This window comes from Oncorhynchus mykiss, chromosome 9 (assembly GCF_057628025.1).
Source record: "Oncorhynchus mykiss isolate SJ-2025 chromosome 9, ASM5762802v1, whole genome shotgun sequence".
Classification (NCBI taxonomy): domain Eukaryota; kingdom Metazoa; phylum Chordata; class Actinopteri; order Salmoniformes; family Salmonidae; genus Oncorhynchus; species Oncorhynchus mykiss.
The window spans coordinates 68,529,482-68,601,570 of NC_143030.1; the positions used below are offsets into that span (position 1 = coordinate 68,529,482).

A 72,089-nucleotide genomic window follows, 5' to 3' on the forward strand; every position below is an offset into this window, starting at 1 on the left:
CAGGCAGAGTTGTCAGGCGGGCGGGCTCAGGGTCAGGACAGGCAAGGGTCAAAACCAGGTAGACGAGAAAAGAGAGACTGCTATATACACCGTTATAAATACACAGGGGATAATGGGGAAGATGGACGACACCTGGAGGGGGGTGGAGACAATCACAAAGACAGGTGAAACAGATCAGGGTGTGACAGTATCCCAAACAGGGCGATGAGGGCTAGGTCCAGGATGTCACTAGATGGGACCCAACACATCTCCTCCGGGCCAAAACCCTTCCAGTCAACCAGGTACTGGAAACCCCTGCCCCGTGGTCGAACACTCAGGAGGCGTATCCCTGTGTACGCCAAAGGAGGAGGGGTGGATTTAACACAGGACACATGAAAGGTGGGGTGTATATGAGGATTACAGGGCAACAGAAGATGAATAGCAGAGGGACTAATCATTTTAGAGATGGGAAACAGGCCAATAAACTGGGGGGAGAGTTTGTGGGATTCCGCTTGTCGTCGATATCTGGAGGTGGTCTTGAGGAGGGGCGACTGGGCTTTCCCCTAGGTACGATGACAGCGGCAGACAAACATCTGGGCAGAAGGTATGCCAACCTCTTCCTCCTTCTCAGCAGAGCTGGGGCTGATACCCCAGGGAACATTCAATGGGCTAAGGGTGTTGCATGTGTATTCCACCCACACAAGATGCTGGCTCCAGGTGGTGGGGTTGGCGGAGACCAGGCAGCGCAGAGTTGTCTCAAAGTCCTGGTTGGCTCGCTCTGACTGGCCATTGGACTGGGGGTGAAACCCAGAGGACAGGCTGGCCGAAGACCCAATGAGGGTGCAGAACACCCTCCAGAACTGGGACGAGAACTGAGGACCCTGGTCGGAGACCATGTCCATGGGCAGTCCATGGATCCGGAAGACATGCTGCACCATGAGCTGGGCCGTCTCCTTGGCCAAGGGTAGTTTGGGGCGAGGAATGAAGTGGGCGGCCTTGGAAAACCCATCGACCACAGTCAGGATGACAGTGTTGCCCTCAGACAGGGGGAGACCCGTGACAAAATCCAGGGATATGTGGGACCAAGGATGGTGAGGGACAGGCAGAGGTTGCAGAAGGCCAACCAGAGCTTGCCGATGGAGTCTTATTGTGAGCTAACACTGTGCAAGCGGCGATGAATGCGGAGACGTCAGGGACCATGGTGGGTCACCAAAAGCATTGTTGCACAAATGCCAGGATCTGGCAGGACCCCGGGTGGCAGGCCAGCCTGGAGGAGTGGGCCCGTGTCAGGCATGAACATCCGGTTATCGGGACCCCCCTCCCCCCCGGGGTTCGGCTGGGAGAACCATGGCATTGAGGCGATGGGAGAAGAAGGCACAGGGATGTAGCTTCAGGTCCAGGGCAGGACGCTGGGACAGGACCGCCTTCACTCCTACATCCAATGCATCGGCCTCCACCATGAACTGACGGGAAGGGTCAGGATGAACCAGGATGGGAGCAGTGATGAAGCAGTGTTTGAGGTCCCGGAACGCCGGTCAGCAGCAGGGGACCACAGGAATGGAACCTTGGGAGAAATGGGTGCTGACAGGGAGGGAAGCCAAGGTGCTGTAATGCCAGATGAAGTGGCGACAGAAGTTGGCGAAGCCCAGGAAACGTTGCAGCTGCACCCTGGACGAAGGCTGGGGCCAATCCACCAACACTCTCACCTTCCCGGGATCCATCTGGACACTCCCAGCAGAGATGATGTTCCCCAGAAAGGGGATGGTGGAGCGATGGAACTTGCACTTCTCTGCCTTGACAAACAGCTGGTTCTCCAGGAGGCGTTGAAGAACCTGTCAGACGTGGAGCACATGGTCTTGGGGGGAGCGGGAGAAGACGAGGATGTCATCAATGTAGACGAAGACGAACCGGTTCAACATGTCGCGGAGAACATCATTTACTAGTGCCTGGAACACAGCAGGGGCGTTGGTGAGGCCAAATGGCATGACCAAATACTCGTAGTGGCCACTGGCCGTGTTGAAGGCGGTCTTCCACTCATCCCCTTCCCGTATCCGCACCAGTTGGTAGGCATTCCGTAGATCCAGCTTGAAAAACACGGTGGTCCCCTGGAGCGGCTCGAAGGCCGAGGAGATGAGTGGTAGTGGGTAGCGGTTCTTCACCGATATGTCATTGAGTCCCCAGTAGTCGATGCACTGGCGCAGGGACTTGTCCTTCTTCTCCACAAAGAAGAACCCTGCACCCGCGGGAGAGGACAAAGGATGCATAAATCCTGCAGCTAGGGAGTCCCCAATGTAGGTGTTCATAGCCTTGGTCTCCGGTCGTGGGAGGAGATGGCGTTGCGCAGCTGGTCCGGGTCTACTGGGTCAGTCAAGGCCAGTTCGTACTATCAGCAGACAAAGTAACAATGTTTATTACAACAACAGGGGCAAAGGTACAGAATGGTAGGCAGGCTCAGGGTCAGATCAGGCAGAGGTCGGTAATACAGAGATGGGGCCAAGGTACAGGACGGCAGGCAGGGTCAGGGGCAGGCAGAGTGGTCAGGCGGGCGGGCTCAGGGTCAGGACAGGCAAGGGTCACAACCAGGAGACAAACAGAGAACACCGGCATAAATACACAGGGCATGATGGGGAATACCTGGAGGGTGGTGGAGACAATGACAGTAAATCAAAACACAATCATAAAAAACAGACACATTCTTCAGTAAAAAGGTCCCATAACAGCCGTCTGAAATGTCCCAGAAGCACCAATTCCTCCAAATGTAAAGTCCATTGGAGATAATTTCACATGTAAGGTGCAAAAAAAAAAAGGCCTAAATAATCTTCTGTTTTTTATTAGATACTTCCCTGCGAAATATGTATGTCTAATGGTAATATATGCCACATGTATTTGCAATGCAAATGTTTGCTGGGGTCAATTTAGCAGTCCATGATTTCAAACTTTTTTTCGTCTTATATTAGAATAGAATATATCCAATAGAAAGTTGAATGGGTGAAACTGAGAATTCCTCAAAAAGATTCCATGTTTGACATGACAAGCAAGCCAACCAATAGCCTAATTTTATTTCCAGCAACATATCCCACAGGTTCAAAACCAGACTGTAATTAAGTGAAAAGCCTATATGACTACTTCTGATTTTTACAACTCAATTAAAAGGTACAAGTTACAGTAAAGTGACCATCAAACATTACAATTGTGTAGCCTAAAACATTTATGTACTGTATATAGTATACATACTGTTTTCATTGTTTTTGCCTCTGTCCTACAGTAATTTATTCACATCCCTACAATGAAGTTATTGTGTGCCACTGTCTGCGAGAAGCCGCAGAAATGCCTTGGCGCATGAGCCGGAGACGTCATGGATTCCTGAGCGTGGGCTTTGCAGGAAAGCCCTGAGTCTCCGAGAGATGGAGCCGCTCCAGGTTTCCATGGCGAAGTGCATAAACAGGAGGAAACACTGAGGGAATCCCGTTATTTTACAGCATTGGACCATTATAAACACCCAGAGCAGGGAAGGAACCCGCTCTTGATACTCAAGTAATCCTCAGAGCAAGGAAAAGAAGTTCAACTATAGCTTGCTGGAGTCTATTTTAGTTCCATGTTTCTGAATTTATAAACGACTATTGGACGTCTAATACTTCATTTTTATTTTGCCTTTTACGCGAGTGGATTTCTATTGCTATGATAGGATAATATTTTTTTATAATAATTTTTACTGTATTCCAAATGTTTAGAGAATCTTGGAGATTGGCACAGTACCACAACATGAGGTCGATGGATCAAGGTATGGATGCCGCGTGCTGAATTGTGATAATCTGGTAATTTATCAACCCTATTGATTTTCGAGTAGCCTAATAGCCTAGTCCTGGACGTATGTACATGTAATTTTACATTGTAGATTCGACAAAATAGGGTTTATGGACTCGTTAGTTGTCTAACGTATGTGGTATATCTGTACAGTTAGTGGTTTGGGAAATAACTGACGCCCGTGAGTTGATCAACCTATAGCCTACCAGGCGATTCGCTATTACATGCCCCCAGGACAGCCATTGGGGAACACTATAGCGCCGTGTAAGGTAGGCTAATGTAGGGGTTATACGTCATTGTAGTCACATGAATATGACGCTTCAGGTTATAATTCTAATAGTTTACATCTATTACCAGTAGGCTAACCTCATTCTTAAAATAACATTAATGACTCTATAATGGGCAGTAATGTATCAAAATTCATAATAATACTATAATGGTAAAGATGTATAATAGACATTGTTAGCTGTTACCTAAAGCGTATGGGATGGGACATTATTTCATTTGCATTATTCATTGTGAGTTCAGTATGTTGACTGGGTAGGCTGGGAGTTCAGTATGATGACTGTCCTTGGGAGTTCAGTATGTTGACTGTCCTTGGGAGTTCAGTATGTTGACCGTCCTTGGGAGTTCAGTATGTTGACTGTCCTTGGGAGTTCAGTATGTTGACCGTCCTTGTGAGTTCAGTATGTTGACCGTCCTTGGGAGTTCAGTATGTTGACCGTCCTTGGGAGTTCAGTATGTTGACCGTCCTTAGGAGTTCAGTATGTTGACCGTCCTTGGGAGTTCAGTATGTTGACCGTCCTTGGGAGTTCAGTATGTTGACCGTCTTTGGGAGTTCAGTATGATGACAATGCCAAGGCAAGAGACTTTCAGGTAAGGTATGCATGGCTATTTATCAGTTTGGTTGGGGATTAATAAATGTAACAAATTATAAAAATGTGTATTTCATTAATAAGCCCTTTCACACGTTTTTTGCTATCAAGGCATTATTAGGCTGCACCCAATTTTAGCATGGGACTCTTTTTCAGTTATTGTTGCTAAGAGCAATTAGGAGTAGGACCCACACATATTTCAGACTTCTGCTGTAAACCTTTACAATATAGCTATTGCGGTATGGTGTTATTACAAGACGTTATTACAAGTCTATAACAATGGTTGTACTGTAATAGCTGATACTTTAGGGTTTGCAGGTGTAATAACTACAAATGGTGTTGTTCCACTGTCAAGTTTATCACAAATATTAAGTATCCTATTAAAAAACATGTTTAGACACCAAGGAGCGCAGGCTGGGGTTTAAATTACAATAATCTGAAAACTTTCTCTAGCCTGATCCTAGATATGTATGTGCTGTTTAATCAACTCCTATGGTCATTGTCATGCCACAGCACAAACAGATCTGGGACCAGAAGTCAGGCTCTCTCAATTCAATGTAAATCAGGGCTCGTATTCATATAGCGTCTCAGAGAAGGAGTGCTGATCTAGGATCAGTTCCCATTGTCCTTTTAATCATATTTATTATAATCGAACATGCTAAACTGAGATCAGCACTCCTAGATCAGCACTCCTAATCTGAGATACTTTATGAATGCGGGCCCTGGTTTTGGACCACATAATGTTGTTTTTTAGTACGATCCGACTGAGCACATTGCACCCTGGGAGGTGCAGTTTGAACAGAGGTACATTCTGTGCTGTTTCATGAGTACAACCCACTAAGTGTCATCTTGGTTACGTATAGCGAGTGGCGGCCTATCTACAAGAGGATTCTAATATTCCATAACTCTGCATACATTAGGAAGAATTCTAAACAATGGGACCAGCGATGCTGGTTAGCAACGACATTGGTCCCATGAATCTGTTTATTTTTTAAAAGCTTCCTCATGGAATTATTAGGTTGTCCTGACCTGGGTATCTTCAACCTAGTCTACAGTACTTCCTTCACTCAAAAAAATGGAGGTTCAACGAGGGTTCTTCTAAGATGCTCATAGTTCTTAGAAGAACCTTAGCGTTCTTGGCACGGAAAATGACCCCCAAAAGGTTCTTCCAAGAACCCCATAAGAGGTGGGGTTTATCGAGGAACCTCCTTAGTTGGTGGGGGTTCTTGCAGGAACCTAACTGCCCAACTAAAACATTTGATTTTAAATTTGAAAGGACAGCAGAGGCAGGCACTTATCCGAACAATGTAAAGATCTCCTCAATTTAAGGTAAGGTTTGTCCCCTATATGATCTAAATTGATAGTGTTTTATGATGATACCATCTATCTTTTTATATTTGTGCAAATCTTTCTAAAACAGAAAATGGACACAATTCAATGGATATCAATTATCAAAGAGGTAAGAATATGTAGGCTATAAGAACATGTTGAAGGCTAGCTGTATTGGGTGCGGATGACTGAACTGCTCACTTTTGTGTCTGAAGGCATACAGACAAGGAGGCACACAAAGGTATGTCAATTAGTATTGGTATGTTATGCAGATCACATGTACCATCCTCACCTACATTATGGACAAGGTATGTGTATGAAACCATTATAAAAATAAAACAATCATTCACATTTACCACAAAAACCAAAGTATGAATACTGTCATATGCAGGTTTTGTTAAACATCTTTATAATTACTATTTTTTTGGATTCACAGATTTCACCCACTGCCTACACCTTTGATGAATATAACAGGAAACCTGTTCGATCACCATGCACTGCAAAATCATTCTGGCTATGGATACGGAGAACATCAACACATTAACATCAACACTCCAGAGGATATACCCATTGGACTTAGGGCTCTGCTGGGAGTTAATTTTTTTATTCTGCTATGCCACTAAAATCCTAATAAACACTGACAACTAAAAGATTGTGTTATTGTTTTGCGTATTATTAATAATAATAATAGGGGGGGGGGGGGGGTAGTTAAAAAATGAACCCCAAAAGCGTGTTTAAAAGGTTCTCTTGAGGAACCATTAAAAAGGGTTCTTTAAAGAACTTATAGAGCTTCCCCCACAGTTTCAATTTGAAGAACCCCGAAAATATACTCCAGGAATATTTTGTTTTTAGAGTGTCACAAACCTTTCCACCTAAACAGTCGAATCCTGAAGCTTTTTCCATTGGATTTACATGTAATGAACCAATGGCAGCTTTAGAAATGCCTTTGTCAAATGTAGTTTATAAAGGGTCTGGTATAAACATTTATTAGTACGTAATACATTCATTAGAACATAGACCATACCAGTGAACTTATTTTTTGTTGTTGTAATTATTCATAATTTAAATATTTATTGACTCATTGATACAGCATCTGGGATGATGGGTGAAAATGGATGAAAATGCTCTAATGCTCATCCAGTAAGCCAGTCTAACATCCGTTCATACTGTAGGCTATATAAGGCGACTCTAGTTGGGCATATCTTTAGTTTGTATTAAAAGTTACAGTAAGATATCCCTATATACCATGCGTAATTGCTTGGCGCCAGACACCCGGGGGCAGCAGCACATCAACTGTACCACTGATGCAACTCATCACTATGAAGTTGTGCACCTGCAGCTGTTCTGTCAATGATCATAGGGAGGCGTGATCACTCCGCCTTTGACACCTTGCACCGTATTTATTTAGGGCTTCTATATGAAAATAGACACGCCTTATCTCTCTATATGAGGTTTAGTTTGAAAGAGGAAGTTTAGCTGCTATTACGTTGCACTCGCTGCTCGTTCTTTTCGCAGTTTTTTTTTTACTGAGGCATCAGTGGCGTATTACCGCTTCAATTGAGCAAGTGAAGATTCTATCATAGCCTATCCACCTCCGTCAAGGCCTCTGACATCGCAAGGCCTTCGTGGATGAAGAGAACTGCCAGAGTAACATCATTGATTATACAAAATATCTGCTTCCTTTAATTTTTATTATAAGTAGATTGATTCAATAAGACAGATGAGCTCGTTTTACGACAGAAAAGACCCTAGTGAGTTAGGGCTGGAAGAAGAACTGAGTCAAGTAAACTGCCAAGATGAGTTGGAGTTTGATTACCTGTTTGAATATGAACCACCTTGCAACAACTTTCCCGGGGAAGATCAAGGTTTGTCCAATGGCTTGTCAAGTCTTCTGCGCGCTTTTCACATTTTAGATGCTTATATTACTTTTCAACGTAAAACGTTAAATGCAGTGGCGTCATTGAAAACAAATAAACAGCGATGTGATTTTGACAGAATGCTATTTTCCTTCCACTTATAGTTCTAGTAAACATTACTAAAAGGAAATTGATTTTTTTTCTCACAAAAATTATACAATTGATCCTGCATTTGCTCTGCATGTCTGTATACATTGTATAATCATGGCTAGCTTGTTTCAACACACTTTCTAACTGGAAAACATAATCTGTCATTTGTTTTATGTGCATGCTTTAATGTTTACAAATATTCTAACAGTCACAAGGGGCCCCATTTGATGATGTGAATAGTTTCCACACCTAAACCTTTTGTTTTCAATGATTGTTAATCAAACTGATCAAAAGGATTGAATAAAAATGATTGACAACATTATTATTTGAAATGGTTGTTTGTTGAATTCAAAGAACATATCATTTCTGTTTAATGTGGCTCTCATGTGTATTGCAAACATGGATCCAAAGTTTTGTAAGATGTGTGATTTCGGAGAAAACGTAATATCTTCAGTAATTTTACAGACAATGGACAGTCCGTTTATAAATAATATATTTTCTTCTGATCATTTCTCTTCCTTGTTCCCTATCTACCTTTCAGCAGATGAGCCAAATCTCTCCTCACTGAGAGTCCTCAGTGCTGCATCTCATCTGGCATACCCCCTGGAGGAGACTTCCCCCTATGACATCAAGTGCAGCGAGCACAACCCAGAGAGCCTTTCTGGTTATGAACACCTGGAGGCTAAAAACTACCTGGACCACACCAGGCCTGGGGGTATCGCCCTGAGCCCCAGGATCGAGATCACTCCATCACGTGAGCTCTACAGCCATGGACGAGACTCCCTACAGAACCACCCTCTGAACATCAGTCCCCGGCCCACTCTGACCGTCCCTGGCCACGACAGCCTGGTATACCGAGAGCCCCAGTGCCTGAGCCCAGCCAGCAGCAACTCCTCCACCAGCTGGCACTCGGAGAGCTATTCCCCCTGGGCCTCCCCTTGCGTGTCCCCAAGTAGTGGCCAGACCGGGGCCGGAGACCTCTGCCCCCGCTTCCAGAACATCCACACCGGCTCCCCCCGCACATCCCCAGGCACTTCCCCCCGTACTGAGGAGGGCTGCCTCGGCCCCCGTTCGCCCTCCCCATCCATTAGGCCAGGATCCCGCTCCACCTCGCCACAGGGCAAGCGCACCTACGACATGTACAGGAATCCCAGCCTGGTCACTGGGATCCGTTCCCGCAGTCCCTCCCCACACGGGGGCCACGGGGAGCACTCCCAACAGAACGCAAGTGCCCATTACGGGACCCCCAACAGTATGGCTGAGGCCATGAACGGCTACGGCACTGTCCAGCCTGGTCTGGTCCCCACCAAGGTAGTGAAGACGGCCAACCAGGCGTACGCCCTCTACCCAGAGAACCACAGGGAGGTCAACTACCTGGTGTCCTGTGAGCAAGACGTTAAGAGTAAAACTGGGGCGGAGTCCTTCTTTGTGATCCCTCCCATCTGGACCAAGCAGCTGGTCCCCAACCTTTGCAGGTGAATGGTGTAGGAAGCCTGTACTGTATAGATAAAGGGTGCAGTGGAATACTTTCTGCCTAACCAGGGACACACCCATATTATGAATAAGATTTAGTGTCTATTACATTGTATCAGTTATATGACTACATTAGGAGCCACGCTTTAGGAAGCCTAATCACAGACAATTAACCCTTTTTTCCATATCTTATTTCCTGTAGCATCCCATTTTCTTCTCTGCCCCCTCTGGAATGGCCTGTCCCCAGCCATACAGACAAGTACGAGCTCCATGTTGACGTGCAGCCCAAGCCTCATCACCGAGCCCACTATGAGACAGAGGGGAGCAGGGGAGCGGTCAAAGCCCCCACTGGAGGTCATCCTGTCGTCCAGGTACGCCGCTGGCTCTGTATCACTCTTAGAAAAGGAGGTGCTTTTGGGAACCTTTTTTGGTTCCATGTAGAACGTTTTCAACAAATGAAGAACCATCAAGAACCCTTTAGGAACCATTTGGTGAAAGGAATCTACAGTACGTTGCAGCAAAAAGTTAAAACACAAACCAAAGAGGGACAGGCGAAGAACCCTTTATGGTTCTAGGTAGCCCATTTTAATGTAGGACAATCTGAATAGGAAGGCCTGTTGCGTGTAATGGTATTTCCTAGTCATCATTACAGCATGTGGTACTACTGCCCTAGGGCCTGGCTTATGAAAATGACTACTGTGTGTTACCGTGTACGCTCTGTCATCCTTTACCTCATCTTTTCTCTATCTCTCACCCATCTCTTTTCTTCCTAGCAGCCTGCCACACTCACTGAAATGAGTTATATCTTGCACTGATGTCTTATACATGGCAGCTAATGTATCATCACACTAACTCCCATACTTACTACCGTAAAACCTTCCTAGACTATAATTTATTGAATTTTCTATGAACAATATACATTGAGTATACCAAACATTAGGAATGACCCTTTTGCCCTCAGAAGAGCCTCAATTCGTCTTAGCATGGGCTCTATAAGGTGTCAAGCGGTCCACAGAGATGCTGACCCATGTTGACTCCACTGCTTCCCACCGTTGTGTCAAGTTGGCTGGATGTCCTTTGGGTGGTGGACTATTCTTGATACACACAGGAAACTGCTGAGAGTGAAAAACCCAGCAGCATTACAGTTCTTTAAACACTCAAACTGGTGTGCCTAGCACCTACTACCAAACCCCATTCAAAGGCACTTAAATCTTTTGTCTTGCCCATTCACCCTCTGAATGGCACCCATACACAATCCATGTCTCAATTGTCTCAAGGCTTACAAATCCTTCATTACCCTGGCCCCTCACTTTCATCTACACACCTTACCCCTTTACACACTGGTCTCATGACAGTTGTCTCAGGAGGCAGGAGTGGTGAACTTTTAGTCAGGCATACTCATATGAAAAACAGAAATGTAAGCTGAACTTAAAGCGCAACTGAAGGCAATAACTTATCTGAGAGAAAATGGCCTTTGTGGCATCGATATTGTTCAGAAGCATTTAATCTAGTATCAAATTTACTACAAAGTGTAAATATGAACATTTTGGTAATAAAGTGACATGAATACGTGGTGTTGAACAAAGGTAGCTGAGTCTGACACAGTGAGTAAAATAGTCTACTGCTGCAAATACTAAACAGGCCATTTGAGAAGCCGGTTGCCATGGTTGCAGTGAGTGAGTCAGAATGAGGGGGACTGGGAAAAGTAAAGTGAAGAGTTCAGTCTGGGACTGGGAGGGAGTTTGGACGTGCCTAGCCAGCCACATGATTGGATGACACCAGGCACAACTCACTGACCATGAGAGACAGAAAATAGAAAGTGAGAAATGCTTCATTTCCACTCGGCCAGGTTCTGACAGTCAACAACCACAAGGAAGCTTTCATTACGTTGCCGTGGAAACGTTAAAATATGAACTGAAAATTATAGGCCCTGCTTAAAATATACAGACGACTGTCAACATGTGGAAATGTCTTCTATTAAAGAGCATCTGAACGCACTGATTCCACATCTATTTCTCTGTTGCTCACTAAGAAAGCAAGATTTTTGTCTTGGGGTGTAGTTAGGTGGCAGTTACTGATGTTTGTCCCCCATGAGACACCATAGGAACAAAGCCAGTATCACTTCCTCAAAATAGTCCGAATGAATCTAAGAGAACTCTATAAATCTGTCATAATTGAGACGTTTTTGTAGAGTATGGTTTAGTCGCACAATTTTACATCTAGCACAGGTGTCTGATGCAGTATTTATCAAGTTAAATGTGAGATATGTTGACTTAGGTACAGTGCATTTGGAAAATTATTCAGACCCCTCGACTTTTTCCACATTTTGTTACGTTACCCCCTTATTCCAAAATCACTCTGCACACAATACCCCATAATGACAAAGCAAAAACTGTTTTTTGAAATGTTTGCAAATGTATTAAAATAAATATATTGACATAAGTATTCAGACCCTTTACTCACTACTTTGTTGAAGCACCTTTGGCAGCATTACAGCCTTGAGTCTTCTTGGGTATGGTGCTACATGCTTGGCACACCTGTATTTGGGGAGCTCCTATTCTTCTCTACAGATCCTCTCAAGATATGTCGGGTTGGATGGAGAGCGTTGCTGCACAGCTATTTTTAGGTCTCTCCAGGCATGTTCGATCGGGTTCAAGTCCGTGCTCTGGCTGGGTCACTCAAGGACATTCAGAGACTTGTCCTGAAGCCAATACTGCGCTGTCTTGGCTGTGCTTAGGGTCGTTGTCCTGTTGGAAGGTGAACCGTCGCCCCAGTCTGAAGTCGCGAGCGCTCTGGAGCAGGTTTTCATCTAGGATCTCTGTACTTTTCTCCGTTAATCTTTCCATAGATCCTGACTAGTCTCCCAGTCCCTGGCACTGAAAAACATCCCCACAGCATGATGCTGCCACCACCATGCTTCACCGTAGGGATGGTGCCAGGTTTCCTCCAGACGTGATGCTGCCACCACCATGCTTCACCGTAGGGATGGTGCCAGGTTTCCTCCAGACGTGACACTTGGCATTCAGGCCAAAGAGTTCAATCCTGGTTTCATCAGACCAGAGAACCTTGTTTCTCAAGGTATGTCAGTCCTTTAGGTTCCTTTTGTCAAACTCCAAGCGGGCTGTTCCTTTTACCGAGGAGTGGCTTCCATCTGACCACTACCATAAAGGCCTGATTGGTGGAGTGCTGCAGAGATGATTTTCCTTCTGGAAGGTTCTCCCATCTCCACAGAGGAACTCTGGAGCTCTGTCAGAGTGACCATCGGGTTCTTGGTCACCTCCCTGACCAAGACCCTTCTCCCCCAATTGCTCTGTTTGGCCGGGCAGCCAGTTATAGGAAGAGTCTTGGTGGTTCCAAACTTCTTTCATTTAAGAATTATGGAGGTCACTATGTTCTTGGATGTTTTTGTACCCTGCCCCAGATCTGTGCCTCAACACAATCCTGTCATTGAGCTCTACGGACAATTCCATCAACCTCATGGCTTGCTTTTTGCTCTGACATGCATTGTCATCTGTAGCACCTTATATAGACAGGTGTGTGCCTTTCCCAATCATGTCCAATCAATTGAATTTACTACAGGTGGACTCCAATCAAGTTATAGAAACATCAAGGATGATCAATGGAAACAGGATGCACCTGAGCTCAATTTTGAGTCTCATAGCAAAGGGTCTGAACACTTATGTAAATGTATTTGCAAAAATGTACAAACATTTCTAAAAACCTGTCTTCGATTTGTCATTATGGGGTATTGTTTGTAGATTGATGAGGGAAAAAAAAGATTGAATCCATTTAAGAATAAATCTGTTAACAAAGTCTGATCCGCTGCGCTGCTGGGCAGTCTGTCACACTGTCTGTGTATTCTGCAGTTGGATTGGATAGAGTGCAATTGCTGCAGATGTGTATCCCGTGTTAGTGGGCAAGTGAGCATTGTTGAAATCAATACCAAACTCTCAAGTCATGACGAACTCATTTACAAAACTCAGTTTTGAACGAGACTGACTTTATGACCAAAATTATCCTATTTACACTTTGTAGTCAATTTTGACACTAGAATAACCGTTTCTGAACAATATCGATACCACATAGGCTGTTTTCTCTCAGGGAAGTTGTTTCTTGCCAGATGTACAGTTCAGCCTACATTGAACATGTAAAGAAGTGCTGCTAACTCTATACAGCATGTAAAAATTGTGTCAAAAGGTAACCAAACGTTACATTTTTGCTTTTCATTTTTTCACATGAGTATGCCTGACTAAAAGCTCATCACTCCTGTCTCCTGAAACACTGTCATGAGACCAGTGTGTGAAGGGGCCACCAATCCATGTGATGTCACTTGTTAAATCCACTTCAATCAGTGTAGATCAGTGTAGATCAGTGGTTCACAAACTTTTTATAGTCCCGTACCCATTCAAACATTCAACCTCCAGCTAGCACCAGGGTCAGCTCACTCTCAAATGTTGCTTTTTGCCATCATTGTAAGCCTGCCACACATACTGTACAATACATTTATTAAACATAATAATGAGTGTGAGTTTTTGTCACAACCCGGCTCGTGGGAAGTGACACAGAGCTCTTATAGGACCAGGACACAAATAATAATAATATAATAATCAATAATTGTTCTCTTTATTTAGCCATCTTACATGTATAACTTTATTTGTTCATCAGAAATTGTGAATAACTCACCACAGGTTAATGAGGGTAGGCTTGAATGGATGCACATAACTCTGCAATGTTGGTTGTATTGGAGAGAGTCTGTCTTAAATAATTTTCCATACACAGTCTGTGCCTGTATTTAGTTTTCATGCTATTGAGGACCGGGAATCCACTCTCACATAGGTACGTTGCTGCAAAGGGCATCAGTGTCTTAACAGCGTGATTTGCCAAGGCAAGAAACTCTGAGCGCAGCCCTATCCAGAAATCTGGCAGTGGCTTCTGATTAAATAACATTTTCACAGAACCGCTTGTTGCAATTTGGATGAGGCTCTCTTGTTCAGATATCGGTAAGTGGACTGGAGGCAGGGCATGAAAGGGATAAGGAATCCAGTTGTTTGTGTCATCCGTTTCGGGAAACTACCTGCATAATTACTCACCCAGCTCACTCAGGTGCTTCGCTATATCACATTTGACATTGTCCGTAAGCTTGAGTTCATTTGCACACAAATCATAGAATGATGGAAAGACCTGTGTGTTGTCCTTGTTAATACAGACAGAAAAGAGCTCCAACTTTTTAATCATAGCCTCAAGAGAGTCCCTGTAATCCTAGATTCAGATCATTCAGGCGAGAAAAACTTGTCATCATGCAAGCGGTCAGACAAGGGAAAATTATGGTCAGTAAAGAACTTTAGGCTTGTCTCTCAATTTTAAAAAAACATGTCAAGTCCTCCCGGGTGGCGCAGTGGTCTAAGGCACTGCATTACAGTACTAGCTGTGCCACCAGAGACTCTGGGTTCGAGCCCAGGCTCTGTCACAGCCGGCTGCGACTGGAAGGTCCATGGGGCGACGTACAATTGGCCTAGCGTCGTCCGGTTTAGGGAGGGTTTGGCCGGTAGGGATATCCTTGTCTCATCGTGCACTAGCGACTCCTGTGGCGGGCCGTGCGCAGTGCACGCTGACCAGGTTGCTTAGGTACACGGTGTTTCCTCCGACACATTGGTGCGGCTGGCTTCCGGGTTGGATGCGCGCTGGTTTCGGAGGACGCATGACCTTCGTCTCTCCCGAGCCCGTACGGGAGTTGTAGCGATGAGACAAGATAGTAACTAACAATTGGATACCACGAAATTGGGGAGAAAAAGGGGAGAAAAAAACACAAAAAAAACATGTCAATACTTTGCCCCTTTATAACCAGTGCACTTCTGTATGTGTTAAGTGTTACAAGGTTGCTGCCCATATAATTGCATAATGCAGAAAATGCACGAGAATTCAGGAGCCTTGCTTTAACAAAGTTAACCATACCAACACATCTTGACCACCAAAGTCCAAAGCTGTCCCGTACTTCCTTAATTGACCCCCCATAAACATACCAGGAGCCTTGCCAGGCCCGCCACATCTGTTGAGTCATCCAGTTGTAATATCCAGCTGCATATAATTCACTGGCTTGTATGTGAAGTAGTAATTGTTTCAAAACATCTCCTGCCATGTCACTGATGCGTCGTGAAGCAGTGTTTGGAGACATTGTCTGTATAGTTTTTTTGGCCTTTTCCCCCAGCATTGTCCCAGCATCTGAATTAAGTCCACCACAATAGTATGGGGCTTGCCTTTCCTTGCCACTCAGTAGCTCACCATATAAGATGCTTCTAGCCCCTTGTTCTTAATGGTATCTGTGGCTTTTATACACGTCTTACTTCTCGAAAGTTGTCTTTATTCTCGTTCAAAAAACTCCAGTGGCTTATCTTTCACATTGTCATGTTTCGTTTCTAAATGTGTGCGCAAGAGTGAAGGTTTCCCATGGAGAGGAATGGCTAATGTGATTGGATGTTACTTATTTGACTAGGCTACCTGTATTTGACATTGTGTTGTTATTTCGCTGAACACTAGATGGTTAACTTTTATTTTTGGCAGTGAAACGTGGCTCCTCAGGCGAGAAAAGAAACTCGCCCAAATGTATATGTAATGCCTGTCATCGGAAGGAGTGGACCAAAGCGCATCGTGAAGTGTTCATGATTTCTTTTATTATCAAAAAACACTCGAACAAAGTAACAAAACGAAAGCAAACAGTTCTGTCAGGTAACAGAGACTAAACAGAAAATAACTTCCCACAAACACAGGTGGGAAAAAGGCTGCCTATGTATGATTCCCAATCAGAGACAACGATAGACAGCTGCCTCTGATTGGGAACCATACGCGGCAAAAACAAAGAAATAGACAACATAGAATGCCCACCCCAAATCACACCTTGACCTAACTAAATAGAGAAATAAAATGTCTCTCTAAGGTCAGGGCGTGACAGTATAGCCCCGTTGGAAAATACAAATGTACTGTTTGAAAATGTGAATAAATTAAAATTCCAAAACATATATATTTTTCATGTGAATCACATTTTTATTTGGCGTACCCCCGACGGCATTACGCGTACCCCAGTTTGGGAATACCTGGTGTAGATGAAAGGGAGGAGACAGGTTAAATAAGTATGTTTAAGCCTTGAGACATGGATTGTGTATTTACTTATTTATAGGGGACAGTGCACATTAATCAAGATCAATATTACAATAAGGCAAAATTCATGTAAATGTGCCGGGGTTAGCCAAAAGCAAATTTTCACTGTAGTTCCAGGGCAGCTAAGGACAATTACAAGGCCACAATACACATACTCACTAAAACAATACAAAATACAAATACATTACATCCAATAATATATAATTCTTTGTGTGCCATTCAGAGGGTGAATGGGCAAGACAAAATATTTAAGTGCCTTTGAATGAGGTATGGTAGTAGGTGCACCAGTTTTAGTGCGTCAAGAGCTGCAACACTGCTAGTTTTTTCATACTCAATAGGTTCCGACACCTTGTAGAGTCCATGCCACGATGAATTGAGGTTGTTCTGAGGGCAAAAGAGGGTGCAACTTAATATTAGGAATGTTTTGTACACTCAGTGTATATACACACACACGCACACACAGACACACATGCATACACACAGATGCAGATTAGTGGAGAGACCAGCAACTACCTTGGAAGGAAGCATGCAAAAACCACAAAGCGTGAACTTGCAACTAAAAGTATCTGTCTAAAAAGTCATGAGCTTGACACTGTGTGTGTGTGTGTGTGTGTGTGTGTGTGTTTGTGTGTGTGTGTGTGTGTGTGTGTGACAGAGACAGAGGGGGTTTAGTGGTGTGAGTTAAAAGAGAAGTACGTAAAGTGTAGACGTCTGAGGTTGCAAGCAGACTTTATTTAGCTCAATATTGTCGACAACTAGGCCTACAGCTTATTTGCAATTTTATGTAATGACTTTGATAAACATTTATGATTAGGAGTTTTACATCATGTTATAAACATGTATTTTCTATGTGGCCACCTCCAATTCACCAGACCTCTCCACTGTATAGAAACTTGAGAAGTACTGGAATTAACGTAGACCTTGCCTTCTTTCTTTTGTCTTGAAAGTGTCCGTGGAACATTGGCTCACAGGGTAAAGCTAAGGCTTTGGCAGTCTAATTTTCTCATAATCGAACAAGTATTCCAGTGAATCATAGTTATTCCTACGTAGCTCTTTTAAATTCCATTTACTTTAGGACAAACAGAAACCATCCTCCGACACGGCCGTCCAACTTTTTAAAATATTTTAAAGTTCAAGCTCATTTACTATTAGCTATACAATTAGCCGTTACACATGAATCCTTAAGAGTTTATTAACGCACCCATGCGTAAATCTAAGTAAGATAATAAAAAAATCCCCATTACAATCCGTCAGATTAAGCTAGAGATATCATCCGCCTATGTCGGCCTTCCGCATTTGCGGTGGAAGGTGGCAGAACTACAACGGTGTTTGTCAGACCATGACAAAAAGAAAATCGGTCTTCTCACGAAAATGTTTGTAGTGTCCGAATGGTTGTCACCACTCTAGGGAAAGGGGAGACTCTCACAACATGATGGTGTTCTCTGTTTTGCTCTACGACCCCCATCAGTGTCACAGGACTTGTCTGAATATAACCCAAACAAACTAATGGAAGTATGTTTAACCCCTTATTTTTGTGGCAACAAAAATAAGTGGTTAAATATGTTTCCAAAAAAAGCACAAATATTTACTGAGCTTTCTTATATCTTGTAGATATAGGACAAACACTTCAAAACCATATTCCTTATGATACATTTTTTTGACTGTATTTTTGCCATTTGTGGATGTGTTATTAAATGCTATTCTATGGACTATTGTAGTAAAGGCCAAATTCTATATTTGATCAAATAACATTTACATTAACTCAGCACTGGGATTAAAAACTCTAATTTAATACATACTGGGGGATCTGTTAGCAGAAAAAGTATTTGTTAACAAAAGGTAAAGAAATAAGTTTGATATGTAGAACCATTAAAAAAACATTTTTTAATCAAATTTCCTGCAATTCAACACATTTTGCCATTGTCACATGCACTGAATACAACAAGTGTAGACCTTACCGTCAATGTAAATAGTCCGGTGGCGATTTTATTAATTGTTCAGCAGTCTTATGGCTTGGGGGTAGAAGCTGTTGAGGAGCCTTTTGGTCCTAGACTTGGTGCTCCGGCACCGCTTGCCGTGCGGTAGCAGAGAAAACAGTCTATAACTTGGGTGACTGGAATCTCTGACAATTTTATGGGCTTTCCTCTGACACCGCCTATTATATAGGTTCTGGATGGCAGGAAGCTTGGCCCCAGTGATGTACTGGGCCGTACACACTACCCTCTATAGCACCTTACGTTCAGATGCCGAGCAGTTGCCATACCAGGCGGTGATGCAACCGGTCAGGATGCTCTCGAAGGTGCAGCTGTAGAACCTTTTGAGGATCTGAGGACACATGCCAAATCTTTTCAGTCTCCTGAGGGGGAAAAGGTTTTATTGTGCCCTCTTCATGACTGTCTTGGTGTGTTTGGAAAATGATAGGTCGTTGGTGATGTGGACACCAAGGAACTTGAAACTCTCGACCCACTCCACTACTGCCCCGTCGATGTTAATGGGGGCTGTTCAGCCCGCCTTTTCCTGTAGTCCACGATCATCTCCTTTGTCTTGCTCACATAATATGATATCTGAGTGAGAGTGACTAACAAAATCAGTGGGGGCCATCGGTAATTCGGCCATGATTACAACAAGTGTAGAAAGCTGGCTAGACTAATTAGACTAATTTACCAATCAAAATGATTTCAACTGACATGGGCTAATTGAGGGACTGTCAGTGAGTGGCATGTAACAAGACGAAAACTGCTGCAACAAAGTTTTGAAATTGCACCTTGTGTATTCTACTATTCTAACTCTCAACAGTAAATTGAGACTTGACTGAATACTAATGTTGAGGACTGGAAAATACTAATGTTTCCAGCAGTGTGTGTGTCTACCAGGGTGTAAGATTTATGTTCAGCCTAAACTGTTATCAGCAAACTGGCAAAAAAAATACATCTAGTTATTGGCAAAATAATGAGAAAAAAACAATCATTATATAAATTCAACTATGTAATAAAACACTGGGTACCTAGCAGTTTTTGTGCAGTGTATAAAAGGAGTGAAAAAGAACAGGTAGAGTAGAAATGTTCTTTAAATTTTAAAATGACACATTTATAAAAAGTGAGAACATCTTGACTTTGTTTTATTAATGTTTTATTGGAGTTTCCTCTGGTGTTTCTTCCAGTTGCATGGCTACAGGGGTAAGGAGCCCCTAGGCCTTCAGATCTTCATCGGGACTGCAGACGACAGGATCCTGAAGCCTCACGCCTTCTACCAGGTCCACCGCATCACGGGCAAGACGGTCACCACCACCAGCTACGAGAAGATTATCAACTCCACCAAAGTTCTGGAGATCCCTCTGGAGCCCAAGAACAACATGAAAGCGATGTGAGAGTAGCTAGAGTAGTGACACATGCCGAACACCACCCATACAGAGCAGTGTCTTTTGCAGAACTGGGTTCAAATAGTATTTGTTTTCTTCTAACCTTTTGGGCATTTTTACTCAGCCTGTCTCCAGTGCCACAAGATGGGCATGATGGATTTGCACAGATAAATTATTATATTGGTTCCATTGTGCCAGGCAAGCTCAATCAAGGATATGAATTAAAAATAACATACTAATTGAACACAGGTCTGATCTAATTAGCCATATCGGTTGAAATCATAATGCAACATTTGTGTACCGGTACAGGATTTACAGTAGATCTCATATTGGTGTGTTTCTCACAGAATCGACTGTGCTGGGATCCTGAAGCTCAGGAATGCTGACATTGAGCTAAGGAAGGGCGAGACGGACATCGGACGGAAGAACACTCGTGTGCGTCTGGTGTTCCGTGTCCACATACCCCAACCCAATGGGCAACCCATCTCACTGCAAGTTTCCTCCCATCCAATCGAGTGCTGTAAGTACTATAAATCCAACAAAAAAAAGAAAGTCTATATACAGTGTGTGCAAATGGCGTGAGGAGGTAAGGCAATAAATAGGCCATAGAGGCAAAGTAATTACATTTTAGCAAGTTAACACTGGAGTGATAGATGAGTAGATGATGATGTGCAAGTAGAAATACTGATGTGCAAAACAGCAGAAAGTAAATAAAAACAATATTGGATGAGGTAGGTAGATTGGGTGGGCTATTTACAGATGGGCTATGTACAGCTGCAGTGATCGGTTAGCTGCTCAGATAGCTGATGTTTAACGTTAGTGAGGAAATATAAGTCTCCAGCTTCAGCAATTTTTGCAATTCGTTCCAGTCACTGGCAGCAGAGAACTGGAAGGAAAGGCGGCCAAATGAGGTGTTGGCTTTGGGGATGACCAGTGAGATATACCTGCTGGAGCGCATGCTACGGGTGGGTGCTGTTATCGTGACCAGTGAGCTGAGATAAGGCGGAGCTTTACCTAGAATAGACTTATAGGTGACCTGGAGCCAGTAGGTCTGGCGACGAATAGAGGGCCAGCTGACTAGAGCATAGAGGTCGCAGTGGTGGGTGGTATAAGGGACTTTGGTAACAAAAACAGATGGCTCTGTGATAGACTGCATCCAGTTTTCTGAGTAGAGTATTGGAAGCTATTTTGTAGATGACATCGCCGAAGTTGAGGATTGGTAGGATAGTCCGTTTTACTAGGGTAAGTTTGGCGGCGTGAGTGAAGGAGGCTTTGTTGCGAAATAGAAAGACGATTCTAGATTTGATTTAGGATTGGAGATGTTTAATAAGGAGAGTTTAGTCTAGCCAGACACCTAGGTATTTGTAGTTGTCCACATATTCTAGGTCAGAACCATCCAGAGTAGTGATGCTAGTCGGGCAGGCGGGTGCGGGCAGCGAACGGTTGAAAAGCATGCATTTGGTTTTACTAGCATTTAAGAGCAGCTGGAGGACGCAGAAGGAGTGTTGTATGGCATTGAAGCTCGTTTGGAGGTTAGTTAACACAGTGTCCAGAGAAGGGCCATGTCATTCTATATGTCATAAACCTATGATTTTATTTTATGTATAATTCTGTCTATGCGTTCTATAGCCTTCTATAGGTGTGTCCTAAAGGGTGGTTTAGGTTTAACATGTGCTTGTATGTTGATTTTACACAGTGCAGTATATTTCCAGCTATGTTTCTTCTTGCCTGTTTTATTTGGACTGACGTTAACCAGAGGTAACACACATAGTAAGCGGGACTATATTTAAATGAGCTGGGAGTAGTACTGATGGTCCAGGCACACGGACATACAAAGCCTCTTTTATGATTAGGCTTGACAGCCTTTTTATTTGCACTGACTCTCCTGCACCAGCTCTATGCACACTCAAGGGACTCTACCCACACACTTGCACATACTACACTAACACTCCAACACACACACACACACACACACACACACACACACACACACACACACACACACACACACACACACACACACACACACACACACACACACACACACACACACACACTACATATGCTCACGATCCTTGAGCAGTCAAGGCAGTTAACCCCCCAAAACTGCTCCCTGGGTGCCTTATGATGTTGATTAAGGCAGCCCCCAGCAGCGGTCTGATTCAGAGGGGTTGGGTTAAATGCAGAAAACACATTTTGGTTGAATGCATTCATTTGTTCAACTGACTAGGTATCACCTTTCCCTTCCCTGTTGTATTTGGCGCATGTAACAAATTTGATTTGGTTCTCTCAACCCTTAACACTGTGTGTGTATGTGTATGTTTACGATTATGTAGTGCTGGTATCACCGGACCCCCCAAAAATCAGGTGCAAAGTTGTTTTTGCACAATCGTACTATAACACCCCCAGCACATCTGTCAAAATGACCGATAAGTAAGCGAAACTGTCGGTCAGTGATGTGGATGAAGAGACTAGCCTCCAGGTATCATCCTCAGTGTACTCACAGTATAGTAGACTGTCCAAAGGTCACTTCACAAGCCTCAGTAGAGATTGAATTTCAGTAATTAAGGCAGGACGATGACGATAAGCTTGAGGAAGTAACTACACCGTTCATGTGTACTAAATGTTTTTAAATTTAATTGCCACACAAACTACTCTAGAAGTAAACATGAAACAGTTAAAACGAGGGCAACTGCCCTTCTCATTCATTACAAGTGATTAATTTGGTCCCTTTGTAACTCAAGCATGCTACCTGGCATGAATCAACTTCAGACTGCCGACAGTTGATCCAAAGGAATAAGGTCAGTCACTATAGATAGCAAGAGTAGCGCTGAGTCATTTAATGCTGTAACGTAATGGTTCCCCAACCCTGGATGCCTCCCTATGGGACCCGAGAGTGACACAGCAGTCTAAGGCACAGTGCAAGATGCGTCACTAGAATCCCTGGTTCGAATCAAGGCTGTATCACATCTGGCTGTGATTGGGAGTCCCATAGGGCGGTGCACAATTGGCCCAGTGTCGTCCAGATTTGGCCAGGATAGGCCGTCATTGTAAATAAGAATTTGTTCTTAGCTGACTTTCGTAGTTAAATAAATATTACAAAAATAATGACTATATCCAAAATTCCCATTCAAGTTGATGGGTTTATGCACAGGTGACCATATTGAATGTACCCATGAGTGTTCCAGTTGAATTGCCATGGTCTGAGGAGCTTTTCCCATTCTAGTAATTATATTTCTATGGCTGCCTCTATTCTATTTCTATGGCTGTCTCTGTGGCCGTAGCTTCCTGATTAAGCTATCAGTCCAGGAAATCTACCGTTCCAGGAGAGAACACACTACAGTAGCCGTTCAGTGTCTAGGTCACAGGGTTTGTTGAACATATGCCAAAATACGCTCCATTGCGTAATGATGATAGTGTTAGAGAGGTCCATCCTCCATATTCCTTCTTCCTCCTCCCCTCTGCCCCTTTCTGTACTGTAGGTTACTGCACTCTGTCATTTGTTTCCACTGGACTGTGTCCCACTTCCATGATGTGCTCTGTGTGTCCAGGCCTCTAGCGTGTAGCCGCATTTTACATTACAACCTTCATTCATATCCTCCCACTGCAATAAATGTACTGCACTGTACCAAGTCATTGGCCTATATTAATGTTTACACAAATCTTATATTTAGACAAATATTTGAAATACACAATGAGGAAATATGGTTTTGAAATGAGTCGTGACAAGCCTCATTCATTGAAATCTGTCAACAATTACCTTGTGAGTTCAAAGCAAATATCAACCTGAGATCAAACTGACCTACCACAGAGTGTGTAATGTCAAGTCATAATACCATGCTCAGTCTGCTGTTCTGCAGCCCAGCGGCCAGTTCTCTACCCACTACGCCAACATGACCTGTCAGTACCACAGATTGTGTAACGTCATGTTCTCTCTTCCGTCCCACAGCCCAGCGGTCGGCCCATGAGCTACCAATGGTGGAGAAACAAGACATGGATAGCTGCTCTGTCCTGGGAGGTCAGCAGATGATCTTGACGGGACAGAACTTCAGCTCTGACTCCAAAGTCATCTTTATGGAAAAAACCCATGGTGAGTATTCAGCCAACACCTCTGAGGGAGGGAGGAAATGATAATGGCATGGTCCATATGCTGTATGATGTGCTGCCTCATCTATTTAAAATGTTATGGTTATTTTGATCCAGGAAAATGTTTGGCAGTATTCGTCTAACAGCTGCCAGATTCTGTTGCAAAAAAACTTTTGCATTATGTTCCAGAAGGGTTGCAAAAGTATTTACCCTCATAAACCAGCCATGATAATCAGACTTAGAGTTATTACCCATGCTTTTAACACCACAGTCCTTTATTATTACATTACTCTCTTGCAGGTTGGGGTCAATTCCATTTTAATTCCATTCAATTCAGAAAGTAAACCCAATTCCAATTTAACATTTTCCTAATTGAAAAGCATTGAAGAGAATTGGAATTGGAATTTCAGTGTACTTCCTGAATTGACTGGAATTGAAATGGAATTGACCCCATCCCTGCTCTCATTTTGGAATGGCAGAATCACCATTACAACACAGATGGTGTCAGATATTGCTGTATGAATCAATGTGACTGAGTAATAGTGAAAAAGGCCAGCGTGCTTTCTCTGTCATTTGAATCCTGACCTTTCCTCCTCACTCACCAATCAGATATTTGCATTCAGATTCCTCCTGATACTAAACAGTGGTGTCTTTTTTCAGATAAGAAGCTTATCACAGCAAGGTTTTGTTGTAGGTTTATTTTAGACTTCACCCAATTATTCAACAAGCTGACAGTATTAGTATCGAGTGCAGATTGTTCATGTGCTTCATTGACAGCTTACAGGATTGTACACTGTACTTAAGAGATGTACTTTTTTTGTCATAGTAAAAATAAAAAATAAATGTTTTATTGTCACATACACCAGATAGGTGCAGTGACCTGTGTTCGTTTACAGGGTCAGCCATATACAGTTGAAGTCGAAGGTTTTACGTTTTAGGTTGGAGTCATTAAAACTCGTTTTTCAACCACTCCACAAATTTATTGTTAACAAACTATATTTTTGGCAAGTCGGTTAGGACATCTACTTTGTGCATGACACAAGTCATTTTCCCAACAATTGTTTACAGACAGATTATTTCACTTGTTATTCACTGTATCACAATTCCAGTGGGTCAGAAGTTTACATACACTAAGTTGACTGTGCCTTTAAACAGCTTGGAAAATTCCAGAAAATGATGTCAATGCTTTAGGAGCTTCTGATAGGCTAAATCATGTAATTTGAGTGAATTGGAGGTGTGTCTGTGGATGTATTTCAAAGCCTACCTTCAAACTCAGTGCCTCTTTGCTTGACATCATGGGAAAATCAAAAGAAATCAGCCGAGACCTCAGAAAAACATTGTAAACCTCCACAAGTCTGGTTCATCCTTGGGAGCAATTTCCAAACACCTGAAGGTACCACGTTCATCTGTACAAACAATAGTACGCAAGTATAAACACCATGGGACCACGCAGCCGTCATTCCACTCAGGAAGGAGACGCGTTCTGTCTCCTAGAGATGAACGCACTTTGGTGCGAAAAGTGCAAATCAATCCCAGAACAACAGCAAAGGACCTTGTGAAGATGCCGGAAGAAACCGGTACAAAAGTATCTATATCCACATTTAAACGAGTCCTATATCGACATAATCTGAAAGGCCACTCAGCAAGGAAGAAGCCACTTCTCCAAAACCGCCATAAAAAAGCCAGACTACGGGTTGCAACAAAGATCGTACTTTTTGGAGAAATGTCTTCTGGTCTGATGAAACAAAAATAGAACTGTTTGGCCATAATGACCATTGTTATGTTTGGAGGAAAAAGGGTGGGGCTTTCAAGCCGAAGAACACCTTCCCAACCGTGAAGCAGGGGGTGGCAGCATCTTGTTGTGGGGGTGCTTTGCTGCAGGAGGGACTGGTGCACTTCACAAAATAGATGGCATCATGAGTGAGGAAAATTATGTGGATATATTGAAACAACATCTCAAGACATCAGTTAAAGTTAAAGTTAAAGCTTGGTTACAAATTGGTCTTCCAAATGGACAATCACCCCAAGCATACTTCCAAAGTTGTGGCAAAATGGCTTATGGACAACAAAGATTAGGTATTGGAGTGGCCATCACAAAGTACTGACCTCAATCGTATAGAAAATTTGTGGGTAGAACTGAAAAAGCATGTGCGAGGAAGGAGGCTTACAAACTTGACTCAGTTACACCAGCTCTGTCAGGAGGAATGGGCCAGAATTCATCCAACTTATTGTGGGAAGCTTGTGGAAGGCTACCCGAGACATTTGACCCAAGTTAAACAATGTAAAGGCAACGCTACCAAATACTAATTGAGTGTATGTAAACTTCTGTGATGAAAGAAATAAAAGCTGAAATAAACATTCTCTCTACTATTATTCTTACATTTTACATTCTTAAAATAAAGTGGTGATCCTAACTGACCTAAAGACGGGAATTTTTACTAGAATTGAATGTCAGGAATTGTGAAAAACTGAGTTTAAATGTATTTGGCTAAGGTGTATGTAAACTTCCGACTTCAACTGTAAATATGCCGCCCCTGGAGCAAATTAGGGTTAAGTGGCTTGCTCAAGGGAACATTGATAGACTTTTCACCTTGTTGGCTCGGGTATTTGAACCAGCAACTCTCGATGGGCCGAGTGTGGGTAGCTATGAAATGTGGGATCTCTGTGGGCCGAGTGTGGGGAGCTATGAAATGTGGGATCTCTGTGGGCCGAGTGTGGGTAGCTATGAAATGTGGGATCTCTGTGGGCCGAGTGTGGGGAGCTATGAGATGTGGGATCTCTGTGGGCCGAGTGTGGGGAGCTATGAGATGTGGGATCTCTGTGGACTGAGTGTGGGGAGCTATGAGATGTGGGATCTCTGTGGGCCGAGTGTGGGGAGCTATGAGATGTGGGATCTCTGTGGACTGAGTGTGGGGAGCTATGAGATGTGGGATCTCTGTGGACTGCTTTAGCTAAAATTTGGATTTCTTCTCTACACTTTTTTTCACTGGGCTTTCTTGCTGCTGGTTTACAACACACTGCAGTAATGTATAGAAAGAAAAATAAAGAAAATAATATCTACTTAGAAGAGGGATTGGCATTGTGCTGTAGAGGTTCTCCACATGACACAGAGTTCTGGAACAGTGAGCCAATGAAATCCCTTTGAATGGGACACAACTGGCTCTGGCTGGGCCTTCTCTGGCACACACAAAGACAGACAGACAGACAGACAGACAGACAGACAGACGTGTGCGCACACACACACAGACAGAAGCCAAGCTGGGCCTGCTCAACTCTTTCTGACTGCCTCCATTCCTAATTACCAGAGATACACAAAAATACTAGAGGTATCCAGTAGAGTAGTTTTGGTACAAAACACAAAAAATATATAAACACCAAGACAGCAGCAGTCATCACCTGTCGTTACTGTGTACTGAAACGGGGCGAGTTAACCATAAAACAGGAGAAAAAATTAAATAAAGAAATCTTGCCAATATTCATGGAATCCACCTCTGTTCTGCTGACTAATTTCAGTATATGTGCCTTTCATTTGTGGACTGACATGGGGTTTCCCACACAGTTTTAAAATGATATCAGGCCGCTGAATACTGGATTTCTTTCCATTTGAGAAAATAGGTAGGCTGTTAATTTTGAAAAGGTGGTCAATCTAGTTTAAATGTAAAAATGTTGATAACAATGGTTCTTTTTGTTGGTTATTTGTGTGTTTTGGAGAGGAATTAATCTTGAAACATAAGTTGTGTTCTACTAGGGCACCTTTGTTTCATGTCTCAGATAGCCCACAAAAGCCAGCATGGATAGAATGCAAGAATTTACTAATATTTGCCATATTCTAATAATTATCTTGTGCCTACCTATTACCACGGTCTGTGCCATAGTGTAACTTGCACTCACGTAGGCCGATGATCTGAAACAATTTGATGGTGTAACTTCGAATTCCAATGTGAAGCAATTCAGGCATTCTTCAAGTCAAGACAATCTTTGTGCTGCAAAGAAACATTGTCTTTATTGTTGAATAAATGTTTTTTTCAAGCAGTAGGTATTTAGAATTAAATGTGGAGTGGAGCTTTATAGTTGGTAACATCACATGCCTTGACAATTACAGTATTTTTCACGTACCTTGAAAATTACAGTATTCAGCAATCATAATTTATAAAAAAAACACACATTTGTCGCGATAAAGAAAGGAAAACAAAAGAAAATTCCACCCCTGTCGAACGGATAAAAATGCATTAGATCTTTAAAACAAAATCTCCTATACAGTGCCTTGCAAAATAATTCATTCCCCTTGGCGTTTTTCCTATTTTGTTGCATGTAATTTAAATAGATTTTTATTTTAATTTCATGCAATGGACATACACAAAATAGTCCAAATTGGTGAAGTGAAATTTAAAAAATGAATTGTGTCAACAAAAAAAAAAATGGAAAAGTGGTACGTGCATATGTATTCAGCCCCTTTGCTATGAAGCCCCTAAATAAGATCTGACACAGCCAATTACCTTCAGAATTCACATAATTAGTTAAATAAAGTCCACCTGTGTGCAATTTAAGTGACACATGATCTGTCACATGGTCTCAGGATACATGTATATACAGTTGAAGTTGTAAGTTTACATACACCTTAGCCAAATACATTTAAACTCAGTTTTCACAATTCCTGACATTTAATCCTAGTAAAAATTCCCTGTCTTAGGTCAGTTTGATTTGATTTGATTTTGAGGATCACCACTTTATTTTAAGAATGTGAAATGTCAGTATAACAGTAGAGAGAATGATTTATTTCAGCTTTTATTTCTTTCTTTCATCACATTCCCAGTGTGTCAGAAGTTTACATACACTCAATTTGTTTTTGGTAGCATTGCCTTTACATTGTTTAACTTGGGTCAAATGTTTTGGGTAGCCTTCCAAAAGTTTCCCACAATAAGTTGGGTGAATTTTGGCCCATTCCTCCTGACAGAGCTGGTGTAACTGAATCAGGATGTAGGCCTCCTTACTCGCACATGCATTTTCAATTTTGTCCACATATTTTCTATAGGATTGAGGTCAGGGCTTTGTGATGGCCACTCCAATACCTTGACTTTGTTGTCCATAAGCTATTTTGCCACAACTTTGGAAGTATGCTTGGGGTCATTGTCCATTTGGAAAACCCATTTGCGACCAAGCTTTAACTTCCTGACTGATGTCTTGAGATGTTGCTTCAATACATCCACATCATTTTCCTCACGCATGATGCCATCTATTTTGTGAAGTGCACCAGTCCCCTACCTGCAGCAAAGCACCCCCACAACATGATGCTGCCACCCCTGTGCTTCACGATTGGGATGGTGTTCTTCGGCTAGCAAGCCTCCCCATTTTTCCTCCAAACATAATGATGGTCATTATGGCCAAACAGTTCTATTTTTATTTAATCAGACCAGAAGACATTTCTCCAAAAAGTAAGATCTTTGTCCCCATGTGCAGTTGCAAACCATATTCTGGCTTGCAGTTTTGGAGAAGTGGCTTCTTCCTCGCTGAGCGGCCTTTCAGGTTATGTTGATATAGGACTTGTTTTACTGTGGATATAGATAGTTTTGTACCTGTTTTCTCCAGCATCTTCACAAGGACCTTTGCTGTTGTTCTGGGATTGATTTGCACTTTTAGCCCCGAAGTACGTTCATCTCTAGGAGACAGAACGCGTCTCTTTCCTGGGTGGTATGACGGCTGCGTGGTCCCATGGTGTTTATACTTGCGTACTATTGTTTGTACAGATGAACGTGGTACGTTCAGGCGTTTGGTAATTGCTCCCAAGGATGAACCAGACTTGTGGAGGTCTACAATTTTTTTCTGAGGTCTTGGCTGCTTTCTTTGGATTTTCCCATGATGTCATGCAAAGAGGCACTGAGTTTGAAGGTAGGCCTTGAAATACATCCACAGACACACCTCAAATTGACTCAAATTATGTCATTTAGCCTATCAGAAGCTTCTAAAGTCATGGCATCATTTTCTGGAATTTTCCAAGCTGTTTAAAGGCACAGTAAACTTAGTTTATGTAAACTTCCGACCCACCGGAATTGTGATACATTGAATGATAAGTGAAATAATCTGTCTGTAAACAATTGTTGAAAAAATTACTTGTCATGCACAAAGTAGATGTCCTAAGCTACTTGCCAAAACTATAGTTTGTTAACAAGAAATGTGTGGAGTGGTTGAAAAACAAGTTTTAATGACTCCAACCTAAGTGTATGTAAACTTCTGACTTCAGCTGTACACCTGTTCTGAAAGGCCCCAGAGTCTGCAACACCACTTAGCAAGGGGCACCACCAAGCAAGCGGCACCATGAAGACCAATGAGCTCTCCAAACAGGTCAGGGACAAAGTTGTGGAGAAGTACAGATCAGGGTTGGGTTATAAAAAAATATCAGAAATCTTGAACATCCCACGGAGCACCATTAAATCCATTATTAAAAAATGGAAAGAATATGGCACCACAACAAACCTGCCAAGAGAGGGCCGCCCACCAAAACTCACTGACCAGGCAAAGAGGGCATTAATCAGAGAGGCAACAAAGAGACCAAAGATAACCCTGAAGGAGCTGCAAATCTCCACAGCGGAGATTGGAGTATCTGTCCATAGATCCACTTTAAGCCGTACACTCCACAAAGCTGGGCATTACGGAAGAGTGGCCAGAAAGAGCCATTGCTTAAAGTGAAAAATAAGGAAACACGTTTGGTGTTTGCCAAAAGGCATGTAGGAGACTCCCCAAACATATGGAAGAAGGTACTCTGGTCACATGAGACTAAAATTGAGTTTTTTGGCCATCAAGGAAAACGATATGTCTGGCGCAAACCCAACACCTCTCATCACCCGAGAACACCATCCCCACAGTGAAGGATAGGGGTGGCAGCATCATGCTGTCGGGATGTTTTTCATCGGCAGGGTCTGGGAAACTGGTCAGAATTGAAGGAATGATGGATGCCGCTAAAAAATTATTGCGGGAAACCTGATTCCGTCTTCCAGAGATTTGAGACTGGAACGGAGGTTCACCTTCCAGCAGGAAAATGACCCTAAGCATACCGCTAAAGAAACACTCGAGTGGTTTAAGGGGAAACATTTAAATATCTTGGAATGGCCTAGTCAAAGCCTAGACCTTAATCCAATTGAGAATCTTTGGTATGATCTTTGTTATGGAACCCATCCAACTTGAAGGAGCTGGAGAAGTTTTGCCTTTAAGAATGGGCAAAAATCCCAGTGGCTAGATGTGCCAAGCGTATAGAGACATACTCCAAGAGACTTGCAGCTGTAATTGCTGAAAAGGTGGCTCTACAAAGCATTTTTGGACACTGATTTGGCCGATTGTTTTTTAAAAATTTTTATATGTATATTTTTAAATATAACAAAATTACACCTTTTATTTAATCTTTGTTTTTTTTATTTCACCTTTATTTAACCAGGTAAGCTAGTTGAGAACAAGTTCTCATTTGCAACTGCGACCTGGCCAAGATAAAGCATAGCAGTTCGACACATACAACATTTAACTAAGTCAGTTAAGAACACATTCTTATTTTCAATGACGGCCTAGGAACGGTGGGTTACTGCCTTGTTCAGGGGTAGAATGACAGATTTTTACCTTGTCAGATCGGGGATTCAATCTTGCAACCTTACAGTTAACTAGTCCAACGCTCTAACCACCTGCCTCTCATTACATTCCACGAGGAGCCTGCCTGTTACGCGAATGCAGTAAGCCAAGGTAAGTTGCTAGCTAGCATTAAACTTATCTTATAAAAAACAATCAATCAATCAATCATAATCACTAGTTAACTACACATGGTTGATGATATTACTAGTTTATCTAGCGTGTCCTGCATTCCATATAATTGATGCGGTGCGTATTCGTGAAAAAGGACTGTCCTTGCTCCAATGAGTAACTAACCATAAACATCAATGTCTTTCTTAAAATCAATACACAGAAATATATATTTTTAAATCTGCATATTTAGCTAAAAGAAATCCAGGTTAGCAGGCAATATTAACCAGGTGAAATTGTGTCACTTATCTTGCGTTCATTGCACGCAGAGTCAGTGTATATGCAACAGTTTGGGCCGCCTAATTTGCCAGAATTTTACGTAATTATGACATAACATTGAAGGTTGTGCAATGGAACAGGAATATTTAGTCTTATGGATGCCACCCGTTAGATAAAATACGGAACGGTTCCGTATTTCACTGAAAGAATAAACGTCTTGATTTCTAAATGATAGTTTCCGGAAGGCTCGTATTTCTGTGTGTTATTATGTTATAATTAAGTCTATGATTTGATAGAGCAGTCTGACTGAGTGATTGGCAGGCACCAGCAGTCTCGTAAGCATTCATTCAAACAGCACTTTCGTGCGTTTTGCCAGCAGCTCTTTGTTCTGCTTCAAGCATTGCGCTGTTTATGACTTCAAGCCCATCAACTCCCGAGATTAGGCTAGTGTAACCGATGTGAAATGGCTAGCTAGTTAGCGGGGTGCACACTAATAGCGTTTCAATCGTCACTCGCTCTGAGACTTAGAGTAGTTGTTCCCCTTGCTCTGCATGGGTAACGATGCTTCGAGGATGGCTGTTGTCGATGTGTTCCTGGTTCGAGCCCAGGTAGGGGCTGTTTTCTTTGTTATTTTGGTTATGTCAGGGTGTGACGAGGGTGGTATGTCTTTTACTTGTCTAGGGTTTTTTGTATATCTATGGGTTTTGGTATTGTCTAGGTAAATGTAGGTCTATGGTGGCCTGAATTGGTTCCCAATCAGAGACCTCTGTTTATCGTTGTCTCTGATTGGGGATCCTATTTAGGTTGCAATTTTCCATTTTGGTTTTGTGGGTTATTGTCTATGTGTAGTTGCCTGTCAGTACTTGTTATTGTAGCGTTACGGTCGTTTTTTTTAGTTTGTTAAGTGTTCTTCGTTTAATTAAAAGAAGAATATATTCTTATCACGCTGCTCCTTGGTCTCATCAATACGACGAATGTGACATAACCTTGAGTTTCAAACAATGCCTTACAGTGTGACAGTTGTCAAAAGCAACAATTTCATAGTATTGGTATACATAAAACATGGTGTAAAACAAGTGTGTTAGTATCTCCTCTAAAATCTCTTCATACCCAGACAGGTTTAAGTCTTGAAAACCTGACCCTAGGAAACACAGTGACTAGGGTCTGGTTCCAGTGATGAACTCCTTTGGCATAGAGGAAATGCGTCACTGCGTATGTCACTACTTATGTCACTACGTTATCCCCTTGAATAAAATACAAAATAGTAGCTAGCAAGATGGAGATCACGGAAGTTATTTTTAATGAGTGCATTTCACAAGTGGCTAGTTTGCATCAGCTAAAGCCACATGTTTTGCCTGCAAACTTTGGTTTTGAATCATGACGTTCTGGCATGTCTGCCTTGCCTTGTGATTTGTTCGACCCCCCCCCCCCCTTCTATCATGTAGGCAGTGACATAGTTAATCTATGCAAAAATGGTCCATCATTGAAACCAGACCCTATTCACTGCCTTGCCAAGGGTCAGATATTAAAGACAGGTTTTTGATCACTAGTGTGTATCAAACCTTGGGCCAATGTTCTCCATCACACTTTGTTTATAGAATATACTTTTCTTTACTTTAGAAAAATTACCAATATTGCTTGACACACAGTAAATATGTGATTGTATGTATGATTTCATACAATATATTATGGTAAATGTAAGGTCAGGGAATGGCTTCACTTCATGGTAAATACAGTGCCTTCAGAAAGTTACATTACAGCCTTATTCTAAAATTGATTTAAAAAATAAAAAATCATACACAATACCCCATAATGACCAGCTGAAAACAGGTTTTTAGACATTTTGGCAAATGTATTAAAAATTAAAAACGGAAACCATACTTACATAAGTATTCAGACCCTTTGCTATGAGACACGAAATTGAGGTCAGGTGCATCCTGGTTCCATTGATCATCCTTGAGATGTTTTTCAACTTGATTGGAGTCCACCTGTGGTAAATTCAATTGACTGGACATGATTAGGAAAGGCACACACCCTTCTATATAAGGTCCCACAGTTGACAGTGTATGTCAGTGCAAAAACCAAGCCATGAGGTCAAAGGAATTGTCCGTAGAGCTTTGAAACAGGATTGTGTCAAGGTACAGATCTGGGGAAGGGTACCCAAAAAGGTTTGCAGATTTGAAGGTCCCCAAAAAAACAGTGGCCTCCGTCATTCTTAAATGGAAGAAGTTTGGAACCACCAAGACTCTTCATAGACCTGGCCACCCCGGGCAAACTGAGCAATCTGGGGAGAAAGGCCTTGGTCAGGGAGGTGACCAAGAACCCTATGGTCACTCTGACAGGTCTCCTGCATCTCTGTGGAGATGAGAGAACTTTCCAGAAGGACAACCATCTCTGCAGCACTCCACCAATCAGGCCTTTATGGTAGAGTGGCCAGACAGAAACCACTCCTGGGGAAAAGGCACATGAAAGCCCGTTCTGAGTTTGCCAAAAGGCACCTAAAGACTCTCAGACCATGAGAAACAAGATTCTCTGGTCTGATGAAACCAAGATTGAACTCTTTGGCTTAAATGCCAAGTGTCACGCCTGGAGGAAACTTGGCACCATCCCTACAGTGAAGCATGGTGGTGACAGCATCTTGCTGTGGGGATGTTTTTCAATAGTAGGGACCAGGAGACTAGTCAGGATCGAGGCAAAGATAAACGGAGTCTTTAAGTACAGAGAGATCCTTTAAAAAACCTGCTCCAGAACGCTCAGGACCTCAGACTGGGGCAAAAGTTCACCTTACAACAGGACAACAACCCTAAGCACACATTCAATACAAAGTAGGAGTGGCTTCGGGATAAGTCTCTGAATATCCTTGAGTAGCCCGATCAAACATCTCTGGAGAGACCTGAAATTTGCTGTGCAGCAACGCTCCCCATCCACCCTGACAGAGCTTAAGAAAATGTACAGAGAATAAGTGAAGAAACTCTCCAAATACATGTGTGTCAAGCTTATAGTGTCATACCCAAGAAGACTCGAGTCTGTAATCATTGGCAAAGATGCTTCAACAAAGTACTGGGTAAAGGGTCTGAATACTTATGTAAATGTGATATTTGTTTTTTTATTTTAAATATATTCGCAAACATATTTTAGCTTTTCCATAGGGGGGGGGGGGGGGGGGTGTTGTATGTAGATTGATGAAAAAACAATTGAATCCATTTCAGAATAAGGCTGTAACCTAACAAAATGTGGAAAAAGTCAAGGGGTCTGGATACTTTCCGAAGGCATTGTATATAGCTGTCTTTGGCTGTAGGTGAGCAGAATGGTGGAAGGGTAAGTGGTTAGATTATATCTCTTTCCTATGTGACACAAAGAGCCTTCTCTAACACCATGTTAATAATTTGGCCTATGGGTTAGTGGCAGGAAGACAGTGATGTGATGGGTTAAACTAGGCATTGTGTTCTGAGACAGGTGGAGAATCCCATCCCATGCTCTCAATCTGTTGAAGAGACAATAGAGATACAGCTGGGATAGTTAATTTGTTATTGTTTAGAGTACATTTTTCATTGCTCAGCAATTTAGTAAGCACACATTATTTTACCATTGTTAATTTATTTTTTTACCTCTCCTTGTTCTGTGTTCCTGTATTTTCTGTGTCCAATAGGGGGATGAAATATACCCTGAATTATTGATTTGACCTGAAACAACCCTTCCCTTATCTGTCTCTGCAGATGGACAGCAGATTTGGGAGATGGAGACAACAGTAGACAAAGATAAATGTCAGCCTGTGAGTACCAGTCCTTTCATAGATGGCCCACTTCTCCATGTCTGAAACAGTGGTCAAACCAGTCACTGATTATACTGTCTGGATTGTTTGTCTTAGAAAAAAACTAATTTGATTTAAAATAATGTCCTACTTTATCAACTCTGATTATAATCTTAAATAATAATGTGACAGATTATTATGAACTGAAAACGATGTCATTTTGTAGAGTCTGCTGTTCGTTGAGATCCCTTCCTATCGTGACCCATCTATCTGCCATCCTGCCAAAGTGAACTTCTATGTCATCAACGGGAAGAGGAAGCGCAGCCAGCCACAGCACTTCACATTCACCCCACTGGCAGGTAGGTACCATAAGCATCAGCACTAAGGAGGCTCTGAGCCCCTTTAAGTGCTCTGAAAGAACAATACAATGATGTAGGAATGATATCAAGTTATATGTTTTTCCTTGTCATTAGTTTGTCACATTGATATGCTTGGTGTAATAGGTCGTAGTTACTTTAAGCAATATGACTTAACCCCCAGTCATATCTCTGTTGTCTTCCATCTCTCCCACAGTTCCCTCCATTAAAACAGAGCCTGTGGATGACTATCCTTTCACCATGCCCCAGATCCTGGGTGTTTCCCCGCAGTCCTACTACCACCACAGTCCTGTGGGGATCATTCACCCAGACAACAGCCTGGTCTCCAGCATGGCCTCATGCCAGCAGGTCCGATCCGGCCTCCCCACACCCGGCCCAGACCCCCGCTTCCAGCAACAGAGCCCAGCCATTGTGTACACCCGCGGGGGCAAGAGTCTGAGCGGCAGCCCCGAAGGGCTCTACCAGCAGACTGGAGGGATGGGGATGATGCCCGACCCACACCGCTCTGTCCTGGTCCACACAGGCTCCCCAGTCCAGCAGCAACACGGAGGGGGCCAGGGCCAACACCCCTCCATAATTCAGTTCTCCCCCACCAACCAACACCTGCTCAGGGGAGGCGACCCTCCACCTCTCCAGCCTGACAACCAGCAGCATATCATCTACTGTGATGGCTTCCCTCAGCAGGCTGGAGCCCAAGCTCACTCCCCTGTCCCGGCCCACTCCCCCCAGCATTACCCCACCACGGTGATCCAGCAACAGCCCTACGTGCCCAAGGTGGTGCCCAAGGGCAGGTCTTCCCCTGGAGGGATGGAAGCCCAGAGATGCGCCCCTGGAGAGGAGCAGAGAGCCAGCCTCCCTGGAGGACAGGTCACGGTCAAGGAGGAGAACCTGGATCAGATGTACCTTGATGACGGTGAGTGTAAGTTAGTGCCAGGGTTTTATACATCAATAGAATTAATGCTCTTGATGCATGGTGGTGTAACATCCATGTTTTTTAAATGTTATTGTCTGAATCACAACAGCATTGGATAGTCATAATTTAGGAAAATAATAATCACTGTTCGCAAAAAAGACTGCAGTGTTCAATGCATGGCTGAGCGTGCAGTGGCATAGAGTAGGCCTAGGCTAAAGGTTATATCAGATATGTATCTTTATTTTTGTGTTTAGAAACATATTCCATGCAATTCTATTACACCTTCTGTCTAGAGACATTAGCAGAATATTTTTTAAATATGACAAAAATGACAGAGTACTATAGGCCTATATTGCTAACACTAACTGTACAATATGAAGTCCATTTAACCTGGAGGAGGAAATGATCATCCAAAACAAAGTTTCAAGTGGAACTGCCCTAATTATTAAATGTTAATACGTGCACAAGGCACTCACAGGGGATATGGCCAATGTGCTACGCTGGTGCCAATAAGACTATTCCCTCAAGTTGCAGAACTACTGTAAAAGAAAGATTAGAGTCTTTTTTTATTGTCTTCTCTTTACAGCAATAGCAATTTGCTTTCCAAACTATGTTTTATATCAATTAAATTAGGGGTAGAAGAGAGAACACGGGATATTAAAATATATATGACTGACTATTTTCTATTAGTTTACATATCTAAACTTGGCGAACGGGAATAGGAATGATATCAAATACCTCTCTTGCAGTAGCCTACAAAGAGATGTGTGTGCTGTTCACAACATGCTTTTTTTGCAGCCATGAGGCTGCAGTAATACTGTTACCAAATCTTGTCCTACGCTTAGGCTAGTCATCACATTAGTAATTGGATTTTGTTATTCTGCATAGATACATGCATTACTTTATTATAAAGGTGATTGGTCAGCACCCCCTGCTCAAAACAAATTCTTGCAGCTATGCCTTGTATGCAACCATCTAATCTAGGTCTACTAAAAAGGGAGACAATAATTGTACAGTATGACGTTTAACCTGGAGGAGGAAATGATTGTCCAAATACAAAGTTTCAAATGGCACTCATTGGCCCAATGATAAAGAGTCAATATGCTCACTCATTGGCCCAATGATAAAGAGTGAATATGCTCACTCATTGGCCCAATGATAAAGAGTGAATTTGCGCACTCATTGAAACTATGTTCTCCACTGGTGTTAATAAGATCCTAAAATACTCCAATTGAGAATTTTGATAACTAGAAGACAGATTAGTATTGCTTTCCAAACAATGTTTTCCCACGATTGTATTTTAAATATTGCAATATGCATGGGCCTATATTAGCAGCTTTTCACTGACAGTCGCAACTCAACAATCATTTGTTTGGTATTTGCCATGAGTTCTGCCCAAATTGTGGGCCTTCCAATTGTAGGCTATATGCTTGTTATTTAACACATTTTTTGAAGCGAATGATCATCTGGGGCAAAATCATGCTTGCTGGTGTACTAGTCTATTTTGAATGATTGTATTGACAGGAGTAATTACGTAATTGAGGCATTTTAATTCAATTCAATTCCATTTTTTTTACAATTGGACTCGCCACACTACCTTCTCTCTCTCAATTAAGTTGAATTCAATTAAGGGCTTTATTGGCATAGCAAACATATGTTTATATTGCCAAATCAAGTGAAATAGATAATAACCAATAAAAAATGAACAGTAAACATTACGATCACAAAGTTTCAGAGAAATAGAGACATTTCAAATGTTATATTGTGGCTATGTACAGTGTGACGATGTGCAAATAGATAAAGTACAAAAGGGAAAATAAATAAGCATAAATATGGGTTGTATTGACAATGGTGTTTGTTCTTCACTGGTTGCCCTTTTCTTGTGGCAACAGGTCACAAATCTTGCTACTGTGATGGCACACTGGGGTATTTCATCCAATAGATATGGGAGTTTATCAAAATTGGATTTGTTTTCAAATTCTTTGTGGGTCTGTAATCTGAGGAAAATGTGTTTCTATAGTATGGTCATACATCTGGCAGGGGGTTAGGAACTGCAGCTCAGTTTCAACCTAATTTTGTGGGCAGTGTGCACATAGCCTGTCTTCTCTTGAGAGCAAGTCTGCCTACGGCGGCTACTATCAATAGTAAGGCTATGCTCACTGAGTCTGTACATTTTCAAAGCTTTCCTTAATTTTAGGTCAGTCACAGTGGTCAGGTATTCTGCCACTGTGTACTCTCTACTTAGGGCCAAATAGCATTCCAGTTTGCTCTGTTTTTTGGTATTTTCAATGGGTCAAGCAATTATCTTTTTGTTTTCTTGTGATTTTGTTGTGTCTAATTGTGTTTCTGTCCTGGGGCTTTGTGGGGTCTGTTTGTGTTTGTGAACAGAGCCCCAGGACCAGCTTGCTTAGGGGACTCTTCTCTAGGTTAATCTCTCTGAAGGTGATGGCTTTATTATGGAACATTTGGGAATCGCTTCCTTTTAGGTTGTTGTAGAATATAACAGCTTCTTGGTTGGTGAGTAAACCCCAGACCCCCAGACCATGAAGGGCAATGGGGTCTATAACTGATTAAATTAACTGATCCTAATTGGGATTTTGAATTTTATGTTCCTTTTGATGGCGTAGAAGGCCCTTGCCTTGTCTCTCAGATCGTTCACAGCTTTGTGGAAGTTACTTGTGGTGCTGATGTTTAGGCCAAGGTAGGTACAGTTGTTTGTATGCTCCAGGGCAACGGAGTCTAGATGGAATTTGTATTTGTGGTCCTGGCAACTGGACCTTTTTCGGAAACACCATTATTTTTGTCTTACTGAGATTTACTGTCAGGGCCCTGGTGTGACAGAATCTGTGCAGAAGATACTGGAGAGAAGCACTAGATCATCAGCAAAGAGTAGACATTTGACTTCAGATTCTAGTAGGGTGAGGCCGGGTGCTGCAGGCTGTTCTAGTGCCCTCGCCAATTCGTTGATACATATGTTGAAGAGGGTTGGGCTCAAGCTACATCCCTGTCTCACCCATGGCCCAGTGGTAAGAAATGTGTGTTTATTGCCCATTTTAACTGCACACTTGTTGGATTTTAGAATGTTGTATGTTTTTCCCCCAAAACCACTTTCTAGCAATTTGTATTGCAGACCCTCATGCCAAATTGAGTCAAAAGCTTTTTTGAAATCAACAAAGCATGAGAAGACTTTGCCTTTGTTTGGTTTGTTTGCCAATTAGGGTGTGCAGGGTGAATATGTGGTCTGTCTTATAGTAATTTGGCAAAAAGCCTATTTGACATTTGCTCAGTACATTGATTTCACTGAGGAAATATACAAGTTTGTTGTCAATGATAATGCAGAGGATTTTCCCAAGGTTGCTGTTGACACATATCCCACCGAAGTTAATGGGGTTAAATTTGTCTCTACTTTTGTGGATTGGAGGGATCAGTCCTTGGTTCCAAATATTGGGGGAGATGCCAGAGCTAAGGATGATGGTTAGTGTAGCCAATTGGAATTTGTGGTCTGTATATTTTATCATTTAATTTAGGATAACATCAACACCACAGGCCTTTTTGTCCTGTAGTTCATTAAATATAATTGGAAAATCCAGTAGGTTCTGGAAGTCCTTGATAGCTGATTTTAAGACTTGTTATTGATCATTTATATTTTTTTGCTGTTTTTTTTGTGGTTGTGGTTTATCCATACATCTCTGTTTTGAATAACTCTTCGTGTTTGTTTAGTGTGTTCCAATTTTCCCAGAAGTGGTTAGATTCTATGTATTATTAAATTACATTGAGCTGATTTCTGAAATGCTGTTCTTTCTTTTGCCGTAGTGTATTTTAGTGATTCACAATAGTGAAGGTCTCTTAATGTTTTTGGTTTCTCAATTTCTTCTTAGGTTTTTGAATTTTTCATCAAACCATTTGTCATTGTTTAAAATGTTCTTAGGTTGTCTGCTTGATTTTTTTTTTGATTTGATAGGGAAGCTGAAAGGTTAAATATACTGTTTAGGTTTCCTACTGCCAAGTTTACACCTTCACTATTACAGTGAAATGTTTTGTCCATGACGTTGTCTAAAAGGCATTGAATTTGTTGCCTAATAGTTTTTTTGGAAAGTTTTTACACTATTTTCCTTCCATCTGTAGCATGTCTTAGTATTGTTCAGTTACTTTGGCTTTGATGCCTCATAGTTGAATATCGCTCTGTTCAAGTAGACTGATAGGGGTGTCAGTGGCTGACTGTGAACGCTCTGAGAGACTCTGGGTTGAGGTCAGTGATAAAGTAATCTACAGTACTACTGCCAAGGGATGAGCTGTGGACTATGTACAGACCCAGCGTGTGACTGAGCTGCAGGACTTGTGACCCGTTTTTGTTGGTTGTTTTATCATAGTTGTGCCTAGGGGGGCATATTAGGGAGGGAATGCTGTCACCTCCAGGTAGGTGTTTGTCCCCCTGTGTGCTGAGTGTCAGGTTCTTGTCCTGTTCTGTCATTTAGGTCGCCACAGACTAGTACATGTCCCTGGGCCTGGGAATGGTTGATCTCCCCCTCTAGGATGGAGAAGCTGTCATCATTAAAGTATGGGGATTCTGTTGGGGGGATATAGGAAGGAGACATGAGGACATTTTTCTCTGAGATAATTACCTTATTAATTTCAAGCCATATGTAAAATGTTCCTGTTTTGACTAATGTGGTGAATATCAAATGATCTGGAGAAATGCTCTCAAATAGTCTTCCACTTCTATTTTTTATTAGTTTAGAGTTCTAAAGGTGTCAACAAGGGAATTAAAACAATATTAAATAAGTAACATGGCATTCTCTCGCCCTTGACTCGCAGGTCTGCTCCTACCCATGTCAAACATGTATGCATACTAGCCCACTATCTAGCAAGCAACACAGTATTGGGTGCGGCCCAGCGAGTGGCAAATGCGCTTTCTACCTACTGGTGCTGGATTGAGATCTTTTCTTTGCGATGGATCGCTTTGCTGTCTATTTGTGCTCAGTTTTAATAGGCACAATCTTGTGTTTACTAATTAAATTACAACACCCCTTTCGTTTTCTCTCTTTCTCACACACACATTGTTATGCAGTCATTTACAAAGAAATGTGCGCTTCTCTGTCCACAAGTCTATTTTGTATTGTAAACAGAGTTAAATTAACTTAGGCTGCAGTGACTAACATTACCTAATCTTGTCCCGAATCTTGGCTGCTCATCACATTAGGAAATGTATCTTATTGTTAACCTGCAAATGTTTTATTATAAAACATTTTTTTTTTTTTTTTTTTTTTTTTTTTTTCAACCCCGCCCCCCCCCCCCAATAGGAAATGGCCAGGAAATGTAGTTACGTATGTTCCTCAAGGTGGAAATAACATGGTTTATGAGTCATATATTTATACTTAACCTGTGTCAGCCTCATTATTAATATTATTACCCTGTGAGATCAGAATAACAGACCACATCCAGAAGTCATGGTCTTATACCCATCCATTTTTGTTGTGCCCCTTCCAATCCAAATGACATGTTATGACAGTGTGATCGCCAGACCTGATGATGATGTTGACCTTTTAAACATCTGGTTGGGATGGAGAGGTAGGTAGCTAGTCCTCTCTGGTTGGGATGGAGAGGTAGTTAGTCCTCGTCAGTCTCAGGGCAGCTCCCAGACCATGTTGAAGGGTTGTAACCCTGGTGATCTGTGGTCTGAAGGACCTGACAACCCTGTGGTTCAGTTCACCACAACCCTGTCAGAGAGAGAGATGGGTTTCTCTGGCATCGCCACATATCATTACATTTATTTTATTTATTTAACTAGGCAAGTCAGTTAAGAACAAATTCCTATTTACAATGTCAGCCTACCAAAAAGGCCTCCTGCGGGGATGGGGGCCTGGGATTAAAAATAAACAAATAAATCCACTATTAATATAGGACTAAACACACATCACGACAAGAGAGACAACACTACATAAAGAGAGACCTAAGACAACAACATAGCAAGGCAGCAACACATGACAACACAGCATGGTAGCAACACAACATGGTACAAACATTATTGGGCTCAGACAACAGCACAAAGGGCAAGGTAGAGACAACATATCACACAAAGCAGCCACAACTGTCAAATTAAACTTCTCTTTTTTTTTTATTTCATTCTCTGAAATTAAAAGGGAAAAAGGCAGCAGCCAGTTCTCCTGACCAATCGCCTGGAGATGTTGACACTGTTATGATCTGAAAAACAAGTTCCATGGCAACCATTGTCAAACAGTGGAACGGGCTGCCTCGGAGATCCGGGGAAAGCCTCTTTGTTTGTTGTACTTGGCCAGGGTTTCTCCTTGGCCCCACACCCCTCAATTCTGTGGGGGAACCCACTGGAGGATTTGCTTTTTTCCATCTCCTGCCCGGGATTCTGCCAATATGGCACAATAAATTCCTATTTGCAGCTGCTCTCTTCCAGAAAATCCAGCCTGCTCTCCGTAAGATAACTATAAGTGTGGGAGTCGGGAGACAAGCAGCAGCAGGAAGAGGGAAGGGACCGAGTTCGGATGGAAAAAATGAAATTGAAATAAAGGGTACAAGAGTGGACGAGTGGAATTGAGTTTTGGATGGCCTCATAGTGTTTCCCTCCGTAAACTGCAACAGCATTTACTGTTTCTGAATTAACACAGAGTAACTGTGTTTGATCCTCCTCCCTAACATCAAGGTATTGATCTCAGAGCTCCCTAGCAAGATCCCTCCATGTAAAGCCTTCCCTCTATTCTGTTAACTACTTGAACAATTCACCATCTTCCTGGAAATCTCGTAAAAAATATTAATTGGGGAAGTACTACATTTAAGTGCCCTCTTTAATTCCAAAGCATTGTAAATACTAAATTCAGAACACATTATGTAAAGCTTAAAGCAATAAAGACGACATAATAATGGCTCCTAACCAATTGTGCTTTTTTGTGGTTTTTCTGCGTTATTTGTAACTTATTTTGTACAAAATGTTTCTGCCACCGTCTATATGACCGAAAGAGCTTCTGGATATCAGAACATCGATTACTCACCTCAAACTGGACTTACTCCAGATACCCGACCAGGCCCAAATCCCTGTCATCCGTGTGAAGAGAAGACACAGATACAGGGGACACAGGTCTGGGTGCCCTGTGAGAATTCTTTGTTGAGTGGGTAACCCACCTCTACCATCCTTCTTATTGGCCATTGTCCAATCATTGGAGAATAAACTGGATGAGCTCCGATCAAGACTATCCTACCAATGGGACATTAAAAACTGTAGTATCTTATATTTCACCGAGTCGTGGCTGAACGATGACATGGACAATATACAGTTGGCTGATTTTTCCATGCATCGGCAAGACAGAACAGCTGCCTCCGTTAAGACAAGGGGTGGTGGTGTGTGTCTATTTGTCAATAACAGCTGGTGTGAAAAATCGAATATTAAGTATCAAGGTTTTGCTCGCCTGAGGTCGAGTATCTCATGATAAGCTGTAGACCACGCTACTTACCAAGAGAGTTTTCATCTATATTTTTCGTAGCTGTCTATTGAACACCACAAACCGATGCTGGCACTAATTCCGTACTCAACGAGCTGTATAAAGCCATAAACAAACAAGAAAATGCTCATCCAGAGGTGGCGCTCCTAGTGGCTGGGGACTTTAATGCAAGGAAACAAACATACAGTCAATAATACAGTAGAAACAGGTCTATATACGTTGTGAGCAAATGAGGTGAGATAAGGGAGGTAAAGGCAAAAAAAAGGCCATGGTGGCAAAGTAAATAAAATATAGCAAGTAAAACACTGGAATGGTAGATTTGCAATGGAAGAATGTGCAAAGTAGAAATACAAATAATGGGGTGCAAAGGAGCAAAATAAATAAATAAATGTTAGAGATATGTTAGAGAAAGACCCCACTGAATGATTCAGAACATGAAGAATCATATGTGTCTTGGTACAATGTATTTTACAACATAAGGTAGTGACATTTTCTCACTGTAGCACATTTTCACCCGCTCTAGGCAGAGTGGGAGGACACCTTTTATATAATATTTCAAAAAGGCACAACTATAGGTGCACTTTGAGACAGAGCATCAGAAGAATCTTTTTACTCAGAAACATCCGTCAGTTATGTTGTATAGGGTATGAATCCACCCACCCAATACAAGTGGTAGTTATGTACAGTAGCTGTAGAAATGGAATAGAACATGTGCCACCCTCGCCTCACCTTCAAACCTTCCCTTCAAAGTTCAAACACAGCACAGGAAGACAGGGCAATGCAGAAAGCCCCATTGGTCTTTCTCTACTAAGATGTCAAGTTGTGTTTTATGCCCAAAACATTCATTTATTTGAACATCACAAAGACATTTTCTGAGAAATACAATTTTCAAATGAGTCACTCTTGAGTGTCTTTCACACCTTGCTCATTTTGAAAGTGTTCAACTCTGGAGCACCATAACTCATGGTTTGTTTAGATGCTAGAACTGTGTCATCAGAGTAGCGCTGCTCTCTGTGGTGTCACAGAGGTCAAGGACAACAGAAGAAAGTCATGTATTTCACTATGAGTAAAATCAAAACATGGAATGAACTTCACAGTTCATACTGTACTCAAAAGACCTTTATCAGAAGCTAGGGGCTTTGCGTGTGTGTATATAGGCCTACAACGTTCTTTATACTGTAAGGATGTTGTCCACAACCTAGAAAGTGATTTCCTTGTGAAGGATGGGAGTTGGGACACACTCTAGTACCTGCAGCTTTCCATGTTGTAGTTGTAGTGAATCTGACTGGAATTAACCCCAGAGGCAGTGGAGCAGGTGAAGGCAGTGGACCAGGTGAAATTATTCCAGCGTGCAGAAGGATCGAGAGAGCTACCGTTCAGAGATAAAGCACACAGGAAAACAGCTTGGTGAACACACATTAGTTTCAGGTCACTGATGTCCCACTTACCAGTGAGCAGAGGAAAGACAACAATAGCAACATACCCACACTAATACAGGGAACCAGAGTTAAGAAACTAAACTGTGTTATATAGCATACTGTATTCTGAGAATTTAACGTTTGAATGGCTATGATTGATACTCAAGTGTAATGGAAACTTGTTTAACATCATACACCTTATTTTCTCTCTGGCAGTTGAAGGTAGAAGTTCTGGTGGTCAGGTCTGGTGGTCAGGTCTGGTGTCTGTCTCTGTCTGTCTGTCTGTCTGTCTGTCTGTCTGTCTGTCTGTCTGTCTGTCTGTCTGTCTGTCTGTCTGTCTGTCTGTCTGTCTGTCTACCCATGCCACTTGTTCTGTGGGTTGATTCTTCTCATGTTGCCAACAAAGTCCCCCAGGCAACCCTCTCAGACTCAGACACACACACACACACACACACACACACACACGCTCCCCCACCTCACAGTAGGCAATGTGAAGTGACTGAGTCAGCTACAGTACTGTACTGTGTGCGTATGAGTGTGTGTCTCTCTCTCTCTCCCACCTCTGGTTGGTAAACAAACACGTTCATTGGCGCAGGACGCTAAAGCCAGACACTCACCTATTGTATGGTTAAGTCTGAGTGTTCCCTGGGCCAGCCTCAAATGGCCATGCCAACCCTTCATGAGGCTCCGTTAAAGCTCTCTACTGTGTAACTTCTCTGGTGCACCACTCGCCTCTCTAAACCCCTTTTTTATACTCAGGAAAATCCTGTGGCCCCATTGGGAGATGAACGTTTATTTAAGGCATTAGGTGTCAAAGGGAATTCCACTAGAAACTAAAATAAACATGGACGTTTAGGTTGTGGTTGTGATGACAGCAGAGAGAGCTGGAGCACCCGGGCCGGTTTGGCCACTAGTTGGTTTGCCTCCCTCCCTGTTGCAGCTCTGCTCTGCTCTGCTCTATAAAGTGTGCTTAGTGTTGAGCTGTTATAAAAGGCCAAGGTTTATTTCTCTTTCACATCTGCAGATGATCAGAGACAGAGGGAGTCAAAAGGAGGAGGAGGATAGACTTGCTGCTACTCTTAATGATATAAGAAGGTCTGCAGCTTGCTGAGCTGCCAATGGTTTAGCTCAGCTAATGGGTTGTTTGTCAGGCAAAATCATTTCTAACTCCCACATCTGATAAATAACTCAGTGACTTGCAATAACTTAGAATGTTTTATCTCATTCCAACTGTACATAAAAAACAGGGTGAAACTGGATATCAGTTTCATGGAGTATCTCTCAGCATCGTGGTATCTGTTGAACTGGAGTTGTTTGGGGTGAGGGTTGTTATGTTTATCTTTGAGTGGGTTACTTTGGTACACACTAATGCTCAGCCAGGGATCAGTGTGTCTGTCCGCTTAACTTGCTGTTTAAAGGCGACACCATTTCACTTGTTCCACTATATAGATCACTGCTTTAAAGGCCCAGTGCAGTCAAAAACTTGTTGTTCCTGTGTTTTCTATATATGTCCACACTATGAGGTTGGAATAATACTGTGAATTTGTGAAAATTATGATAATGCCCTTTTAGCACGAGAGTTGTTTGAAAAGACCGCCTGAAATGTTGGCTTGTTTGGTAGGATGGAGTTTTGGGCTGCCTGGTGAAATAAATTAGTTAATAGACCGATAAGAAAGAGTTCCAAACCTCTCTGCCAATAATAGCTGGGTGGCAGGTAGCCTAGTGGTTAGAGTGTTGAACTAGTAACCGAAAGGTTGCAAGATCAAATCCCCGAGCTAACAAGGTAAAAATCTATTGGTCTGCCCCTGAACAAGGTAGTTAACCCACTGTTCCTAGACTGTCATTGAAAATAAGAATTTGTTCTTAACTGACTTGTCTAGTTAAATAAAGGTAAAATAAAATAGCAAGTTTTCAGTTTTGCCCTCCCATGTCACACCACTCTCGTACTGTCCTTGCCAAATTCTTGCTTGAGAAATTGCTCTTTGCTAAGAAGCTATTTAAAAAATATATTTTTAACCATTTTAATTTAAAACAATCACAACTTTTAAATAGGCCTCCTAAAAGCCTGTTGGATATTGAGTTCCCCTAAACCCGACTCTAAAACAAAGCACAATACATAATATGGTGCTGCTTACTATCTTACTCACTCTATATTATCTCATTCATCCCTTTGAAGTGAAAAAGATTGATCATATTTTAGGATGCTTCATATTAGCAGAGTTTGCTCTATTCAACTATTGTATTAAGTGAGACACAACCTCCCTGTGAATGTTTAAAACATACTAATATAGTATACAGCAGGTAAACATGAATATGGTCAGCTTTTACAGTGCCTTGCGATAGTATTCGCCTCCCTTGAACTTTGCGACCTTTTGCCACATTTCAGGCTTCAAACATAAAGATATAAAACTGTATTTTTTTGTGTAGAATCAACAACAAGTGGGACACAATCATGAAGTGGAACGACATTTATTGGATATTTCAAACTTTTTTAACAAATCAAAAACTGAAAAATTGGGCGTGCAAAATTATTCAGCCGCTTTACTTTCAGTGCAGCAAACTCTCTCCAGAAGTTCAGTGAGGATCTCTGAATGATCCAATGTTGACCTAAATGACTAATGATGATAAATACAATCCACCTCTGTGTAATCAAGTCTCCGTATGAATGCACCTGCACTGTGATAGTCTCAGAGGTCCGTTAAAAGCGCAGAGAGCATCATGAAGAACAAGGAACACACCAGGCAGGTCCGAGATACTGTTGTGAAGAAGTTTAAAGCCGGATTTGGATACAAAAAGATTTCCCAAGCTTTAAACATCCCAAGGAGCACTGTGCAAGCAATAATATTGAAATGGAAGGAGTATCAGACCACTGCAAATCTACCAAGACCTGGCAGTCCCTCTAAACTTTCAGCTCATACAAGGAGAAGACTGATCAGAGATGCAGCCAAGAGGCCCATGATCACTCTGGATGAACTGCAGAGATCTACAGCTGAGGTGGGAGACTCTGTCCATAGGACAACAATCAGTCGTATATTGCACAAATCTGTCCTTTATGGAAGAGTGGCAAGAAGAAAGCCATTTCTTAAAGATATCCATAAAAAGTGTTGTTTAAAGTTTGCCACAAGCCACCTGGGAGACACACCAAACATGTGGAAGAAGGTGCTCTGGTCAGATGAAACCAAAATTGAACTTTTTGGCAACAATGGAAAACGTTATGTTTGGCGTAAAAGCAACACAGCTCATCACCCTGAACACACCATCCCCACTGTCAAACATGGTGGTGGCAGCATCATGGTTTGGGCCTGCTTTTCTTCAGCAGGGACAGGGAAGATGGTTAAAATTGATGGGAAGATGGATGGAGCCAAATACAGGACCATTCTGGAAGAAAACCTGATGGAGTCTGAAAAAGACTTGAGACTGGGACGGAGATTTGTCTTCCAACAAGACAATGATCCAAAACATAAAGCAAAATCTACAATGGAATGGTTCAAAAATAAACATATCCAGGTGTTAGAATGGCCAAGTCAAAGTCCAGACCTGAATCCAATCGAGAATCTGTGGAAAGAACTGAAAACTGCTGTTCACAAATGCTCTCCATCCAACCTCACTGAGCTCGAGCTGTTTTGCAAAATTTCAGTCTCTCGATGTGCAAAACTTATAGAGACATACCCCAAGCGACTTACAGCTGTAATCGCAGCAAAAGGTGGCGCTACAAAGTATTAACTTAAGGGGGCTGAATAATTTTGCACGCCCAATTTTTCAGTTTTTGATTTGTTAAAAAAGTTTGAAATATCCAATAAATGTCGTTCCACTTCATGATTGTGTCCCACTTGTTGTTGATTCCTTCACAAAAAAAATACAGTTTTATATCTTTATGTTTGAAGCCTGAAATGTGGCAAAAGGTCGCAAAGTTCAAGGGGGCCGAATACTTTCGCAAGGCACTATATATACTACATCAATGAATAAAATGCATTAAACTCAAATGATGTCACTGTCACACTCACACTTTTCCCCCTCCCTTTTGGGCATGTCTTAAAATGTATGTGTTCCATAAAAGTCAAAACAAGAAGCCATGGCGTCAGGCTCTTATGTCCGTAGTGCCAGTATACACAGTGTGCTTCCAGGCCTGTTGGAGCTGTTAGTTACTGATAAAGACAGGCCACATCTTCCGTGCTGCAGTCGGTCTATCTGGACAGACTCCACTACAGTACATGTTCAACCTACTGGACAGTCCTTTAACTTTACTGCAGGTTTCCCCCATTGTCAATGTGAACCAAAAACTGCTGTGGTGTAAGTTACGGCTACAGTAGCACTCTAATTGCTTTTGTGAGGTCATATAATCACTCTTAATTTTCATGTGAATATCTAGCTCTAGTTATGAATGAGACACATTATTCCATTTAACACCTTGCCATTATAGCCACATTATAGGTATATTTAGGTATAGGTATATATAAAAATATTTTTATATTTTTTGTCATTATCAATAGGCCTATAAATATGTTGTTATAGTCCCTATACATTAAAACCAAATGCATGCTTTTCAACCGTTCACTGCCTGCACCCGCACGCCCGACTAGCATCACCACCCTGGATGGTTCCGACCTAGAATATGTGGACATCTATAAGTACCTAGGTGTCTGGCTAGACTGTAAACTCTCCTTCCAGACTCATATCAAACATCTCCAATCTAAAATCAAATCTAGAGTCGGCTTTCTGTTCCGCAACAAAGCCTCCTTCACTCACGCCGCCAAACTTACCCTAGTAAAACTGACTATCCTACCGATCCTCGACTTCGGCGATGTCATCTACAAAATAGTTTCCAATACTCTACTCAGCAAACTGGATGCAGTTTATCACAGTGCCATTCGTTTTGTTACTAAAGCACCTTATACCACTCATTACTGCGACCTGTATGCTCTAGTCGGCTGGCCCTCGCTACATATTCGTCGCCAGACCCACTGGCTCCAGGTCATCTACAAGTCCATGCTAGGTAAAGCTCCGCCTTGTCTCAGTTCACTGGTCACGATGGCAACACCCACCCGTAGCACGCGCTCCAGCAGGTGTATCTCACTGATCATCCCTAAAGCCAACACCTCATTTGGCCGCCTTTCCTTCCAGTTCTCTGCTGCCTGTGACTGGAACGAATTGCAAAAATCGCTGAAGTTGGAGACTTTTATCTCCCTCACCAACATTAAACATCTGCTATCTGAGCAGCTAACCGATCGCTGCAGCTGTACATAGTCCACCGGTAAATAGCCCACCCAATTTACCTACCTCATGTTTTTATTTATTTACTTTTCTGCTCTTTTGCACACCAGTATCTCTACCTGCACATGACCATCTGATCATTTATCACTCCAGTGTTAATCTGCAAAATTGTAATTATTCGCCTACCTCCTCATGCCTTTTGCACACAATGTATATAGACTATTTTTTTCTACTGTGTTATTGACTTGTTTATTGTTTACTCCATGTGTAACTCTGTGTTGTTGTCTGTTCACACTGCTATGCTTTATCTTGGCCAGGTCGCAGTTGTAAATGAGAACTTGTTCTCAACTAGCCTACCTGGTTAAATAAAGGTGATATAAAAATATTTTAAAAATAAAAACACAGATCATGGTAAGCTAAAAAGGAAATCCTACATTCAATGTATGTAGACTTTTCAAATAGTAAAATATTTGAATGACTTCATGATGGCAATTTGAATTTAATACAGATGTCTATATTTAGCCTTATCACGGACCTCCCAGACAAGAACTCTTTGACATTTGAACTTTGGACAGGTTTAATCTCGTCGCAATGTGTGTAAAATGTGTTTCCCCCACCTTAAACATGGCGTGGTGTGTACACTGTGTAAGCACTCCACACAACTTGACTGAGTCTATTTTTAGAACGCTGAAGTTTCCATTTATACTGCTGTGCTGTGTCACCTGGCTGTCAGCAGAACAACAGGAAGTGATGGGGAATAAAAAAGAGCGGTAGAATGGAACACTATGGTCCTCCTAGTGGACACTCTGTGCCAATGCAGCTCACTGTAGTGACGTCTTCTGGTTTCGCTACCGCAGCCAACTTGCACACAGAGTAATCAGTAGTACTTAGTGTCATGTTTCCCTTGGTGATGTTTTACTGTACGATCAGTATGTTTTTGTCAAGATGTTATGCCCTTTTTGTCTGTGTAATATACTGTACCTTTTGATAGTGTTTGTTGAAAGAGAAAGGAAGATATGAAAAGGCCAGGAATGAAAATTGCCCTCCCTGGAGCTGTGAAATGCTGCCTGGGAAGAAGAGATGACAGTACAAATCAAACACAGTATTACATCAAACACCTTGGATGCTCTGACTAACTAACAGCCTGTATTTGTTTCTCTTCTCCTCCCTGCAGTAAACGAGATCATAAGGAAGGATCTGACCGGCGTGCAGGCCAGAGGTCAGCCATAGACGACAGAAAACAGGAAGTGGACAGCTGCAGCTCACTCTTCGTCGCCATGAGAACCTCTTCTTCTTCCCTGTGTGCCCATCTCCATATCAACCCTACAGTATATCAACCCCAGCCACCAGCAGTTTGGCTGCTCTGCCCGTTTCCTTCAAATAACTGTTTCTCAGCTAAAATATTCTCTGCCTTTTACTCAACGCCAAAGAATGTTCTGCCAAAGACAATTTTCTTAGTTTTCAGGCCCAAAATAAACTAGATTGTGCCTTGTTTTATTACTAGTTAGGTTTATCGGATTCAAATGGATGTTTTTCTGTACAATAAATAAGAGAGGGTGAAAATTCCTAAACAAGTCACAATCATGGCAGTCGCTGTAACATTACTGGTTGTTAAACCAATATGCAGTGGTGGAAAAAGTCCCCAATTGTCATACTTGAGTAAAAGTAAAGATACTGTACGTTAATAGAAAATGACTTAAGTAAAATGAAAGTCACCCAGTAAAATACTACTTGAGTAAAAGTAAAAATGATTTAGTTTTAAATACAGTATCAAATGTAAATGTAATTGCTAAAATATACTTCAGTACCAAAAATAAAAGTGTAAATAATAATTTTTAAATCCTTATGTTAAGCAATAGAGATGTAACAATTTTCTTGTTTTTTATTTTATTTACGGATATCCAGACATAATTTACAAAAGAAGCATGTGTTTTTAGTGAGTCTCTTTATAAGTATGTGAATTGGACAATTTTCCTGTCCTGTTAAGCATTCAAAATGTAACAAGTACTTTTGGGTGTCTTGGAAAATGTATGTAATTAAAAGTACATTATTTTCTTTAGAAATGTAGTGAAGTAAAAGTCAGTTGTCAAAAATATAAAAAGTAAAGTACAGATACCCACCAAAAACTACTGAAGTAGTACTTTAAAGTATGTTTACTTAAGTACTTTGCACCGCTGCCTATATGCAAACCTTTAAAATAATTTTAACTCTCTTACCCATCTAGTTGACAATTCTACCAATGACACCATTCATAAAATATGCCAACTTGTCAACATTTCACTGTGATATGTGTATTATTTTATCAAATTTGAGCTTACTTTGATCATCTCATCTCGCTACTCTAAAGGAGACGAACACTGCCATGCTAATAACCAAATAAATATTGTCTTGTAATTTCACCTCTCCATATTTTTTTATTTTCTTGTCTACATGTTTTTGTGTTCTATGTTGTTATGTACCAATTCGGCACAACACATGAAGTTCCCTCCCAGGAAATAATTGGAACGTTATATGCACTGTTTAGTAGGGGAATATTTGTGTATGGATATTCTTACATGGTGTGTTGTCTTTATTCCATAGTTTATATGTTTTCCTCATTGTGTTTGGGTCATGTGATGAACTTAATGTAACTAAAATGTTTATTACAGTATAAGCAGTGGATTGGCCAGATGCCTCATCTGGGCCAGTGGTGATACTGCTTAGAGAAAAGTATTTCATCTTTCTCAATGAATTATTGGATATTGAATTAGTCTCAAAAGGCTTATATTCAAAGAATGATATGCTAAATCCTTACACAGGTAAAGATCAGGGGGAAATGCAATTACAAAATTAGCAGGTTCTGAAGATGTCTAAGCAGGCAATGTTTTGAGTGTTGCATGTCTACAATGCATCTGACTACATTCAGGTCTTAAAGGGATAGTCTTTCTATGCTTGCTAATGAGTGCCCAATTTATTAGTAGCCTATATGATTGTAACATTTATCCGAATCTGTTGCATGTTTGGTTGCAACAGAGAAAAATGTTAATAATATGTGTATAACATATATTACAGCCTACCTATTACTATTTTGTGTAATTAATATAATTTTGAGTTTTTCCGTAATAACAATGAACAACATGCTATATATGCAGTGCTAATAAGTGTCTGCCTATACAATAACATCACAGGTATTCTTACCTGCACTGTACATACTGTGCCTTACATTTCTAAGATGAGCTATGCTTTCCTTGTTCAGTGTCACTGTCATTATACGCGTATTTGATGTACATTCAAACATGAAAAGGCTTTTTGGGGCAAAATGATTAATGTTGCATAATAATCTATATGATTTACTGCATGTATATAGCCTAGCAAGTGCTCAAAGTGCTTTTATTATTAGAAGAAGGGATAGCTGAAATGGGTGCAGAACGTAGGTGTTTTGTTACATATCAAATAAAATATGTTCAATGTCTTAAGCAGACCCCCCCCCCCCCCCCAAAAAAAACACTTTACAAATAGTTGAAAAAGTTTATGCCTGACCATTGCCAAGTCATATGCCATTGCTATGATTGTACAAAGATTTAAAAGTTAATGATCCAGACTGAATCTGCCTATGTCATTTTGACTAATTTCATATGATATATGTTATATTCGTTTTGATGTGCTATGAAAAGATATAGATAGTAATAGTTAATAGCTAATATATCTGACTTTTTTAATTGAGCCATTCTCTCAATGTACAGCAAACAGTATGTTTGAAATATCCTGAATGTAAACTTTATAGCTTTCCCCTCCCTTAACTGTAAATAGATAATTGCTTACAACTGTATAAATGGTTCTGGTAGTCCTCTTTTTTTATTGGTAGTTGTAGGGTATAGTAGAAAAGTATGTTTTATGAACTGCATCAGTTGTTTTCTGGCTTTCTCATTATGTTTGTTAACCCAGTGTTTTAGTAATAAGCCATATATAGCTGTCAAAACGTTTATATTAAAAGTGATGTTGAATTTAGAGAAACAGATTATATTTTAGTTTCAGATGTCTTACAAGGTTTATAAGCAAAGTTGTGCATCTTGAATGAACGCAGTCATGCTCCCCATAGTCTTTATGCTGCTTGACGATCCGTATTGTACGTTTTCTGTTCTATATCAGATGTATGTTTCCTTAACACTGTGGCATTTTCATCTCTATTTTTCCAGGCAAAACTTGTATTTTTAAACTAGCAATGAATCATAAACAAAGAATTCTACAGTTATTGTCATTTTTGTGTACAATCTTTCTGCAATTCATTTGACATACCGTAGGTACATTTCAGTGCCTCAGTCATCCTTATCCAGAACATCAGTTTAAATCACTTTCATGATTTTTATTATGTTGCTTCCTCTATTGGTTGTTGGCTAGCTACAGTAGGTAATAGTCACTGATGCCTCTCTTTAGACTGTGATGGGAAAATAGAAATCAGCAGACCCTAAGAGTCTGTGACTCATACTACAGTAGGTTAAATAAATATCTTAACCTAGGCTACAGTACCCCAACCCTCTCTCACTCCTCCCCCCTCTCCTCCTGCCTAACTCATCAATGAGGTGACCATTTCTGTTATCCTTTCTTCGTGTACATTTTTTACCACAGCTTCACCTATTACAGACAAACTCAGTGACACCTCACACACACACGCACACATATTCTTGTTTAACTAACCTTGTGGGGACACACAATTCAGTCCCATTTAAAATCCAATTTTCCCTAACCCTTAACCTTAACCCAAAAACCTAACCTTAAGCCTAACAGGCTGACTACATTGCTCGCATTGCGTGCGCCAGGGTTGCAAAAACAAATTTAGAAATCTTTATTATTCATTTATTGCACCCACACTGCTCGCACAGGCCAACGAGCGTCTGAGTTGCCAAGGGCTAACAGGCTGACTACACCGCTCGTGTCGTGTGCGCGAGCGTTACAAAATACATTTTGAAATCTATGTTATTCAATTATTGTACCCACACTGCTCGCGCGCAAGGGCTTAAACAGAAGTCAGTTCTATTTCTGATGCAGATCGCGCTGCAAGTCCTGCCTCTCCCATCTCCTCATTGGTTTATAGAAGCAGGTACCCATGTGCCATCTCCTCATTGGTTATACCCACGTGGGTGCCTGAAAGATGAACGAGGTCAGTGGCAGTAATGCACCTAATTTATAAAATTTGCCAATCGCAATATAAAGTCAAGAGAAGAAAAGGCCTGGAAGGAGGAGAGATGACTAGAAACGATTCGGTTGACCGTTTTTTGTGTGGATTAATTGGCGGAGTAGAGGACCTTGTGCATTTCAGGTAAAATAACAACTCAATGTTTATATCCCAGGACAAATTAGCTAGCAAGAGTAAGCTAGCTAAATTGGACAAATTAGCTGGGCAAGTGCAAGCTAGCTAACTAAATTGCCATAAATGTGTAATGCTTTTCGACCTGTCCCCAAATTAATATAATTGGTTAAGAGTTTGTTTTGATATTTTAACCTGCGTGTCGTGATCGACAAAATACATTTGCGTACGATGGCGCACGAGTGCAGCCGGTTTGGGATCCTAACCCTAACATCCATTCTAACCTTAACCCTAAACCCCCTAGAAATAGCATTTGACCTGGTTCAATTTTGGTTTGTTTACTATTCTCACAACTATAGTTAAAAACGTACACAAACACACACACACACACACACACACACTTACAACCCCACCCTTCCCTCAAACAAATAACAACAAAGGGGTTCACTATAGCCCTGTAAGCCCCGTTGCCAGGAGACAGCAGGTTTGGAGCCTCATTTTGGTGGCAGGACTCGCTGGAGGAGGACTCTGTAAATGCACCCTGTATTCAGGAAGTCTCTGCCTATGACATCATAACACGTGTGAGAAAACACAGCATGTGGACTAGATGGGCGATAGCTGGATGAGCGTTTTTCACCCACACTCTTAAGAGACATGCCGTGGCCTGTGACTCATGTGCCCTTTCTTTCCAAATGGGTCAATAATGAGATCAGACCGCTGTTGTACTGATTGACTACGTGAGATTGATCCAGAACAAACAAATCATGAGAGCCTTAAAGTGATTGGAATTTCATTCATTACACTCTGATGTCATTACTTGACTCCGTAGACTATAATATTATTGAGTTAGTCTTACGCAAAATTGTAAATACATCACCATTACATCACCATTACCCACGTGGAAAAGAATCATGAAAATCAAATACGAATCTTGTATGGCAGAAGAAGATTTGGACAAAAATCTAATAAGGATCTGGTAAGATTTTGTATGTTTTCGTTAAATGTCAGGGGTGTATTTGTATACTATAAGAAAAATATAATATTTGTATGCAGTGCCTTCGGAAAGTATTCACACCCCTTGACTTTTTCCACATTCTGTTACATTACTGCCTTATTGTAAAATTCATTAAAAACATAAAAAATTATCAGCAATCTACACACAATATCGCATGATGACGAAGCAAAAATAGGTTTTAAAATTGTTGCAAGTGCATTAAAGATAAAAAAAACAGAAATACCTTATTACCATAAGTATTCAGACCCTTTGCTATGAGACTCGAAATTGAGCTCAGGTGCACATTGTTTCCATTTATCATCCTTGAGATGTTTCTACAAGGCGGCAAATTCAATTGATTGGACATGATTTGTAAAGGCACACACTTGTCTATATAAGGTCCCACAGTTGACAGTGCATGTCAGAGCAAAAACCAAGCCATGAGGTCAAAGGAATTGTCCGTAGAGCTCTGAGACAGGATTGTGTCGAGGCACAGATCTGTGGAAGGGTACTGCATTGAAGGTCTGCAGCATTGAAGGTCCCGAAGAACACAGTGGCCTCTATCATACTTAAATGGAAGAAGTTTGGAACCACCAAGACTCTTCCTAGAGCTAGCCGCCCGGCCAAACTGAGCAATTGGGGAAAAGGGACTTGGTCAGGGAGGTGACCAAGAACTCAATGGTCACTCTGAGAGCTCTAGAGTTCCTCTGTGGAAATGGGAGAACCTTCCACTAGGACAACCATCTCTGTAGCACTCCACCAATCAGGCCTTTATGGTAGAGTGGTCAGACTGAAGCTACTCCTCAGTAAAAGGCACATGACAGTCCATTTGGAGTTTGCCAAAAGGCATCTAAAGACTATCAGACCATGAGAAACAAGATTATCTGGTCTGATGAAACAAAGATTGAACTCTTTGACCTGAAAACCAAGCGTCACGTCTGGAGGAAACTTGGCATCATCCCTACGGTGAAGCATGGTGGTGGCAGCCTCAGGCTGTAGGGATGTTTTTCAGCAGCAGGGACTGGGAGACTAGTCAGGATCGAGGCAAAGATGAACAGTGCAAAGTGCAGAGAGATACTTGATGAAAACCTGCTCCAGAGCGCTCAGGACCTCAGACTGGGGTGAAGGTTCACCTTCCAACAGGGCAACGACCCTGAGCACACAGCCGGAGTGGCTTCGGGACAAGTCTCTGAATGTCCCTGAGTGTCCCAGCCAGAGCCTGGACTTGAACCTGATCAAACATTTCTGGAGAGACCTGAAAATAGCTGTGCAGCAACGCTCCCCATCCAACCTGACAGAGCTTGAGAAGATCTGCAGAGAAGAATTAGAGAAACTCCCCAAATACAGGTTTGCCAAGCTTGTAGCGTCATACCCAAGAAGACTCAATCCTGTAATTGCTGCCAAAGGTGCTTCAACAAAGTACTGCGTAACGGGTCTGAATACTTATTTAAATGTCAGTTTTTGTTTTGTCATTATAGGGTATTGTGTGTAGATTGATGAGGGGAAAAAAACATTAATCAATTTTAGAATAAGTTTGTAACGTAACAAAATGTGGAAAAAGTCAAGGGGTCTGAATACTTTCCGAAGGCACTGTAGACACCGAGTGTACCAAACATTAAGAATACTTTCCTAATATTGAGATGCATCCCCCCCACCCCCCTCAATTTGTTGTGGCATGTGCATTGCAAAAGTGCTGCACAGGGATGCTGGCCCATGTTGGCTCCAATGCTTCTCACAGTTGTGTTAAGTTGGCTAGATGTCCTTTGGGTGGTGGACCATTCTTGTTACACACAGGAAACTGTTAAGCATGAAAAACCCAGCAGCGTTGCAGTTCTTGACACAAACATGTGCACTTGGCACCATGTTCAAAGCACTTAAATCTTTTGTCTTGCCCATTCACCCTCTGAATGGCACAATACACAATCCATGTCTCAATTGTCGCAAGGCTTACAAATCCTTTATCCTGTCTCCTCCCCTTAATCTATAATGATAGAAGTGGATTTAACTTCAGTAAGGGATCATAGCTTTCACCTAGATTCACCTGGCCTGCCTATGTCATGGAAAGAGCTGGTGTTCTTAATGTTTTGTATACTCAGTCTGCATTTTCATATTCAGTTATGAGTTTCCATGGTTAAGGCTGGGCAGCTCCTCCTACTGAACAGTTGATTAATCTACAGCTATGCCTTTGTCTCCCATCCATGTTTTTAACCAAGCCCAGCCTATGCCTGGACACAGCCCTTAACCATGGTATATTGGCCATTGTGGCGTACACCAGGGGGAGACTCGTCGAGGCCTTGTGACAGACGGTGTGGTGTATACATCACGAGGCGATGGCGCCATCTGCTGGATGTGCCAGGTCTCGACGGGTTCTCCGGCCAGGACTAATTGGGGCTGATTGGGAGTTTGTGAGTAATCAAGGGCTGATTGCTCACCAGCTGTGCAAGGCCCATAAAGCTGCCAGTGGGCAGCACCAAGGGAGAGTGGGGTAGGTGGTTGGGAAAGAAAGGACTCCCGTATAGTTAGGGATGGTTACAGAGGTAACAGGAGTGAGTGCAGTTTTGATCCTGACCGGATACAGCAAGACCCGGAGCCCAGAAGCCGGTATCCCGGAGAGGGTCTCATGGGGGACATCTATCCTTTTCTTTTTGATTTATTATTTAAATAAACACCCTTGAAACAGAGCTATTCCTATTCTGTCCGTGTCTGATCTGTGTAAACGTCTTGACCAAACCCCCTGGTCTGCAACACCATATATCAAAACCCCATGAGGTGCCTTATTACTATCATAAACGTAATTAGAGCCGTAAAAATAAATGTTTTGTCATACCCGTGGTATACGGTCTGATACACCACGTCTGTCAGCCAATCAGCATTCAGAGCTCGAACCACCAAGTTTATAATAAAAATGATATAATACAATGTTTTACTAATGTCACCGGATAGGCGCAGTGACGTGTTGTTTTACAGGGTCAGCCATATCGTGAGAATGATTGTTGAGAGATCTCCACTAAATAGATCCACTGCTGCTATGTCATTCCTCAACCTCCTCTCCCTCCTCACATCCTCCTCCCCCTCTCCCTCCTTCTCTCCTGTTCTTCCTCTTCTCCCCTCCTCTCCTCATCATCCTCTTCCTGTCCTCCTCCCTCCCTCCTCTCCTCCTCCTCCCTCCTCTCCTCCTCCTCCTCACTGGCACTTTTCAATAAGTGTCACATTGCCTGCGTCAATGATGTCAGACAGTGGCATGCAAAGCTTAATTTACATGTCTTATGTATGTTTTTTATATAATACAATGTTACCCACCCACATAAGTCAGACACTAAAATAATCTTCTATGAATCTTCTAAGTGTATTTGATGGCGTACATATAAGGTAGAACATATAAGAATATTGTTCAATTCTTCTATACCTTTTTCATATGGGTATCAATGACACTTTCAGTGCAAATCAAATGTTTAAGAAAATATGTATCTGATCAGTGTGCCTGGTATGATACAGTACATGTAATAGAAATGTAAGTAATTAAGATATAAACTTTTGTTTTTACATTACTTGATAGTCAATGGCAATCAATAGTACATTTTCAGTTTGTTATCCGAGCTTGGTCAGGTACGACGGCGGGTCAGGTAAGTTACTACTCAGACCAACTCAGAGGCCAGAATTTCTGTCTATAAAAATGGCAGGGCCCTTGACCAACAGTGATGGCCTGTTGGTGTAATGTTGTGATTGTTGTCCAGTGGCAAATGCACTCCTCACAAACCTGCATCCTGTTCTCCCTCAGAGACGTTAGTCAGTTTCCTGCAAGGCAGCCATACACGTGCATGTAAGATGTGTACACATACAACACTAAACTGTGGAAAAGTTAGTTAGCCTTTACAAATGATTTAATGATTTAATTCACGAAAATTATCCCTTATGAATACCAGCGGTGTAAAGTAATTCAGTAAAAATACTTTGAAGTACTACTTAAGTAGTTTTGGGGGGGTATTTATACTTTACTTTACTACTATATATATTTGACAAAATACTTTCATTTCCCTATATTCCTACATTTTGAATACTTAGCAGGACAGGAAAATGGTCCAATTCACACACTTATCAAGGGGAACATCCCTGGTCATCCCTACTGCCTCTGATCTGGTGGACAAAAAACACACACTTTGTTTGTAAATTATGTCTGAGTGTGCCCCTGGCTGTCCCTAAATAAATACAAACTAGAAAATGGTGCCGTCTGGTTTTCTTTATATAAGGAATTAGATATGATTTATACATTTACTTTTGATATATAAGTCTATTTAAAATCAAACACTAGTATTTGCAGAAAAAAGTAGTATTTTATTGAGTGACTTTCACTTTTACTTGAGTAATTTTCTATTAAGGTATCTTTACTTTAATTATGACAATTGGGCACTTTTCCCACCACTGATGAATACTTACATTCCCCTTGAATAAGACAGTAATATTCACTGCTCATAAAAATAAAGGGAACACTTAAACAACACAATGTAACTCCAAGTCAATCACACTTCTGTGAAATCAAACTGTCCACTTAGGAAGCAACACTGATTGACAATACATTTCACATGCTGTTGTGCAAATGGAATAGACAACAGGTGGAAATTATAGGCATTTAGCAAGACACCCCCAATAAAGGAGTGGTTCTGCAGGTGGGGACCACAGACCACTTCTCAGTTCCTATGCTTCCTGGCTGATGTTATGGTCACTTTTGAATGCTGGCGGTGCTTTCACTCTAGTGGTAGCATGAGCCACACAAGTGGCTCAGGTAGTGCAGCTCATCCAGGATGGACAATCAATGCGAGATGTGGCAAGAAGGTTTGCTGTGTCTGTCAGCGTAGTGTCCAGAGCATGGAGGCGCTACTAGGAGACAGGCCAGTACATCAGGAGACGTGAAGGAGGCCGTAGGAGGGCAACAACACAGCAACAGGACCACTACCTCCGCCTTTGTGCAAGGAGGAGCAGGAGGAGCACTGCCAGAGCCCTGCAAAATGACCTCCAGCAGGCCACAAATGTGCATGTGTCTGCTCAAACGGTCAGAAACTCAATGAGGGACTCCATAAGGGTGGTATGAGGGCCGGACGTCCACAGGTGGGGGTTGTGCTTACAGCCCAACACCGTGCAGGACGTTTGGCATTTGCCAGAGAACACCAAGATTGGCAAATTCGCCACTGGCGCCCTGTGCTCTTCACAGATGAAAGCAGGTTCACACTGAGCACATGTGACAGACGTGACAGTCTGGAGACGCTGTGGAGAACGTTCTGCTGCCTGCAACATCCTCCAGCATGACCGGTTTGGCGGTGGGTCAGTCATGGTGTGGGGTGGCATTTCTTTGCGGGGCCGCACAGCCCTCCATGTGCTCGCCAGAGGTAGCCTGACTGCCATTAGGTACCGAGATGAGATCCTCAGGACCCCTTGTGAGACCATATGCTGGTGCGGTTGGCCCTGGGTTCCTCCTAATGCAAGACAATGCTAGACCTCATGTGGCTGGAGTGTGTCAGCAGTTCCTGCAAGAGGAAGGCATTGATGCTATGGACTGGCCCACCCGTTCCCCAGACCTGAATCCAATTGAGCACATCTGAGACATCATGTCTCGCTCCATCCACCAACGCCACATTGCACCACAGACTGTCCATGAGTTGGCGGATGCTTTAGTCCACGTCTGGGAGGAGATCCCTCAGGAGACCATCCGCCACCTCATCAGGAGCATGCCCAGGCGTTGTAGGGAGGTCATACAGGCACGTGGAGGCCACACACACTACTGAGCCTCATTTTGACTTGTTTTAAGGACATTACATCAAAGTTGGATCAGCCTGTAGTGTGGTTTTCCACTCCAAATCCAGACCTCCATGGGTTGATAAATTTGATTTCCATTGATCATTTTTGTGTGATTTTGTTGTCAGCACATTCAACTATGTAAAGAAAAACGTATTTAATAAGAATATTTCATTCATTCAGATCTAGGATGTGTTATTTTAGTGTTCCCTTTATTTTTTTGAGCAGTGTACCGTTCAAAAGTTTGGAGTCACATAGAAATGTCCTTGTTTTTGAAAGAAAATACATTTTTGTCCATTAAAATAACATCAAATTGATCAGAACTACAGTGTAGACATTGTTAATGTTGTAAATGACTGTTGTAGATAGAAACGGCAGATTTGTAATGTAATATCTACATAGGCGTACAGAGGCCCATTATCTGCAACCATCACTCCTGTGTTCCAATGGCACGTTGTGTTAGCTAGTCAAATTCTATCATTTGAAAAGGCTAATTGATCATTAGAAAATAATTTTGCAATTATGTTAGCACAGCTGAAAACTGTTGTTCTGATTAAAGAAGCAATAAAACTGGCCTTCATTAGAGTATCTGGAGCATCAGCATTTGTGGATTCGATTACAGGCCCAAAATGTCCAGAAACTAAGCACTTTCTTCTGAAACTCGTCAGTCTATTCTTGTACTGAGAAATGAAGGCTATTCCATGCAAGAAATTGCCAAGAAACTGAAGATCTCGTACAATGCTGTGTACTACTTCCTTCACAGAACAGCGCAAACTGTCTCTAACCAGAATAGAAAGAGGAGTGGGAGGACCCAGTGCACAACTGTGCAAGAGGACAAGTACATTAGAGTGTTTAGTTTGAGAAACAGGCGCCTCACAAGTCCTCAACGGGCAGCTTCATTAAATAGTACCCGCAAAACACCAGTCTCAACAGTGAAGAGGCGACTCCGGGATGCTGGCCTTCTAGGCAGAGTTTCTCTGTCCAGTGTCTGTGTTTTTTGAGACTCTTCCAATGGCAAAAGTGGGGGAGGGTGCAACTCAATTTTAGGAAGGTGTTCTTAATGCTTGGTGGTGCCCCGACTTTCTAGTTAATTATCTACCTGATTAGCTTAATCAGGTAATATTAATTACAGAGAAGTTATTTTATAGAATAGCATGTCATATCACTTAAATCGGCAAAGGACCAATTAGAACGGTTCGAATGTATTTGCGTTCCAAAAATTTCAGGAAGGTACTCAAATCCAGACTCATTGCGGAGAAGAAACGCTTGTGGGTGTGGCGTTTGTCCGGCACAATGAGTTTGGGTAGCCAGGCAAGAAGATTCTGTGTTAAAATGTAAAGGTAATATCCGATTTAGTCGACATATGCAGCGTTGACCGTCTCCGTGTACGCAGGAACATGGCCTTAAATTTCAATCGAGCTACAGTATAAAGTAGAACTTCCATGATACTTCCACTGTAAATATTCCTGACTCCCATGTAACTTGGAGATAGTTCATTTCTATACTGTAGTCCCCTGCTCCTGCTGTAAGACTTTCATCCATGTTTAGTATAATGCTTCCATCGTGCTCCTTCAGTCTACCTCTACAGCCATGTGACTGATAATATGGGTGAGAGTGCTTGACAACATTCTGACTTTTTCCATGTGGGAAAAACTTAAATACCAATTGGATGTCAATATTGTTACTCCCGTCTTCTCAGATCTCAGAAGCTATACAGTTTTCAAGAGGCTCTCTGTACCATATGATGCTGTAGTTTATGTACAATACCATATTTCAGTGAAGTCTTTCCTATTCTGAAATGGTTCAAAATTCTAAAAGGGACTAGCACATCTGAGCTATCTTGTTTCAATTGCATGGTAACAATTGAATAACATCAAACAAAAGAGAAACCCGTGACATTTTTTAATGGCGGAAACGACCAAAAGGAGACCCATTGTCAATGAGAATGGACAGAACTGTCACGTCCTGACCTTAGTTCCTTTTTTATGTCTCTATTTTGGTTTGGTCAGGGCGTGAGTTGGGGTGGGCATTCTATGTTTTTAATTCTATGTTTTGTTCTGTGTGTTGCATTTCTTTGTGTTTGGCCTGGTATGGTTCCCAATCAGAGGCAGCTGTCAATCCTTGTCTCTGATTGAGAACCATACTTAGGTAGCCTGTTCCCACCTGTGTTTGTGGGTAGTTGTTTTCTGTTTTGTATTCTGTACCAGACAGAACTGGTTTGTTCATGCTCTATTTTTCATTCAGTCTTCAATTCATAAATAAAGATGAACACGTACCACGCTGCACCTTGGTCCTCACCTTCTTCCACCAACGGCCGTTACAAGAACAGTTTGTTCGTGACAAAGCTGAATTATATCTATATACAGTAATAACATGATTCTTCCAGTACCATACAGTAGGTCCCTCATCTAAGATCACTACTCATGCTTCACTGCCTGAGTTTCAGTCTAATACTACTTGTATTCAACTGTTTGTTGTGTACATGTTGCACTGCTGTAGAACACACTGTTGCATATCAACTCGCTAGCTCCTCACACCTTTTGGAATTTGTAATCGGATCAACTGAAAACAACTGATTTGTTGTTGTGACTAATGACTTTTAGCCAGAGCAGAGATCCTCTGGTTAGGGTTTCTAACAGAGAGGATAAGAGGAAATGAGGAAGAAATGAAGAGATAACACTGCTGGCTTTTACTACACAGATAGACAGCATGGTATTCCACTGTTGGCTGAATGATTGATATCTGTGGCTACATGAGGTTTGTTTCTTCTGTTTACAAGGAAACAAGTAGAATACAGTAATTGTGGCATAATAAGAAAAATGGCATCCACATTAACAGTATAACAACCGAAAGTGCCCAGTAAGTTAAATTATATGAACTTTGCCGCACCCTAAAAGGCTCTTGGATTTCAGATGCACTCAGGCCTGTGTATGGCCGCCTTGTATGGCAACTGCTCGGCATCTGACCGAAAGGCGCTACAGAGGGTAGTGCGTACGGCTCAATACATCACTGGGGCCAAGTTTCCTGCCATTCAGGACCTATATACCAGGCGGTGTCAGAGGATGGCCCAAATAATTGTCAAAGACTCCAGTCACCCAAGTCATAGACTGTTTTCTCTGCACCTTACATGTACAAACTACCTTGATTTCCCTGTAGCCCCGCACATTGACTTGGTACCGGAACCCCCTGTGAATAGCCTTGTAACTGTTATGTCATTTTATTGTGTTACTTTACATTTTTTACTTTAGTTTATTTAGTAAATATTTTCTACATTGCTGGTTAAGCGCTTGTAAGTAAGCCTTTCATGGTAAGGTCTACACCTTACTGTGAAATGTTGTATTCGGCGCATGTGACAAATACAATTCGATTTGAATTGATTTGGATCTTCTATTCCAGCCACGTGCTTCCCAGCTAACAGGTAATGATGGCCATTGTCTATGCCCACATACTTAGTTTTCTCCTTTGTTCTGTGAAATCATCATGCAATGTAGTATATTGAACTCTGTGTATACTCAAATATACAATTAATATGCATATCCAGATGCTGTTAGCTAAACATCAAAAAGGAAGATTCATTAGTGGTTGATAGTGGATGTTTTTACAATTTGTCATTTCTCAGTTGAATGATTCTGAACCAAATAAAATATGTGTTGACAAAATTCTTGGCTGTGTTCTGTTGATAGGGGAAGACAGGACGGTCCAATTAGTGAGAAGCCCATTTACTCCTACGTAAACAACATTTCCATTTCCCTTGGTTTTACTACTGTTGGTAGTGTCATGCTCCTGGTGGTGTCATGCTCCTGGTGGTGTCATGAGTATTATTCCTTTCCTGTTTAATTTAATTAAACAACCTGAAGCAAAGTTTATGAAGTTTCTATACTCTATCTTACACATTTTTAAGTTTAAAATATAGTCCACAGCTGTAAAGGAATACAAGGGTTGGGGTTGAGCCAGGATGTGGACGTGGTGCTAGGTTTGGGGTTAGGGTTGATGGTAGGGTTGGGGTTAGGGTTGGGGTTGAGCCAGGATGTGGACATGATGCTAGGGTTGGGGTTAGGGATGATGGTAGGGTTGGGGATAAGGTTGGGGTTGGGGTTGAGCCAGGATGTGGACGTGACGCCAGGGTTGGGTTGAGGTTAGGGTTAGGGTTGGGGTTGGGTGTGAGCCAGGATGTGGATGTGATGCTAGGGTTGGAGTTAGGGTTGATTGTAGGGTTGGGGTTATGGTTAGGGTTGTGGTTACGGTTAGGGTTGGGGTTGAGTCAGGATGTGGACGTGACGCTAGGGTTGGGGATATGATTGATGGTTGGGTTAGGGTTGGGGTTGAGCCAGGATGTGTACGTGACGCTAGGGTTGGGGTTAGAGTTGATGGTAGGGTTGGGGTTAGGGTTGGGGTTGAGTCAGGATGTGGACGTGACGCTAGGGTTGGGGATATGATTGATGGTTGGGGTTAGGGTTAGGGTTGGGGTTGAGCCAGGATGTGGATGTGACGCTAGGGTTGGGGTTCGAGTTGATGGTAGGGTTGGGGTTAGGGTTGGGGTTGAGTCAGGATGTGGACATGATCCTAGGTTTGGGGTTAGGGTTGATGGTAGGGTTGGCGTTAAGGTTAGGGTTGATGGTAGGGTTGGGGTTAGGGTTAAGGTTGGGGTTGAGTCAGGATGCGGACTTGACGCTAGGGTTTTGGTTAGGGTTGATGGTAGGGTTGGGGTTAGGGTTAGGATTGATGGTAGGGTTGGGTTTAGGGTTGGGATTGAGTCAGGATGTGGATGTGACGCTAGGGTTAGTGTTAGGGTTGATGATAGGGTTGGGGTTAGTGTTGATGGTAGGGTTGTGGTTAGGGTTAAAGGTAGTTTGATGTTAGGGGTGATGGTAGGGTTAGGGTTAAGGTTGAGCCAGGATGTGGACGTGATGCTATGGTTGGGGTTCGTGATGATGGTAGGGTTGGGGTTACGGTTAGGGTTGGGGTTGAGCCAGGATATGGACGTGATGCTAAGGTTGTGGTTAGGCTTGATGATAGGGTTGGGGTTAGTGTTGATGGTAGGGTTGTGGTTAGGGTTAAAGGTAGTTTGATCTTAGGGTTGATGGTAGGGTTAGGGTTAAGGTTGAGCCAGGATGTGGACGTGACTCTAGGGTTGGGGTTAGGGTTGGAGGTAGGGTTGGGGTTAAGGTTGATGGTAGGGTTGGGGTTAGGGTTGATGGTAGGGTTGTGGTTAGGGTTGATGGTAGGGTTGAGGTTAGGGTTGATGGTAGGGTTGAGGTTAGGGTTGATGGTAGGGTTGGGGTTAGGGTTGATGGTAGGGTTGGGGTTAGGGTTAGAGTTGGGGTTGAACCAGGATGTGTACGTGACGTTAGGGTTGATGGTAGGTTGGGGTTACGGTTAGAGTTGGGGTTGAGTCAGGATTTGGACGTGACGCTAGGGTTGTGGTTAGGAGTGATGATAGTGTTGGGGTTAGGGTTGGGGTTGAGCCAGGATGTGGACATGATGCTATGGTTAGGGTTAGGGTTGATGGTAAGGTTGGAGTTACGGTTAGGTTTGGGGTTGAGCCAGGATGTGGACGTGATGCTAAGGTTGGGGTTATCTGACTGGTTAAAAACCCTCATTCAGACCGCTGGGTGTAATTGTTTGTAGGTCTCTTATCCACCTACGTTCTACTGCTTTTCGCCGCCCACTGGTCCACCCAGAACACGACTGTAAGCCTGATACTGTATATTGAGGTAAATGATGGGGTGATTCTGGAAATGAGTGACTACTTCTGTGTGTAGATGGGCCTGTTTGATGTTGTATTTCTATTGTATACTGGGTTTCCCCAATGTAGTGTTTTTTGCTAAATGTACAGGTGATTATATACATGACAATTGGAGTATTGAGTGAGATTGAGTCTAAAACTGGAGTGGAGGTCTTGCTATGTGGGTTTGAAATGAACTTTCTTGGTCTGAAGTGGGTCGTGTAAGGTTTGGGTGGTTGTGGGGGCTTAGTACTGTATTTGGCTTGGATGAGGATGTCTTTAAGACTCTTATTCCTTCTGAATGCTGAGATTATTCCATACGGCTGGAAGGGTGTGTATGCCTGTTAGGTGATGGAAAAATTGTGTTTGAATGCCTGATGGAATGTCTGATCCTATGTGAGAATGTAGTAACTAAGGGGATAAGGATTGTCTACTGATTGGAAGGGCAATAAGAGGAGGAGAGAAGGTTGTGGTTCAGAAGGGGTTCAATGTCCAAGTCTGTTGCTCATTTTTAAGTTTAAAATATAGTCCACAGCTGTAAAGGAATACAAGGGTTGGGGTTGAGCCAGGATGTGGACGTGGTGCTAGGTTTGGGGTTAGGGTTGATGGTAGGGTTGGGGTTAGGGTTGGGGTTGAGCCAGGATGTGGACATGATGCTAGGGTTGGGGTTAGGGATGATGGTAGGGTTGGGGATAAGGTTGGGGTTGGGGTTGAGCCAGGATGTGGACGTGACGCCAGGGTTGGGTTGAGGTTAGGGTTAGGGTTGGGGTTGGGTGTGAGCCAGGATGTGGATGTGATGCTAGGGTTGGAGTTAGGGTTGATTGTAGGGTTGGGGTTATGGTTAGGGTTGTGGTTACGGTTAGGGTTGGGGTTGAGTCAGGATGTGGACGTGACGCTAGGGTTGGGGATATGATTGATGGTTGGGTTAGGGTTGGGGTTGAGCCAGGATGTGTACGTGACGCTAGGGTTGGGGTTAGAGTTGATGGTAGGGTTGGGGTTAGGGTTGGGGTTGAGTCAGGATGTGGACGTGACGCTAGGGTTGGGGATATGATTGATGGTTGGGGTTAGGGTTAGGGTTGGGGTTGAGCCAGGATGTGGATGTGACGCTAGGGTTGGGGTTCGAGTTGATGGTAGGGTTGGGGTTAGGGTTGGGGTTGAGTCAGGATGTGGACATGATCCTAGGTTTGGGGTTAGGGTTGATGGTAGGGTTGGCGTTAAGGTTAGGGTTGATGGTAGGGTTGGGGTTAGGGTTAAGGTTGGGGTTGAGTCAGGATGCGGACTTGACGCTAGGGTTTTGGTTAGGGTTGATGGTAGGGTTGGGGTTAGGGTTAGGATTGATGGTAGGGTTGGGTTTAGGGTTGGGATTGAGTCAGGATGTGGATGTGACGCTAGGGTTAGTGTTAGGGTTGATGATAGGGTTGGGGTTAGTGTTGATGGTAGGGTTGTGGTTAGGGTTAAAGGTAGTTTGATGTTAGGGGTGATGGTAGGGTTAGGGTTAAGGTTGAGCCAGGATGTGGACGTGATGCTATGGTTGGGGTTCGTGATGATGGTAGGGTTGGGGTTACGGTTAGGGTTGGGGTTGAGCCAGGATATGGACGTGATGCTAAGGTTGTGGTTAGGCTTGATGATAGGGTTGGGGTTAGTGTTGATGGTAGGGTTGTGGTTAGGGTTAAAGGTAGTTTGATCTTAGGGTTGATGGTAGGGTTAGGGTTAAGGTTGAGCCAGGATGTGGACGTGACTCTAGGGTTGGGGTTAGGGTTGGAGGTAGGGTTGGGGTTAAGGTTGATGGTAGGGTTGGGGTTAGGGTTGATGGTAGGGTTGTGGTTAGGGTTGATGGTAGGGTTGAGGTTAGGGTTGATGGTAGGGTTGAGGTTAGGGTTGATGGTAGGGTTGGGGTTAGGGTTGATGGTAGGGTTGGGGTTAGGGTTAGAGTTGGGGTTGAACCAGGATGTGTACGTGACGTTAGGGTTGATGGTAGGTTGGGGTTACGGTTAGAGTTGGGGTTGAGTCAGGATTTGGACGTGACGCTAGGGTTGTGGTTAGGAGTGATGATAGTGTTGGGGTTAGGGTTGGGGTTGAGCCAGGATGTGGACATGATGCTATGGTTAGGGTTAGGGTTGATGGTAAGGTTGGAGTTACGGTTAGGTTTGGGGTTGAGCCAGGATGTGGACGTGATGCTAAGGTTGGGGTTATCTGACTGGTTAAAAACCCTCATTCAGACCGCTGGGTGTAATTGTTTGTAGGTCTCTTATCCACCTACGTTCTACTGCTTTTCGCCGCCCACTGGTCCACCCAGAACACGACTGTAAGCCTGATACTGTATATTGAGGTAAATGATGGGGTGATTCTGGAAATGAGTGACTACTTCTGTGTGTAGATGGGCCTGTTTGATGTTGTATTTCTATTGTATACTGGGTTTCCCCAATGTAGTGTTTTTTGCTAAATGTACAGGTGATTATATACATGACAATTGGAGTATTGAGTGAGATTGAGTCTAAAACTGGAGTGGAGGTCTTGCTATGTGGGTTTGAAATGAACTTTCTTGGTCTGAAGTGGGTCGTGTAAGGTTTGGGTGGTTGTGGGGGCTTAGTACTGTATTTGGCTTGGATGAGGATGTCTTTAAGACTCTTATTCCTTCTGAATGCTGAGATTATTCCATACGGCTGGAAGGGTGTGTATGCCTGTTAGGTGATGGAAAAATTGTGTTTGAATGCCTGATGGAATGTCTGATCCTATGTGAGAATGTAGTAACTAAGGGGATAAGGATTGTCTACTGATTGGAAGGGCAATAAGAGGAGGAGAGAAGGTTGTGGTTCAGAAGGGGTTCAATGTCCAAGTCTGTTGCTCTAGGGGGGGTAAGGTTAGGGTAAGGGGTGGGTATGGGTATGGGGTTAGGGTTAGGGGTGGGGGTGGGGATGGGGTTGAGGGTTAGGGATGAGGTTGGGGATGGGGTTAGGGTTAGGGATGGGGGTGACGTTAAAATTAGGAGTATGGTTAGGGTTAGGAATAGGGTCACGAGTAGGGTTAGAGTTAGGGGTGGGAACAGGATACGAACCCGGGTTAGGTTTGAGTCTAGGGTTAGGCTTGAACCTGGATGTGGACA

The 72,089-nt window shown here is 42.4% G+C and overlaps 1 protein-coding gene across 8 annotated transcripts; it reads left to right on the plus strand.

Annotated features, from left to right (window-relative positions):
• Positions 1 to 3,396: 3,396 nt before the first annotated feature.
• On the plus strand, positions 3,397 to 55,425 carry LOC110532618 (nuclear factor of activated T-cells, cytoplasmic 2). 8 transcript variants are annotated; one of them, XM_090185148.1, is made up of 11 exons: positions 3,481 to 3,760; positions 6,424 to 7,852; positions 8,538 to 9,468; positions 9,669 to 9,837; positions 19,779 to 19,981; positions 20,324 to 20,496; positions 23,926 to 24,066; positions 35,777 to 35,832; positions 36,038 to 36,170; positions 36,385 to 37,101; positions 52,371 to 55,425. In XM_090185148.1, the coding sequence occupies exons 2-11, from the start codon at positions 7,708 to 7,710 to the stop codon at positions 52,424 to 52,426; spliced, it is 2,724 nt and encodes a 907-aa protein (XP_090041274.1). In that variant the 5' UTR covers positions 3,481 to 3,760; positions 6,424 to 7,707; the 3' UTR covers positions 52,427 to 55,425. The 8 variants fall into 8 exon arrangements, with proteins under 8 accessions (XP_021472349.3, XP_090041276.1, XP_090041274.1 ...); XM_021616674.3 differs by lacking the exon at positions 6,424 to 7,852 and having other exon boundaries at positions 3,397 to 3,760; positions 8,535 to 9,468; positions 36,385 to 37,107; XM_090185150.1 differs by lacking the exon at positions 6,424 to 7,852 and having other exon boundaries at positions 3,397 to 3,760; positions 8,535 to 9,468.
• Positions 55,426 to 72,089: the final 16,664 nt, after the last annotated feature.

Coding starts and splice junctions, on each gene's coding strand:
- LOC110532618 (XM_021616671.3), top strand. CDS start 7,708: ATGAGCTCGTTTTACGACAGAAAAGACCCTAGTGAGTTAGGGCTGGAA. Junction 9,838..19,778: donor GAGGTCATCCTGTCGTCCAG/GTACGCCGCTGG, acceptor TGTTTCTTCCAG/TTGCATGGCTACAGGGGTAA. Junction 20,497..23,925: donor CTCCCATCCAATCGAGTGCT/GTAAGTACTATA, acceptor TCCGTCCCACAG/CCCAGCGGTCGGCCCATGAG.